The sequence below is a fragment of the Mytilus californianus genome, unplaced genomic scaffold (genome assembly GCF_021869535.1).
Source record: "Mytilus californianus isolate M0D057914Y unplaced genomic scaffold, xbMytCali1.0.p SCAF_5, whole genome shotgun sequence".
NCBI classification, from domain to species: Eukaryota; Metazoa; Mollusca; class Bivalvia; order Mytilida; family Mytilidae; genus Mytilus; species Mytilus californianus.
The window spans coordinates 55,601,551-55,673,639 of NW_026262701.1; the positions used below are offsets into that span (position 1 = coordinate 55,601,551).

General features: G+C 31.5%; 1 protein-coding gene and 2 long non-coding RNA genes across 4 annotated transcripts; 2 read left to right on the top strand and 1 right to left on the bottom strand.

Moving 5' to 3' along the window:
- Window positions 1-4,011: 4,011 nt before the first annotated feature.
- Window positions 4,012-58,670, top strand: LOC127702707 (neural cell adhesion molecule 1-like). 2 transcript variants are annotated; one of them, XM_052207000.1, is made up of 13 exons: window positions 4,012-4,304; window positions 38,200-38,487; window positions 41,582-41,863; window positions 42,771-43,064; window positions 45,269-45,580; window positions 47,640-47,918; window positions 49,485-49,778; window positions 51,740-51,883; window positions 53,771-53,842; window positions 54,644-54,736; window positions 56,229-56,285; window positions 57,125-57,219; window positions 58,043-58,670. In XM_052207000.1, exons 1-13 carry the CDS (start codon window positions 4,298-4,300, stop codon window positions 58,196-58,198), a joined length of 2,373 nt encoding a protein of 790 aa, XP_052062960.1. In that variant the 5' UTR covers window positions 4,012-4,297; the 3' UTR covers window positions 58,199-58,670. The 2 variants fall into 2 exon arrangements, with proteins under 2 accessions (XP_052062960.1, XP_052062961.1); XM_052207001.1 differs by lacking the exon at window positions 56,229-56,285.
- On the bottom strand, window positions 5,147-10,152 carry LOC127702709 (uncharacterized). The gene is made up of 3 exons (XR_007982546.1): window positions 9,757-10,152; window positions 6,918-7,005; window positions 5,147-5,923 (listed from the first exon to the last, which is right to left on the bottom strand). It is a non-coding gene; the product is annotated as an uncharacterized LOC127702709 (long non-coding RNA).
- Window positions 15,139-21,104, top strand: LOC127702708 (uncharacterized). Its single transcript, XR_007982545.1, has 3 exons — window positions 15,139-15,394; window positions 19,816-19,920; window positions 20,464-21,104. It is a non-coding gene; the product is annotated as an uncharacterized LOC127702708 (long non-coding RNA).
- Window positions 58,671-72,089: the final 13,419 nt, after the last annotated feature.

Genomic DNA, 72,089 nt, shown 5'->3' on the forward strand with positions numbered 1-72,089 from the left:
TTTAAGCATGAATTTTTAGTGTCTTAAGGCAAATCTGATCGATTGAGTCTTCAACATGTTTAGTGTGACGTCATTGTTTTTTGTGCAAATATTAATCAAGTCAAGAGGACTATAAGGATTTTTACTGAGCAAGATATGAGGTAATCCTATAGCATAAAGCCCTGGGGCTATATTTTCTTTTTTTTTGGAAAGAGGGGGATAGTTATATGATATTTTTGTTTTACTTTTTTCCCTTTGGTTATTTTATGTTTGAAGTTTTCCTATCAGTGTGCTGGCCTGAAAAGCCCCCAAAATAGAGCATAAAAATATCAGCATGAAAATGTAAGGAACAAAGTTATGAAGAAAATTGATCTAAATTATTCATATTGTACGGATAATTATGATTTTCGTATTTTTTTTGTTATGAGCCACAACAATTAAATTTGTACTTAGAAATCAGCTTCGGACGCCAAATTAACAGTGACAAAAAAAATGAAAAAAAAAATAAAATGCTAGTCTTCATTTTCATTACTTTTTTTTGTCTGACGGTGTTTGGTATATCCTACAGAAAAGTTATCTGTATCATAAAAGTAAAATTATTTTAGAGAAAAGCCATTTGATTATGGTGAAAAAGGGGACAAATAAGTAATAAGTATCACGTTTTGGATGATCAGAAGCCCCCTCTCAGAATTAAATGGTCGTCCCCTAAATGGTTTAGTAATTGCAACAACATACATGGGTGCCCATATCGAAGCTGTTAAAAACCTTATCTTAATATAAAAATAAGGAGACGTGGTATGATTGTCAATGAGACAACTATCCACCATAGTTCAAATGAAGTGTATAATTATAAGCAATTATAGGCAACAGTACGGCCTTCAACAATGAGGAAAAAACCCATACCGTATAGTCGGCTATAAAAGGCCCCGACATGAAAAATATGAAACATTTAAATTGAGAAAACTAACGGCCTAATTTATAACAAAACAATTTACGAAAAACTTATATAATAGACATGAATCAACGACAACCACTGAACTACAGGCTCCTGGCGGGGTTAAACTAGTTTGTTTGCCCCCCCCCCCCTAAACCTGGGACAGCAGTGTTACAGTACAACATGAACAAACTATAAAAACCAGTTGAAAATGGCTTAACTCGTCAGATAGATACAAACAGAAAACATCTAACGAAAACACAGACCAGACAAGGCAGCGTATCTATACAACTAACAACAAAAAAAGACACTAAGTAAAGATTTGAGAGTACTCGCAGTTACTGACAGCTAGTTCAAAGCCAATTTTAATACCAACCAATAAAAAAATCATGTATCTAAGACTAAAAAATCAATCAGTACACATCCAACATCCAATGGATTTAGTATAAAGACGTCAGTAACAGTCAGAGAAAAACATGACCTTGTGGAATGCAAAAAAATAGGTATTGACAGCTTGGCGTACCGTTAATGTACATATGTGTATAACAATAATATTTAGTATAGTTTTAACTTACTGATAACAAAATCAATATTAATACTACTCCGAGATTACTCTGACGTCCAAGGGCTGTTTTGCCAGACAAGCTGGGGCCGTGGGACATCAGAGCTCGTCCCATATCAAAAAGTTGGTATATCATTTGAAATTTTAATGATATATGATTTGTAATATGACCAATGAAAATGCTATATCATACAGTGTAAATATGTGAATGATTAAGGTGTGGATAAAGTGACGTTATTTTTTCCCGCTAAAATACTGCACGAACTGTCGTCTGCCGGCAAATCTTAAAATGTCGGAGGGAAAGCTGGATTTTTTAGGTGACGATGAAGAAATTTTGTCCTCTCACAAATATTAGAAGAGGACGTCAATAACTTAGCACTTTCAAAGTTTTGAAGGGAAATGGAGGACGATATGTCACTTTCGCAGATTGTAACTGGGGTGCCATCATTGAGTTTCATATGATGAACGCTGAAAGTATGAGCTATTAGCTTAAAAGGTTTGTTATGGAGACGAGGAAACAAAACGGAGACGAGTACCCGCCTAAATCTTTATACTACATTGTGTGTGGTTTCCTAAGACATTGCAGAGACATGAATGTCCACGCTAACGCTAACATTCAGAAACAGGTCTCAGATGTCTTGAACCCCCTGTCCGATCGTAATAATGTATAGCAGTATTAAAGATCATTAAAAGTGAAAATGTTGTAGCCGAACCGTTTCAAAGGAGTAAAAAACATTGTCTGGGTGACATCACATGTATGAATGGGTCTGGACCAGGGAGTTCCGTTACATTCTCAAATTGTCACTTTAATTTCAATTGAATTAATGTTGCCGTGTTATTAATTTTAAATTTGTTTTATTTAATGTGAAGCTTAAGGGTGGGCTTTTTATATATTTTTCTCTTGTATTAATTACAGTTTTTAAAATTTCATTTTATTCAGCTTTGACTACTTTTTCAAAGATGTTCCCTGTGAGGTTCTACACAAGAGTTTAATTTAAGTGCAGATTCTTAAAAAAAAACACAATTATTTTATTTTCAAGTAAAAGTAGGAATACCGAAGTTTAAAATTGGTGAAATCCCATGACAAAGAACATAAAAAAGATGAGTGTCAAATAACAAAAATAACAAAAAAAAAAAAAACCCTAAACAATACATACAGAAACAAGTGAAGAAACAGTTGGAAGTTTTTTGGTATATACTTGTATATAAGAGATGGAGCTTTCCTGTGCATTTTCAGTGTAGTTAATGCACTGCTTTTGGCTCCTCCTACCAATGGTTTCCGTATGTGAGATTGTTGATTAATCCTCAGACAGTGCAATAACGTTCAAATCGGGAAGTTAATGCACTCCTTTCCAAAATATCAGATTTTAAAGCACACGAAAGTTCAAAGATATTAGTAAAATTAATTTAATTTATAAGGCCCAGTGTATATTATTGGTATACATATTCAAAGAACGTCTTACCATACAATAACCTTAAATCAAAAATCGAAAATCAAAAATGACTATAATAAAGATTGATTTAAAAGTAAAATAGAAAAATATAAAACCTTCACTTGAAGCCAATCCTTACTTATTGTTTAATGATTTTTCTATCAGGAATATTTTAACATAAACTTCGCATAAGTGACCATGGTCAAGAAATACAAAAAAGCTCGTTACATTAGAATTCCTCGAGAACAAACACTGTGCAAAACCTAAAAATTCTGAATTGCAAGGTAAACCAGAATATCAGACAAAATATATTTACTAGATAGTGAACACTTCATTTATTTCCACGATGAACAAAAAATATTCTATATGTTAATCCCTGCTTCCTTTAATAGATATGTTAGAATTATTAGCTTCTTGTTTAAAAGGTCAATAGAACTGAGGTCAGAAGTGTCATTGTAACATGGCTATTAAATATTGTAAAATTGTACATCTGTCACTTTTGTTTTTTTTCCTGCTTTGTTGTTACTTTGTTGTTTGTTGTTTGTTGTTTATTGTTTTTTTTTATGTTTATTGGAAATTCGTTTTTTTTATTTTTAGATGTCATACATTAAAATTATGAAAATTCTCATTTTCACAAAAATTGATGTTTATGACTTTAAAAACGTTGTGTTAATATTCTGAAATATTTTAATCACTTTTAAAAAAAGTAAGGTGCAATACCAAATTTTACTCCAAAGAAAAATGGCGGCGGTGCGTTTCTATTGTTGTTGAGTACAGTTACATGATGACACAAATTTCTACACGCATTTGATAAAATTCAGAAGCAACTATCAATGTCAAAGTGTGGTTTTAAATATTGCAAACGAAAAAGCTCTCATCTCAGTGAAGGTTCATGATGACCTTTTAACACCTGTTTAAATGGAGTTCTTTGAAGAGCACGCTACAATTGTATACATATGCGCGATAATATCAGGTATATTTATATCACATTTCTTTTGTCAAAAGAATATTTATTATATGTTTTATAAAATGTCTTATCTGTATGAATGCTTGAACTACAGTCCTATTTTTGGTATTTTTCATTGGATTTCAGGTAAGCCAGATCCAGATCCACCAAAAGATGTCAGAATATATGTTATTGGTAGTACAGCTAAAATATCATGGACAATTCCTACCAATATTGAAGGGGCAACTTGGACTCGGATTTATATTAAAGATTCCACAGGAGCCGAAATATATGTGAAAGGATCATCTAAATATAACATTTATAAAGATATACCACTTCCAGAAACAAGCTTTGAGATCGCCAACTTGAAGTTGTGTTCAGAATATTCTGTCAAACTACAATTTTTTAGTCCGTTTTCAGAAATCACCACACGAAAGTTTTGGATGACAAGTGAGTTCCTATTTCCTTAAATATAACATAATTATTGCTGTTTTCTATGAAATAGTACGATGATACACTATTTTCTTCTTCATTTTTATTTATTTTTGGGGGGGGGGGGTGGCGTGGTTATGTTATCGAGACTGTAACAGTCTCCGGGACAAGTTTGCACTTCCGCTGAGTGCAAAAGTTGTCACCTTAATTTTTGGAGTTAAGTCAAAATGAAGTTGATAACTTGGTTGGTATTGGTTCCCTGATATTTGTCCTAAAAAAATTTGGCTCTAGCACCACTGTTGAAAAAGTTATGCCCCTTTTTTCAACAATTTCCTCAGAGGAAAAGTAGTTTTCCTCAAGGGAAATCAAATTTCCCTAAAGGAAAAAGATTTTTCCTTAAGGGAAATTGTATTTTCCTCAAGGGAAAAAGATTTCCCTTAGGGAATTTGCTGCATTAATATTTCCTTTGAGGAAATTCTATTTCCTGTGAGGAAATTTGCGGCTTCAAATTTTCCTTTGAGGAAATTTTATTTCCTCTGAGGAAATTTGAGGCTTCAAATTTTCCTCTGAGGAAATTTGCAGCTTCAAATTTTCCTTGGAGGAAATACTTTTTCCTGTGAGGAAATTTTGTCAACTGCAATTTCCTTTGAGGAAATATTTAACAAACACTTTTCCTTGAGGGAAAATTCAATACCACAAATTTCCTCTAAGGAAAACATTGTTCTCCAAATTTCCTCAAAGGAAATTTCTGTACATCAACTTTCCCTGTAGGAAATGCTTTCCCCTATTTTTACTCATTGTAAATTTCTTCACTATACAAACAGTATGAACATAATGTTTACAAGACTTAATAAATGATACAAATGATATTTAAACTTTAATAAATTTTTGACTCAAAATTATCATGACATACAAAATCAATATAGTGAGTCTGACTGTTTAGGTCAAGGTATTGTACATACTTTATATGACTTTAACTTTGATTTTTAAAATATTTCTTGTAGCAAAGTATTCTGTTTTCTTTGTAATTGTTTCAATTGTATACATTAATAGGCAACCAATTTGAATGTCATACCATTTGTGGAGTTCTTAAGAATGCGTTCATATTTGCAAATTAAATAATAAAATAAACACTTTTCTTGTAAATTTTAATTTTCCTCTGTTTCAGCTGCTGTGTACAGTTATTCAATTCACTACGTAAAAGTTCATAACATAAATTATTCCATTCACTAAACAATTTCCTTCAATTCTTAGAGAAAACATTTTTGCAATTTGTTCTTCGAAGATCTTCTTCAGTATATTTGATATGAGGGAGAGATGTAAATGAGTGGATAAAGCTGGTGTTCCTTTCAACAACAAAATACTATTTTTTTCTTCATTTCTCCCTTCTTTCGACGAATATATATAATATGTTGTTGCATTTATACAATTGTGTTTTTCTGCATCTATGATAGAACTCCATTTTGTTTATAGCCATTATCATGCGATTATGATGAAATTTCCTATTTCTTTTTTGAAGGAAAGCACACATTCCATTTCACATTAATCCAATTAGCGCACCATGTAGATAGATATCAACTTTCAGTTTCCTCTTCAGTATTGACCTATTGATCATAAAAACCAAGATGTCTGATCACCTATAAATACACAAAATAAACAAATAAAATGTTATAAATGGAGAGAGAAACAGCAATAAAAAAGCTTATTTTGTCATGTTTATGAACATTTTAAGAATATTTCCTTTCTTACTTGCATGACTTGTGAGTTCTCTTAATTCTGTGCTTTTTGTCTATGGGTTTTTTTATTAGTTGATTTTGTGCATTTTATCAATCTTTCGAGTTGAGGCAATTGCAACGGTTATTTTTACAGTTTGTTCTTTATATGTTGAGCTGTTAAACCACTGTCCAAGGTTAAGGTAGGGTTGAGTGCTCACAAACCTGATTTTTTTATTACATGTATTAGTTTTTATTGATTTTTAACTAGCTGTCAGTAGCTGTGAGTACTAACAGATCTTTGTGTCTTTTCGATTAAGAGAAAGGTATAAATTTCCTGCTTAGTCCGGACTGTTTTTTTTTTTGCAGGAAATCTACCGGTATGTCATTTGTTGTCTGTTGAAGAGTTGTCTTATTGGCAATCATGCCACATCTTCTTATTTTTATATAACCTTGCCATATTCTGATTGTGCCTGTCCCAAGTTCGGAGCCTGTAGTTTATTCTGACACTCAAATTTAGTGGTTGTAGTTGTTTCATATCTGTCATATTTATTTTTTTTTAATTTGTTTTGTTATAAACTAGGCAATTAGTTCTACAGTTGGGATTATTTCAATTTTTCGTCTGAGGGCCTTTTATAGCTGACTACTTTGACAATAGGGTATGGACTTTCTCATTATTGAAGGCCGTCACTGGCCTATAATTGCTTTCTTAGAGCCATGATCAATAGTTTTCATATTTAATATGCCACATCTTTTTATTTTTATAATAATCATGATAATCATCTTTCAAGGGCAATAACTTTTATAAAAGTGGCCTTATGAGTCTTATCCAGCATCACTGATGAGTGTTTTGTAGACGAAACGCGTGTCTGGCGTAAATACAAAATTTAATCCTGGTATCTATGATGAGTTTACTTACCATTTAGGTTTTGTTGACTTCTGCAAATTTTAAATTGCCTATCATTTCTGCTGTTTATAATTTCTCTGCATCTTCTATAGTTCTTGTCCTACACATAAAAAGAGTAAAAATTATTATTCAATGACATCTTGCATCAATAATTATTTTGCTGTTTAATGTATATATCAATACGTGTTTAATAAAAAGCTGTACCATGAGTGCTTGATAAGCTTGTTGCCCTTTTAGCTTGGGTTTATGGTTTAAATGAATTTTAATGATCAACTACATTATAGAAAAACTCTGAGCACTGCGCAACTAAGACCCCCCCCCCCCCCCCCCCACCTACAAAAAACAAAACTACAGGCTCTAAAGAGCCTGTGTCGCTCACCTGACTCTATTTGGGTTTTTGAAATCATATAAAAAAGATAAAAATCATAACAGATACTTTAATAATGATTGAGGGCATATTTGGTTTAATATTGTCCTACTCCGCTGGCGGCCGTCTTGGATGATGCATCAGCTACAGAGTAACAACACTTGGTCAACACCTCATAAGGAACATTCATGCTATGTTTGGTTTCATTCCATTCAGTGGTTCTCTAAATGAAGACATTTGTATGTATTTCCTATAGGGTCCTATCTTAAACTAAGTCCCCCGCTGCTGGCCATCTTGGATGATGGATCGGCAACAAAGTAACAACTCTTGGTCAGCACCTCATAAGGAATTCAGTGGTTCTCTAGAAGTTCAAAATGTAAAAAGTTAACAACGGCAACGGACGACGACGGACGCCAAGTGATGAGAAAAGCTCACTTGGCCTTTCGAGCCAGATGAGCTAAAAAAGGACAAGCACACAGAGTGGTATTCATTGAAACAAAACATGAAAATAATTTGGCTCCATTTTAAGGGATATTGCAAGTGTATATACATTTTGTAAGTTTAAGGCCGTGATTTTTGAACAAATACAATTCTAAAACCTTCCAAAGTGTGAAAATGGACAATTTTAAACAATTTTCCAACAACTAAAATTCCATAACTCTGCATCTTATATAAAAATAAATAGGGGATGATACTCCGGCTTGCATATCATATAAAGTTATAAAGGAAGATAACTGAGGAACGGTAAAATTTATACTACTAAAATTATAACTTGATCTGATTTTGTGGTAAAAAGTATTGCGTTAAAGTTTAATAAAATTTGGTTGAGGCAAACTTAATTTAGAGGACGGAAACTTAAAATTCATCATTTTTTCCATCTGTAAAGGACATAACTCTAGAACAGACTGAGTCAGTAAAAGTGACACCACCAAAATTCAAACTGTTTTTTGTGGTAATAACCATTGTGTGCAAGTTTCATAACATTTGGTTGAGGCAAACTAAAGTTAAATATAGAGAGCCGGAAACCAAAAATTCAGCAATTTTTCCATTTGTGAAGGGGCATAACTCTAGAACGGTAACACTGACACCACCAAAATTCACACTTGATCTGAGTATTGTGGTAATAAGCTTTTGTAAAAGTTTTATAACATTTGGTTGAGGCAAACTAAATTAGAGAACAAAAACCAATGACTTTGGGACAGACGGACAGACGGTCAAGGGTTGACCCACTATCACATGACCATGGGTCATAAAAATGTAAAGGGAGTTTATGTCAATATATAAAATCAATTCACCAAAGTTTCATAAAAATTGGTGAAAGCATTCTTGAGACTATCCAAAGTCTCAATATACAATAAAAACTTAAATCAGATTTTTTTTTTTAAATTGAAAGGGAAATTATCATGATTATGTTAATTGGCAATATTAATAAATGCATGCAACAATTTCTGAAATTTACAGTATATAGGCTTTTAACCCCACCATATTTTTGCACCTGTCCCAAGTCAGGAGCCTATATGTGGCATTTGTCAGTTTTGTATGATTTTTAATTTTAGTTTCTTTTATATATTTCGGAGTTTAGTATGACGTCCATTATCACTGAACTAGTACACATTTTTGTTAAGGAGCCAGCTGAAGCACGCCTCAGGCTGTGGGATTTTCTCGCTGCATTGAAGTCACATTGGTGACCGACTGTTATCTGCTCTTTGGGCAGGTTGTTGTCTCTCTGACACATTCCCCATTTCTATTTTCAATTCTATTTTAAATTCAATTATAAATGTTAGGCTTCTTGTTGATTTGTTTTACATTTGTCATTTCGAGGCCTTTTATTATATTTACAGCTTTCTATATGCATAGGTGCTTGAGGACAGGATCCTGTTTTGAGCCCCCCCCCCCCCCCCCCCTTATTATCATAAATCTTAAATTTTTCAATATATATCACTTATTTGTACCATATACATACTAATATACCATATTTTTACTCTTAATATGCATGTTTACTATCAACATGAATCTCGACTCCTTACGGTCCTCAAGCACTTATGTCTATATGGTGTGAATTTTGCTCATTGTTGATGGTCGTACGGTTATCTATAGCTCAGCGAAGCAACATCACAACTGTTTCCAAGTTTGTGAAGTCAGAGGACTATATTCATCTTTCCGACTTTCAGATCATTTGTTTATTTTTCATGAATATGTGCCATTCCAATATGAAATAGCTAAATCATGTATATATTAAAAAAAAACTTTAAACTAGGATACTCATTTGGGGAACTAATGATTTGTTGGTTTTTCCCTAGTCCAAATAATTATGACGTCTGGCAAGGCTATTTTTTTTTCTGGGACGCCTAAATAGCCTTGCAAGACGTCATAATTATTTGGACTAGGTTTTCCCCACCATCGACATCGTCCTGTGGACGAAACGAGTTTGGCGCATTAACAAAAAGATCATGTCTGTAGTGACAAGTTAGTGTGTGTGCTTACCAATATTTGAATTTTATGAGCCTTCTTTTTGAATATTTTTTTCATTTTTTGGTACAATACTGACGTCGAGAGCTGTTGTTGTTGTGCTGTTTATTTTTTACAAAAGCGATCAAGTAATGCAGGGGAAGGAAACTTACTTAAAAGACCAAAATGAGTCGCAACTGTAATGGTACATAAATATTTTACTATGCAGTCAGTATCCTGATATACATGTATATACTCTTAGACTCATTTCACAGAAAAATCGTACAAGTGAAAATACTCGTTTGTCATGAACATTTTAGATCACTTAAAATTTAGATTTTATAACTTAAATTACGAAAGATGATAATTTGTCAAATAAGCCCTTGTAACCAGGTGCTGCATTTTTTAGCACGTGTCAAAAAACAGTTAAAAGTGCCGGTATCTGACAGAGCTTTCAAGAGTTATTTCTCTTACTGTGAGTTCATTATATATTTATCACAAAAAGCTAATGCTAAATTCTTTTCATTTAATATGGGTCTATATGAAGCCCCACCCCTCCTCCAGCTTATCTGATTAATTTACGATCACTCTGAGTAAAGAAAGTAAGTCACAATTGCTTATATAAGGTATTTTAAATTCTGGTTGATAGTTGTCTCATCACCAATCATACTACATCTACTTATTTTTTTTTACAATAAAGCTATATTTAGATGCGGTATAGTGAGTGATGAATGTGTAAACATGCAGCATGCTTGTAAATAATTGTTAAAATACAGCACAAAAGATGCATAATATATCAAACTCGAATCAACGCCATGTCAAAAACTAAAAAAACAACAACAACAAAAAACGACCAAATGACAAATAGTCTATAAAAACAACTATAGCATACCAAAATATATAATTTGTAAAGACTTGCATGCAACTAGGCCTATACAGTAGCTCTATGTTCTTATAGATCTCATAACATTACGATTAAAAGTCAGATTATGTGTGTGTAAGTTTATTAGAAAATTCAACGAGACACGTCCTAATCAGGTAAAATCTATCCAAAATAACAATTTACAAATTCAGATCTACTGCCTGTTGTATATTGCTTACATGATTGTATATTGCCAAACGAATAATTTATGTCTGGTACAGGATGGCGGCTTCGAAGCGGAGACAAAAAGACCCAGATAAATGAAAGTGTAGAATTTTTGTTGTGGAGAATTTTTTTTTAAAGAACTAGATTCATATCTCAGAATTTGAATATAGCATCTCGTTTTCTTTAGATAAATTGTTAGCTATTACTGACTATAATAATTACCCCCTTATAAGTATTCGCAAAACATGAAGTTAATGATCAATGAATATGAAAACATTTTATAAAGTATAAATATTGGTAAACGGACAGCAAGTCATAGAACTATTATAGTTCGAATAAATTAGTTTACAATAACTGTTGAAAGGTTATGAGAGAAAAATCTGGATGAATTTATTTTTATTAGAATGATTTATTTTACAGTAAAGGCTTCATATTTTTAATCGCCGCGATATAGCCTTGTTGTGCTAATGCGGCGTAAAGCAACCAACAATCAATCAATCATATTTTTAATCAGTTATTTGTAAAAGAAAGGTGACATGTTTAACACCATGGAGCCAGTAAATTAACAAACTACTATGATGGATTTTTTTCTTTACAATCATTGATCATTATTATATTTGAGAATAACTTGTGTTTACAATTCGTTTTCATAAATAATGGTTCAAGAAAAAAACTTTTTGAAAATTAGTCTGTTAGTTTCCAAAGAAAAAAATATCTTAAAAACTGAACTGTGAGTTTTCAATCGTTAAGTTTTGTTATACTTTTTTAGTGTTAATCTCAGCAAAGACAAATTTGGTGATAAAAATCGATTTGTTGGTCTTTAAAAAAAAAACATACGTCATAATGTAATCTTCATCTGGAGATATTCATTCCCTACTGTAAAATATTGAGTTTTTGGTTGATTAATGTCGGGTGTGTCTGACGTACCGAATAATATATGATAGGTACATGTAGGTCTTGTAATTGAGACCGCCCGTGATACGGTCGGAAAATTTCGACTGCCAACGAAAAAGGATGGAGAGAAAATTGGCCTAATACCAGGCTACTTATAGTCCACTTGAAGAGTTGTTGCAAGGATTCAGCGTCCCCATTCGGACGTGTCTGAGCACAACCCAATGGACGTTCCACTATCATTACTGCTAAGGATTTATTGCCGGTCAGAAGAAGACCTGTAACGACGCTATTTCTATAGTTACTCTAGTTCGCTAACGACTTCGCTTCTTGTTCCATTGAATATAAAGGAAAGAGTTATCTAATATATATGTAAATATATATACACGTCTAAATTGAAAACAACGTTCAAACCTATGATTGCGTTGGATAAAAACCGCAATGTTTATACGTGTGCATGTAAAACAAATTTCTTGGTAGAGGGGTCTAAATACAGCACAAACAACATTTTCCAAAAGACCAAAAAGTGAAAAAGTATATTTTAACAAAACGCATTTGACTAACAGGTCGACAACTGATGTTCTTAAACCCTGCTGACTGCCATTGGCTATTGCCAAATAAATTGATCACCAGATGTAAAAAATGGATCTTACATATTAATTAAATACCAAACAGAAAACAATAAACTTACGGAAAAGATGGTATACCGCAAACATGAGGTGCAAACATTTGTACACCATATCCGGATTTCGACATTTAATGTCTCTTCAGTGATGTTAGGGATCGAAACGGTATTTGGAAGGCCATATAATATATATAGGGAAAAAAAATAAGACTGAAAATGCACCAAATATTTATATTCAATATAAATATTCACATTTTGTCTATTACAACAACAAGTTGTTCAAAAATTGTTGTAATAGACAAAATGTGAATATCCATATTGAATATAAATATTTGGTGCATTTTCAGCCTTATTTTTTTTCCCTATTTTATGCACAACATAGACAAAATTTAAAACTTTTTAATATATATATATATTTTTCTTGAACTACTATAAATAAAGTAGTTCATTTTAAAATGTATTCTTTAAAGGTTAAGAAAACAATAAGTTAAAATGGCTGGTACATACATGGCTTCATGGCTAATACCAAAAAGGTATAGCCAATTTCCCGTTTATTTTTTTTCGTTGTTTGGTTCAAATGTTCAAATTTAATAAATTGATGAATTTAATAATTTATTGATATCCTAAATCTTTGTTAATATATTTACTTCGGTAGAAAAGAAAGTGAATCTTCTCATCGGGACTTTAATTAATCTTCATATCTATTATATATTTTGGGATTGAAAAAAATATCTTTAACAAATGCGGTTTCGAGCCTATTTCTTCATTTTAATTTGGTTACACGTTCAGCAATAACTGATACAAATATGATATATTACCAATGATAAGGCCATATATTTGAAGCTGTTCAAAATTTTGTACATTATAGCTGGGACTATTATACTAAAAAATAGTTAGTATAATAGTCCCAGATTATAGGTACGTGTATCAGATTGGACATTTTTTTTTATTGTTCTATATAAATAATCTTACTATAAGTTATCTCAGGTCTAAACAAAATGTTACTATGAGTTTTCTAATGAGTTTTGTTTGATAATTTTTTGTTTAATTCAGTTAAAAGTTTGTTTTTTTTTACACGAGAAGGTCTGCTAAAAAGTTTATGATGATCTCTTTTTTATTCAGCATAACAAACGGATACTCTTTAATGTACACTAGGTGGACTTTCCTCTATTCCGATGAAGGCAGTGCACGTCTTTCATTTAAAAGATTCAATCGTTGTTTTGCAACAGACGGCGGCACATCGGGCATTGACTTACCATTTTATAATTTGTAACAATTATGATTAACCATATATTTATAAGTTATAACAAAATTATTTTTTATACATCTTTATTTAAGATGATCGAGATTTGAGAATGATATGAAAATAATAAAATATATATTACAAAAAAAAAAAGTTATCTCAGGTCTAGTTATCTAGTATAAAATATATTCACTGGAAATAAGCCCTTTAAAACACAAATCCCCGTTTACTCATTGCGAAGTTTATTTGCTAGTGTTTTTTTAATCTTTTTTTTAATGATTTTATTATATTATCTTTTTTGTGAAAATTTTGAGTGGTTGAACATGAAATGGACACCGATGCTACAAAGAAAATTTGTTTAATGTCATCTGTTGCAATATAACTAAGTATTACACGTGGACAGGATGTTCCCCAGAAAATTAAGGTATTCAAAATAAGTTATACACACCCCAAGGGTACACGCCACTGTCATATGGAAAATTACTGGGTCACCAGTAAACTGGTAATCAGCCATGCAACTAATCAGTTGACTGACCATGCCACTACAATTTAAAAAGTTTGTCGTTAGATCAAAATGAAATATTTATTTTAATTTAAAATTGAAGAACTAAAAGGATTTATCATAATTATGAAAGGAAATAATTCAACAAAATCGGATTATTTCCCAAAAGATTATATATTTTTAAAATTTTTTCCGGGGAAAATAGAAAACTGTATCAGAGACATATATATATAAAGGGTCCCATCAAGGATTTTATAGAAATCCTTGGTCTCATGAAATGGATCTCACACAGACATGCATAATTGAAATTTAAACATTGATTGATTCTATGATTTCTTGAGAAATCAGGAGCGAAATATAACAAATATTTAGTTTTGATATTAAATTAAATTTACTTTTCCTCGCTATAATTCATTTGACATAACATTGAGGGATTTAAGGGTTTGTCCGTACAACGTTAGTATTTCACATGACTTATTTTCGCGCTTCGCCTTGAAGCTCATTATTCAGACTGTTTCAGACAAGATGATGAAAATAACATGCAAGGCACTTTTTTTTCGATCATCGTGAAGTGCACTCCCCCCCCTCTTCAAGAATTGTATATTTATAAATCCTCGTCCTTTTTAAAATTACCACACTCTTTGTGATTACCGTTATGCTATTATGCTAACAGTAATTAACCCGGGACTTGATTTACATGTAATATCAGGGGCGATTCTAGCCAGGATAAAGGGGGTCTTAATACATAGGCAGATCCAGGGGGGCCTGGGCCCCCCCTTTGGTGGGAAAATTTTGGTTGATTATATAGTGAATCACTGAAGCATGACTCCCCTTTGATCAGTCAGCGCCCCCTCCCCCCCCTCCCCCCCCCCCCCTTACAAAAAGTTCTGGATCCGCCACTGAAATATATGTCTCCATTAAATCAGAGACATATTGATTAAATGCAATGATCGTTCACAAAAAGGGGAATCAAACCCCCGGATCCCATCCCCCTTCGATCCGCCACTGATTGTGAATATAAATATAATTGTTACTTAAAAGTCATAGACTAGTACTAGCTCCAAGCACCTGTTTTGGGATATATACAGCTAATTAACCGTAAATAACTGCGAGATAATGAATAACAAGTTGATAATTGTCTATTCTCTGCTAATTAATGTACCTGCAATTCACCCTGATTCATTTGTGAGACCACCGACACTAATAATATTACCTCAAAGTTAGAGGTTCTCCGTTACTGGGAACTTCATATCGGATCCGATCAATTTATTGGTTCCATTCCCCCTAGTAATAATGATCCATTTGCAGTGACGATGACAATCAAAGGTATACTCATTACTGTTGATTTTGCATGATAACATACATGTTATGTCAACTCACTTCTCCTTCCTACGGCGTCAGAGAGAGAAAAAAAAGCCTTGCAATGCGTCATAATTATTTGGACTACTTCCATATGACTTTAAAAAAAACCAAACAATAGTTTATTTCACTGATTGAGATTGGACTGACGAGACATTTCAGCATGTGAAATCTTAATTGTTAGTCCAAGTACACAGTTATCATCCATTGATTTCCATTTTTTACAAAAAGATTTCCTAGTGTGGACCATGTATTACTTTAAAATTTATTTATTTATATTTTTTATGCATAAAAAGTAAGTACAATGAAGTAGGGGGATGAAATTATTTTATTTTAGTTTGAGAATCACTCATACTTCTTTTATGATGTCACCTTAGCCTACAAATTACCAAAAAGAAACACTTTTTTATTTCCTCTAGCTTATGTGTATGCCTTTTCATATACATGTAAAAATGTGTTACTGCCTATATATTGACCTTAAATGTTATTCAGTCTTCCATGGCCTAATGGGACCTTGTTCTACTCATGTGGTATGCTATAAGCAGATAAGTAATTTTTTTCCTTTTGAAATACAAATAATTTTTTAAATATACATAAAGAATTTTTATATTAGCCGCTCCACCCCCCCCCCCCCCCCCCCCCCCCCCCCCCCCCCCCCACCCCCCTTAATTTTGAAATCTCTAATTTTAGATTTTAGGCATAGGCTCATATAAATTTGACTTTAAACGGCAAAAAATTAACACCCAAAGTTCAAACTTATAGTCTTTAATGTATATATGCTATTGCCATGAAACTAGGTAAACTGTCTTATAATTCTCTAATCTTAGTTCATGCCAAGTTTGATTAAAATTAGTATTTCTACTCTATTAATTCTCTAGTGTGGATATAGTGTATAACTTGCAAATTATTTTCATACTCCTTCCAAATTTATTGCGGATGAATAACATTTTTACCAGATATTCGGAATCCTCTGGTTTTATCCATGCAGTGCCATTAAAAAATTTTGCCCGCAAACCCCTACTTTTCTTTTCATATTTTTATTACATAGTTTAAAAAGCCATATTTGAAAATCTTATAAAATCCATGTTATTTTTCCATAGCTTTTGAAAGAAAAAGGTGCCAGTGTTAAGTGTATGAAAAATCTAGAGAGAATCACTTCCCGCCAAATTTTTAATGACTTATATCTTAAAAACAAGCACACGGACCCTTCATTTTTTCTGTTTTTTTAGTTCCTTTATTCATATTCTTTTAAAAAGCTTGTTATTTTGAAACGGAGTAGCGAACATCCTTAAGGCCAAACAAAAGTATATGTCTGTTTACGGTTACCCGACCGACCGTCCTTTTGAGCGCCGACCCTAAGTCATTTTATTTCCGTCGTAAAAGCAAAAATTAACTGAACTCGTGTCAAAAATGAAGTTTGTGTTGCCAATAATATAAATCAATTGCCTGATACATCCCAATGTTCACAATCGTGAATATGACAGCTGTTATAAGGAAATTCGTGACTCATGTGATGAAATAAACACTTTGCCGCCATTTTTTCCCCAACCAATAACCAAGGGAAATAATCCAATCATTAAAATAACGGGTAAAATTGGCCAAGGATCAACTCAGACCACGACAAGACGAAACAGCATGACTCAAAATCATGTCGCAAAAAATAAAATGAAAAAATAAAATAAAATGGAAATACCGACCTACCTAGCCTTTTTTTTAAAGTATGTAACCTTAAACAGACATATATTTTTTGGGGCCTAAGTAGTGATTTGGTATAGTTTGAAAAGGTCAAATATTAGTATGTCTGTGAAGTTGTCAAACTAAATTAAAGACCCTTTAAACATAAAATTGTCCATATTTTGAGTTATAGCTTATAGATTTTTCTATTATGTTAATATGTCCTGTCCCAAAAGTAGGACACTACACTGTTAAAATCTCTTTTGGATAGAGCCAGCGCAATTTTTTAAATTTGCCTTTTTGCTCATCGTTCCGAAGGAATAGTGCGATTTTGCCATCACTTGGCGTCCGTCGTCGTCTGTTTTTCGTCAACCATTGGCGTTCGTCGGGTGTAAACTATTTCATACATCTTCTCCTCTACTGAACCAATTCCTACCAAACTTAAGCTTAATGATCTTTAGGGTATTTACAATAAAGTTTGTGTTTTGTTACATGGTTGTCATGGCTAAATATGAACATAGGGGTAAATGCAGTTTTTGGCTTTTATCTCAAAACCCAAAGCATTAAGAGCAAATCTGACACAGAGTTAATTGTTCATTAGGTATTCAAAGTTCTATCAGCCCTGAAATTTTCTGATGAATGTAATAACCCATTGTCATGATTGTTGGGTTGCTGTCACTTAATTGGTAATTTCAAGAAATATTTTCAGTTTTTGGTTATTATCTTTAATATTATTAATGATAAAGATAAACTGTAAACAGCAAAAATGTTCAGCAAAGTAAGATCTACAGATAAGTTTCTATAACCAAAATTGTCAATGGACCTCTTAAGGAGTTATTGCACTTTAACGACAATTTTACACAATTTGTTTATCATGTTTTCTAACTTTAAAAAATCTATGAAACTACTGAACCAATTCCAACCAAACTGAGGCTGAATAATCCTTAGGGTATTTAGAATAAAGCTTGTGTTTTATTTTCTGTTTCATCAATAAACATGGCTGCCATGTCTAAAAATAGAACATAGGGGTAAAATGCAGTTTTTGGATTATATCTCAAATACTAAAGCATTTAGAGCAAATCTTATGTGAGGTAAAATTGTTCATTATGTCAAGTTCTATCAGCCATTAAATTTTCAGATGAATCTAACAATCCATTGTTGGGTTGCTGCCACTAGATTGGTAATTTTAAGGAAACTGCAGTTTTTATTTTGTGGTCAAAATATTGGTATGACGTTGACGTTGGCGGCGCCATCGTCGTCCAAAGACACATTGGTTTTCACACTCTAACTTTAGTTGAAGTTAATGGATCTCGATGAAATTTTACCTTAAGGTTCAATACCACAAAAGGAAGGTTGGGATTGATTTTGGGGGTTATGGTATCAACAGTTAAGGAATTAGGGGCCAAAAATAAGCATTTTTGTAACTTCCGGACATAACTTGTGTGTTAGTGTATGGATCTCTCTGACATTGTACCACAATATTCCATATCACAAAGGGAATGCTGGGATTGATTTTGGGGGTAATTACCTCAAAATTTTAGGAATTAGGGGCCAAAAAAAAGGGGTAAAAAACAAGCATTTTTCTAGTTTCATGACAATAACTTGTGTGTAAGTGTATGGATCGTTCTGAAATTGTACTACAAGGTTCCATATCACAGGGGGAAATCTGGAATTGATTTTGGGGGTAATTGCCCAAAATGTTTAGGAATAAGGGGCCAAAAATAAGCATTTTTCTAGTTTCCAGACAATAACTTGTGTTCAAGTGTATGGATCTCTCTGAAATTGTACTGCAAGGTACCATACCACAAAGGGAAGGCTGTGATTGATTTTGGGGGTAATTGCCTCAAAGTGTTAGAAATTAGGGGCAAAAAACAAGCATTTTGCTAGTTTTAGGACAATAACTTGTGTGTAAGTGTATGGATCTTTATGAAATTGTACTACAAGGTTCCATATCACAGGGGGAAAGCTGGGATTGAGTTTGGGGGTAATTGCCCTAAACGTTTAGGAATTTGGGGCCAAAAAGGGGCCAAAAAACAAGCATTTTTCTTGTTTCCAGACAATAACTTTGTGTTCAAGTGTATGGATCTCTCTGAAATTGTACTGCAAGGTACCGTACCACATAGGGAAGGCTGGGATTGAGTTTGGGGGTGATGAATCATAAGGGGGTTCAAAAAATTTGGGGGGATTTTTTTTACTTTTTTTCCTTTTGTTTTCTTTAAAATTTTCCATTTTAAATTGGTTATTTCTGATTTATATATAAAAGCAAATAATAATGATACGGTTTGAATAGGTAAATTAGAAATTTTTAAGTTCTTAGACCACATTCATTTTGTGAGCCTCTTGTTTTAATTGCTTCTGTAAGTAATATATTAATTTGAAATTTTGACGACAGACACATACAGATTATACTGTTAACAATATTTCAGAGTTTAATGTTGTCAAGCACACAAATCATAGAAGAATAGTTAATCACGTCATGTTGTCCATTGAAAAATTAGTATGAACACGATGAAAAAAAAGTACGGGAATGTTTGTTTGTTAAACTATTGACCCTGGTTATGTCTTTGAAACTGTTGACTGGCAAATAGTCTGTGAAATGAAATAGCACAAATATTTCATTCTTTTTTATATCATGGTATATAGAAAAACACATACTGATGTATAATAATAGTTATAGTGACTGTCATTAAATTATAGTTTTTACCTTTTTTAAGTTTAGGGCAAGAAATATAGAAGATAAAGAAAAATATAAACAATTACAACTGTACAGTAGAAATGATCGGCAAAACAAGATAAACATAGACAACAAGGCCTAAATGGTAAGACCACTTCTATATAATAAAAGTGATTGCCCTTGAATGATGACTATTATAAAAATAAGAAGATGTGGTATGGTAAATGAGTTATCTATCCACCAGAGTTCAATGAAGTGGATGCAAGCAATTAAAGACCAATGACGGCCTTCGATAATGAGAAAACCCATACCTTATAAGTCAGCCAATAAAGACCCCAACATGAAAAGATTTAAACAATCCAAATTAGTTCAAAGCCAATAACAAGTAATAAAAAAATCATGTCTGTGAGCACTCCACCTAACCATAATCTAGGACAGTGGTTCAAATAGCACAACATATGAACAAACTGTAAAAACTGTTGCAAGTGGCTCAACTCATTATCACTGCAAGGCACTAAAACGACTGATATTAAGTCGTGGACACAAAGCACTGAAATAACAGAACTCATAATCATGATTAGTAGGAATATCAAATTTAAGTTTCTCAAAATGTTCATATTAAACATGATAAAATAAGCCTATTTCATATTGCTGTTTTTTTCTCAATTTATATTTTGTGTATTTATAGGTGCAGAGACTTCTTGGTTTTCATGATCATCAACAGATCAATACAGAAGAGGAAACTTAAGGTTAATACTTTTCTACATTGTGTGCTAATTGGATTAATGTGAAATGAAATGTGTGCTTACCTGGAAAAAGAAAATAGGAAATTTCTACAAAATGGCTGTAAACAAAATGGAGTACAATCATAGATGCACAAGAACACAATTGTGTAATTGCAACAACCTACACTGAAGGATTAGGGAGAAATGTAGAAAAAATAGTATCTTTTTGTCGAAATAAACACCTGCTTTATCCATTCATGTACATAGCTCTGTCATATCAACTATATAGAGGAAGATGTTTGAAGAACAAATTGCAAAAATGTATTCTCTACCAATTGAAGGAAGATGTCTGGTGGATGGAATTATTTATGCACTGAGCTGTTTTGTAGGGGATTGAATAATTGTACGCAGCAGAAAAGTTAAATTAACATGAAAAGTGGTTATTTTATTTAATCCGCAAATATAAGCACAATATTAATAACATCACAAATAGTATGATATTCATAGCGTTTTGCTTATTATTGTATTGTCTCAAACAGCAAGCCTATTGTTTTTGTATGTCATGTTACTCATCAGTGAACATTTTATTAAAGTTTTAATTATCTTTTGTATCAATTATTCAGTCTCAGGAAAAATTATATTCATACTGTTTTTACTGTTATGAAATTTTCATAGAGGAAAATTGAATAAGAGAAATTTCCATAGAGGAAATTTGGAGAACAATGTTTTCCTTAGAGGAAATTTGTGGTCTTGAATTTTCCCTCAAGGAAAAGTGTTTGTCAAAAATTTCCTCACAGGAAAAAGTATTTCCTCAAAGGAAAATTTGAAGCCGCAAATTTCCTCACAGGAAAAAGTATTTCCTCAGAGGAAATAGAATTTCCTCAAAGGAAAATTTGAAGCCGCAAATTTCCTCACAGGAAATAGAATTTCCTCAAAGGAAATATTAATGCAGCAAATTCCCTAAGGGAAATCTTTTTCCCTTGAGGAAAATACAATTTCCCTTAAGGAAAAATCTTTTTCCTTCACGGAAATTTGATTTCCCTTGAGGAAAACTACTTTTCCTCTGAGGAAATTGTTGAAAAAAGGGGCATAACTTTTTCAACAGTGGTGCTAGAGCCAAAATTTTTTAGGACAAATATCAGGGAACCAATACCAACCAAGTTATCAACTTCATTTTGACTTAACTCCAAAAATTAAGGTGACAACTTTTGCACTCAGCGGAAGGGCAAACTTGTCCCGGAGACTGTTCTGTGTCTAACAATTCTTTGAATGAATTACTATTGTGAACTGATTGATATTTTTCAAATTGCACAGATTCATTCACCCATGGGGACATTAAAAAATGATAGAAGGTGTTTTGCTAAGTCAATGTCGCACATAGTCTTTATTATTAGAGGCAGTACTAGTTTCAATTATTTAAAATATGGTGCATACGTGCTTCCTGGTTATAGTAATTTCGTATTATAAAAATAAGCTAGTAGTTTAAAACATGCGGGAAATCTGCTCATACAGCAGTACCTTTTTACTCAGTCTCTAAGTCCGTATAAAAATACAGATTATTTATTTACGTACAGTCATGTTTTGTACTAATGACATTCAGTATATCTTAAATGAAAAAAAAATAGCTTTTTGAGAGTGGGTCATATTCCATGTAAAATGGTTTTGGATTGATAATTGAAAAAATATGTAAAAGTGCACCAATCTATAGTTTAAGTATACATAACTCTTGGTTTCGAAATGACGTGCAGTTTTCGGCATGCTAACATATATTTTGTTAATACTCTATAACTAGCAAGCACAAATATGTTTGACATGTTCGCACAAATGTTTTACTTTACACTCTTGTGCTCTTTTAATTTTCATTTCATTACCACATATGATTTATACGGTGACCGTAATATTTAACTAGAGTATAGATATATGATCACATTGACTTCTTCCGTGCAAGACTTGCTAAAGGAGTAGGTCCGGTAAGAACCGATGTTGGCCTCAAATTTCAGATTCATCTGACGAAAAACTTTGAACACTTTTTAAACACTTTTAAAAGTGTCTACTTCAATCGATTCAATTAGTTTATGTGAAAGATTTGAACTGATTTAGTCATTAAAGACGCTCAAATTCAAGCTTAAATATGAAAAATCTGTCAAATATGCCATAATATGTCACTTTTCAGATGGTTTTTGTCAAAAATGAAATTGGCCGCATCCGTGTTCACTCTCAACCTTTATATATGTTATGTATTATCATCAAATACAACTTACATTTAAATATTAAGAATGAACACAAATGCGGCCACTTCATTTTAGACGGAAACCGTCTAAAATTTAACTCAAATGCTAAAATTTTGAAGATTTCAGCAATTTAGCATGACTTAATGATGCTAGTACCCGATATATGTGCATTGTATTGTCAAAAACAGGCCATATTAAGGTAAAAGAAGTATTCTACTTTCCAATAAATAGCTTAAAGTTTACATTTTAATAATTTTGTAAAACTGCTATATTTTGGGGCCAAAAAGGGGTCTTACTGGACCTACTCCTGGGTCTTACTGGACCTACTCCTTTGGAGTCCGTTTAGTTGTGCCGGGTGTAAAAACACGCCACGTCTGATCAGTGACGGAACAACAAAACCGATTGTTTCGTAAAGAGAAAGTGACACGCTCTCTGTACGTTATAATTACGGCAACAACTCTTTGAAAGTTCCATAGGTGGGCAGTTGCAAGGTAAAATATATGCTCCTACCCAATAAGCCCTTATATGCAATGGCAGACCGCTCTTCACAGATGTCGGCCTTTCTTGCAAAATCTACCTACTGTTTCCTTATTAAATATTACTTGTCCAGTATACACATGAAAAAGTCTACACTGGACGTTTTGCAAGCAACGATCAATCAACCATGTGTATGGTTCGAAGACGTTTAAAAAAACATTATTTGCAATATTTGATAACCTGAAGGCTTTCAGGAATATTCCACATCGTAATCTCATTTCATTCAATCGCAATTTACACGAGAGGAGGACAGAGACCAGAAAAATGTCCCTTAGCTAAAACATAGGTTATATGTAGATATCATATATGTCAGATATAGGGTGTGGCACGCCTAGTCTCAGAAAAGCTTCAAACTTTGTCAGTTATCAAATTTTTATAGATTGATAACAAAACAAAATGTTCAAATTGTTGATATTGACCATGGTCGCCGTAGCAAAAGATTATTTTAATTTTTCCATCCAAAAATTGCTGCCTTTCCACTATAAAATTAATGAACTTCCGAAATCTATTCCCTTTTAAATACCGCTTTTTTGGTTTAAATGAATGATGTATATCAATATTATTTAATTTGCATACAAAGAGTGAATTTAGACTTACATGTAGCTAAAATTCTATGTTACCCATACATGACCACTGGAGAAATGTTAGGGTCCAACAGCTGTAAGAAATGCCCAATTTAGACAATTTTTGAGTAAAGCAAACCAATGGCAATGCATCCATACTGGAATAGGACATTATACTTTCCAATAAGGAGACATATCCTAGATTCAATATACGCAATAAAATTAGTGGGGGAATTGTTTTCAAGGGTTGTAACCATGGAAACAAAAATGCACATTTGTTTGAGTATGAAAGTCAAAACAAACACTGCATTGCATCTTTTGATTTTCATCTTATTTAGATTAGATAGGAGACGTATAACAAATTAACAAACAAAAGATCTGTTAAAAACTGCAATTTCATGAAATAAACTGTGGGAATTTGTCAGTTTCTTAAATTGAGGGGAAGAACTACCAACAAATATATGTAAAAACAGAAAGAAAATATGCTGACTTACATTCATGTTTAATAAAAATACACAATAGTTTCAAAGAACATGATGTTACCATTAAATAACTCTCACAAAACCGCGAATAATATGTTTATCCTTTTTGTTGGTAAATGCATAAACATGATCTTCAATACTGCTTTACATGACAACAGATTCTGTTAAAAGTTTTTTTTTTATTCTTAGAATTGGGATAATTTGATTTGTAATTTTAAAAGAATAGATGCGCTGTTCACTAATATTTCTCAAATGCAGGATCTACTCAGATCTGGACATGCAGTTGTAAATAATTTTGCTGCAATCTTATTCTTCTTATTGCTGTCTTTTGTTTAGATTTACAAATCCATTGATCAGAAATTGCATTTCAGTTTGGTTACTATGGAAACTCGATGACTTCTGCTAATAAATATCATACTTTAGAAATCATTTTTTTAAAACTAAATTTAACTTCAATTTTCCCTTATCTATTTTTGAAAAAAATGTTTTGTTTTTTAATGTGGAGTTAGATCTTGTCTCAAATGTATTACTATACTACAATTACTTTTTCTAAATCACTTTGTTGTATAGATTGTTGGATTTGATTGGTTACACAGTGTAAGATCCACAATCTGAATGCGGTAACTACGGTTATTCTTTAAAGGACGCAAGGAAAAGCCATCTTGGATTCCAATATGTCGTGTTTCCCAATCAATGCGCAAAATAAATAAAACTGCCCGGATAACTTCTCAATTAAAAACATAAACGTCAAATGTTAACCTTTAGCACTGGAAGTGCTCCTATAAAATCATTATGTTGCTATGACTATGACCTGTATGTGCCACAGGAGTCAACAACATTTCATAGAATTAAGGTTTTGGCAAGTTTTGTCGAAATAAAAAACAAAACAAGATATTATGTTTAGTATTCCATAAGAATGGAGACAACTGCATTGTAGTTTATGCTTTGCGGACATAAAAAATATAAAATTGATCCGTATTCTCGATTTTCAATCCATGATTTGACTTTGACTTTGAACTTTAACCCTTCAGATACATTTCCGGAAGGTGATTTGTCACTGAGATTACGTCATTTTGACTCCAAAAGACTTATTTGACCTTTAAAATTGATATGGCTGAAGGTCGAAATATCTCAAAATGTCATTGTCCCAATTAATACTGAATTTCACAGCAACATCTAAAATGCATGTACGAAGGGTATGTGTCCCGCTATTCGGACATCATTAGTATTATTTTTGAAATTATAATAACAGATTGTTGAGGATGTTCGCTGATCTGATTAAAAAATTACTAGCTTTTAAAAAGTCTGTTATAAATTGATGGAAACAATAAAAGTTTCATGTCCTTTTTTGAAGATATAAGCCATTGACAATTTGTCAGAAAACAGTGCTATAGATAGTTTATATTTTCAACATTGACAATTTTTTTTTTACAAAATGTATGAAAAAGTTACAATGATTTTATAAGATTTCAAACAATTCTTTTTAAACTATATATAATCAAATAATGGAAAAAGTATGAATTAGTGGAAACACTATTTATTGGCACCACACTGAAACAAAAACGTCAAAAGGGAGGTCGGTGAACATTTTTATCAATCTTTAAATAAGTAGTGTTTTTTTTTAAATAATCATAATAATGTTCAGCTATCAACAATAATGACACAAGATCACGTCTTTGAAACCGAGATAACCGATTAATAATCCGATATCACGGAGTGAGAATCCGAGATCATCGATTGGGAAACCGATATCAAGGATTGGAAGCCGAGATTACGGATTACAAATCCAAGATCACGGTTTTGGAATCCAAGATCACGGATTAATTTATTTTTAGGTTTCCCTTTGTGGCTTCCGAATACATGTACACAAATATTTTTAAGGCACAAAATTTCAAACTCTCCAAATTGAACGTATACATACAGGGTATACATGAACAATACTTGTCACCATCATAAGTTCATATAGCATGTTCAATTATATGAACAAAATAATAAAGGACACTATGTATGTATTGAAGACAATTTATTCTGAATTTCCAAATATCTGACTCCAGATTCAAAATTGGCATGAATCTAGAGTTCCGATTTTATTTGTATAAGCATGATAAGGGTGTATTGTTATGGAGTAAAATGAATATGTACACACCTTCCAAGAAACCGCATAAACTTTAAATAAAACCAGTTTGGTCATGGAAAAGGTTGTACAAACTTAGACTAGATTTGTGAAAAATATGGGCAGCATTTCCACTAGAAAATATATTTTTTATCACCTTTCTATATCTTGACAAAGACCTTTAACTTGGGACAAAAAATAGAATGTGCAAAGTGGGATAGCTCCCCTCATAAATAAAGTAACATTCTTCTTTAAAAAGAGAACAGCTGACATATATAATTTAAAAAGAATATAAGATAAGATAACTTTATTAGCACTAACACATTAACAATAAATGGTTTTGACAAAATTTTTTGAGGTAATTTGGAATAGACACTCAGTATGTCAGAAAAAATATTATAGTCATTCCTTATAATTTAATTCTAAATTACATTTTTAAGGAGTTATTCATGAAAAAACCGTGGTGACGTCATGGTCACATGACAAAATTATGTCTATGAGCTGATGGACAAAAATCGTTCAGCCAATCAGAAGACGTTTTACATCCAAAATTAAATTGTTGTTCAATAGAACATTGTTTAATTTTCTAATGAGGGTATCTCTCAAATATTTATAGGAACAACATTTTAAAAGAAAATGGAGTTCATCTTCAATGTCGCCATTGTTGCAGCAAAGACATATCCTACTCTGCTTCGGTATATTTAAATATCGCCCCTTTTCAACAGATACAGTATGAACACTTTATCCTTAACTTATATAATGTTGATCACATTTGAATTTGCATTGATCAACATATCAGGGTCTTGTATTTGTTATATATAGTATATTAAGGAAGTTATTTATTTTTTTTTAATTTTGATTGATGTCAGTCTCTTGCTTTTGAAAGGCTGTATCTGTGATTTTCTCTTGAATGTGTTTTAAATATATTTTAATATCAACAGGATTTAGATTTATAAAATGAAATCCAAGTTTTGAAATAAGATTTTACATATTTATTATCCGTGAGATGTTTTTTCAGTTTCTTTGTATATTTATAGGGCAAGAGAATTATTTGACTCTAGTATATTGAGCCAATATTTTATTGCTGAAGATTATATTCTGGTATATAAGGGCAATCTATTCAGCTCGGCTAAACCTGCAGCATTTGATGCTTTGCAATGTACTCTTAGAATTTCTTAAATAAGTTTAAACTACAAGTGTTCAAAGTGATCTGAATACCTGTGTTGTTTACCTATTCCCCATACTTCACTACCGTATAGAGCAATAGGCACAACAAGAGAGTCAAATAATTTTTCTAATAACTTGCATTGGTTATTAAGTTCAACTGATTTTTTTTTAAAAGGGCCTTTCTGCTCTTTTCTACAAGCAATGAGCTGCATAGGTTTAGATTCCCTGTGTGTTGCAGTGTCATGCCAAGATAGCAGTATGATTTCCAGGAATTCATTATTATATTTAAAAAAAGATATTATGAGTTTTGCCATTTGTGTTAGATATAATGACTTTTGATTTGTTTATGTTTACTTCTAGTTTCCAAAATTGACAACGTTTACAATCACTAAGAGCATTTAAATCTGTTTGTAATCCCTTTTCAGAATTTGATAACAATACCATATCGTCTGGAATAAAAGGGAATTTATTGTTGTGTCTCCAATTACAATGGGATCTGTACTTGCATCTTGTAGACGTTTAACCAGATTATATATGTAAAGCTTAAATAATAAAGGACTGGGTACATCTCCCTATTTAACTCCACAGCTGGAGACCTCTGAGACCACTGGGGAATTTAATTCTGCGTCTAGTATCGTCGTACATGGAATGAACTATATCAAAAAGTTCACAGGGGAGTTTAAGTTCGAAAAGGATATAAAATAATCTATTTCTCCAAACTGTATCAAAAGTCTTCCTGAGATCAACGAAGGCAGCATACAAATTTTCTTGTGTTCTATTATAGATTTTAAGCACAGGGACTCGGTTAGCAGATTAAAATTTTGTTAGAAAACAAAGAAATGTTGATGTCATCGTCAAATACGTTAATAAAGTAATACAAATAGATAGGAAATACTAAAAAAAAATAAAAAACATTGATTAACAAAATTTTAATCTGCTAACCGAGTCCCTGTGATTTTAAGGTGAAGATGTGATCTGAGGTCCGGGATTTGTCTATAAATCCAATCTGGTTTTCACTAATAATGTTAATGTTCATTGACAGATTTTGTAATTCTCATATATATGACTTTGTTAAATAATTTTTCTATGTTAGAGGTTATAGGGATATTGTAGTTTGAAGGGTCCAGCTTATTGACCTTTTTGTGTATTAAAGAAATGAAACTTTCATTCCATACTTTCGGAAATGTTCCTTCTTTGAAAATTAGGATAAATAGTTTTGTTATAAGGTCGACTAGACTGTACTTGAATACCATATTTGATCATATTTGATCATTTCATTTGAAATCAAGTCCTTTGCCGTGGATTTACCATTTTTCAGGGTTTTATATATGCCTACCTGTCCTAACTGGAAGGACAACACCATAATGTCTATTTATAGGTTCCACATTTAACAGTGATAATCCTCTGCCCGATCTTTTTTTCACACCAGACTGTCCATGTGGGTTTATTAAAGATGGAACCTAACAAAATTTGTTTCTTTTTCTTTTATTATTTTCAAAAACGACGAAAGGTGGTTAGAACATACAATTATGTGAAGTTGATGGGAGCAAGCCACATTCTGTACAAGTACCAACTATTTCTTCATAGTAATGGTCTGTTAAGTGTTCAGTGTTCTCTTAACATGGTAAATGCTCACCATTGTAATAAAATTGACAAACCATCATGGAGCATGCATGAAGATATCTAAAAACTAAATAAAATGTGTATTAGAAGTTAATAAGGATTAACAAAATATTGAAGCAGTGTATGCGGACGTCTGTCTCCATTGTCAACCCAGAAAGTTATCCGAAGGGGAGTAACTCATTCAATTTCCAACCTATTTAGGGGTACATTTAGTAGAAAATCTCCCATTAACATCAATGTAAACCTATATTTTCAATTAAATGTATACCTATTATACCTTTTTGAATTAAAAGCTTTCATATATAATCATTAAAGTACAAAATTAATGTAGCCCTAACATTTTTTACATAAAAGCAAACGCAATCTACTCATTATAAAAGTGCTGCAATATGATTTTGAATTCTTTCATTCAGAAGGACTGTTGTAAATAGTTTTTGAACCTAGAACATACATTCAGTTTGATAAGCTTGGTAACCATTTCTTTTTAAAAGTCATTAGAACTGAGAACAATTGGTTCTTGTAATATTTCCTGAAAGTGTACTTTTATATAGTTTTTGTCATAAGTATGCTTCACTTTTAGTATATTATGTCAATTATTATTTGATTGAATTAAACGTTTAGTTATATTGGCAAACAAATACATTCAGTGCTAGTACCAGTATTTTTTTTAAGAAGGGTGTTTATGTTCAGTAACAAATGTATGCTTCGTACATTTAGTCAAATCAAATCAAATCAAACTTTTATTGCCATATAAACCAACTTATACGATTGGTGACAAAAACAACATTAACATAATGACAAGAAAAAAGCATGTATAATCATATTTAACAAACTAATGAAAATAGTTCAAAATTCAATTATGAGTCCCCTATCCTAAGTGCCAATTCCTTTTTTTAAAAAGGAACCTATGCTTTCTACCTGTTTTTGTGTTGATGGGCAAAGAATATTTATCATTTTTTCATTTTCATTGAGGTTATAAAAATTTCTATACTTTTAGCCTTTGTTAATTTTTCAATAAAAACTGGTCTAATGGAAGCGTTTTTCCTGCAATACAAAAGAAAATGTTTTTCATCCTCAATTGTATTGCAGGACTGACACAACCGGTTTTCCCTAGGGATTTTTAGGTGTCTCCCTTTTTCTATTAATAAATTATGACCACTTAATCTTAATTTAGTGATATTACGTCTATTTTCAAATATATTAGAACTCAGGGGCCAGTTTATTGAAGCAGTCTTACGATTAGGACGTGTCTTAAGACCAACTTAGGACATATCTTAGTCCTAAGTAGATTTATCAAACATGTCGTAACTTAGGAAAATCCTAGGAATTGTCCTAACTTTAGGATACCAATTAAGGTGTCTTAAGATGGTCTTAGGGGAGGGGCTAGGATGAAAAAATGTTGTTCTGCATTTTTTGTTGTTGTAATCTTTGTCCTTCCTTTTTCTTTTTCACTCCATTCGGTCCTGCCTTTTTTTTATGTAAATTGTCACCCTGCCTTTTTTTTTGCAAAGTTGCTCATCCTGTCTTTTTTTTACTCCAAATTCCTGTCCTGCCTTTCTTTCAAATTTCGTTCTAGTCCCCTCCCCCCCCCCCCCCTAAAAATCAAATGGTAGTTCCCTTAATGCATATTAAATCCCTATCCCTCTTTTCAGCACCATTTGTTGCAACATTTGACAATTACAAAAAAGCAAAGTGTTACTCTTGTCCACGTCGTCCAGGAGAGTCTGTAGTTTTGCATCGGTAGAATTCGAATTTCGACTCTTATATTCACACGTATCATCGCATGTTATTTGCAGTAGTAAAATAGTTGAAGTACTCAGTATCTATATGAAAGATGCACGAGATTTGCCTTTGAACTTTTAAGTATTAAACCGTGACACTTAGAATTCAGCTCACTCAAAGCATATAATGATTTTACCGATTATATATTTTATTTTAACTATATATGATAGTTTTTCTGCACGAGTAGTCATCGCCTCGGACCTTGACCTGACTACAAGTGCAGACAAACTATACAGCAGGTTGTTTCCGGCCTGTTTTTTTGTTACCTTTGTTTTGTATCTGACTTGTACGACGTTTCAAGAAGGAAGAAGTACATTTTACATTTAGAAGAGGTAGCAAAACTAAAGATATTAGAAACTTAAATGGCCATATACCAGTTAATGTAAGTTACAGTTCAAACTCAATTTTTTTTCTCACTTCCCTTCAGCCGAGAGTTTTTTTCTCAAAAAATTCAAGAATTTAATAACTTTATAAAAAGAACTATTTCAAGTTAAAGGTGAATGTTATACACATTGAGACTTTTTGGAATGCAACTTCGCAAGTAAGAAATGTATAAAAAAAGATTTCAGAGGTAAGCAAGCTACCATTTGATTTTTATTGGTGGAAAAGGGGGAGTTAAGATAAATTCCCCCTAAAAAATTCGTACAAATTGTACGTTTGCCGCCAAATATATGAATTCAATATATATGAATTCAATAACTATATAAGTGTATCAAAAGAATGAATTTCCTATCTCATTAGTGAATGAAATGTTATGAAAAAATGGATTTTGTCTTGTTATTAGATATATATAGGCATATATTTTGGATTAAAAAAAATGTTCATGCTTATAGGTTTTTATAATGTCTCTGATAGTGTTGATCAGGATTAAACACGTGTCATTATATGATCCAATCAGAGCTTACCGTCCAAAATTGATGACATAAGTTGAATGATTTTCTTCAAGATTTGCTGCCTTTTTGAACATGTATTACACGGACACTTTTTATTTATAGGATCAATCGTGCATTGGTGAGTTGATAGGGATTTTATCTTTTGATTAGATTTGATTTCTTTTATATATATTTCCTGTTTTTTTTATTGAAATATAAACGTTGGTACCAGCATTTCTTTCAGCATTGTCCAGAATACTATTCATGTCCATATATTGAAAAAAAAAACACATTTACGGACCGACCATTTTGCTTCAAAAGGGGGTGTGTTCTTTTCTGAGTAAGAAAACTATTTAGTTTTTCAACTATATAATATATTATATATTTTTCCTCATAAATTTAGGGATCAAAAAGTTTTTTTAGGAAAAAACCTTAACCCACCTTTTGAAGTTTAATGGTCAATCCCTTAGTGTGCTAATATGAATAGTTACTGGAATTGTTTGAAAAAAAATATAGTTATTGATGCTAACGTAAATATTTTAATTAAAAAGACAGGAAATATGTCGGTGAAACAAAAATTTCAAATCTAATTGAAATTTAAAGTGCCCATGAACTCACTGATCATGCACGAGTGATTCTATTCATAAAAAGTGTCCGTGTAACAACTAAAAAGTGTCCGTGTATCATCTAAAAAGTGTCCGTGTAACACCCGTTAATGTACTGTTTTTCTATAGCTCTGCTGGGGGCAAAGTCGTACAATTACAATTCGTTTGTTTTAATTCTTATATAAAACGTAGTTATATTTTTTGTTTTATGTTTTGTTTTATGAGTTTAAATGTACAATTATAATATAAAAAGTATTTATCGCCTTTAATATAAAACTAATAATTATTTTCTAATTATTTATCTTTTTTTTTAAATTATAGTTATTGGTTAAATTTGATACAATATTTTCATTTTTTTCATTTTTAATTTGTTATTTTCTTTTACGCCAATACTTAGGACAGCGGTTAGGACATCCTAGCTAAGATAATGCTAAGATAGCTTCGATGTGCATGCTGAGACATGTCGTAATTCGGTCCTAACTTCATCCTTTGCTTTGTGTAACAAAACTACAAATGAGTTTTGCCATGAACAAGGATAAATACTAGTATTTAATATCAAATTAAAGAGTTTGACAATACTTTTCAGTGTTACATTTTTACTATATTTTATAACTTCATTTATTATATTATCTGGACCTAATGATTTACCCTTTGTTAATCTATGTATTAAATTGTTAACCTCTTTACATGTGATGGTGGCATCAGTTTCTTCTTTAAATTCTATATTATTCGCAAACTCCTTTAATTTATTTTCTATTTCCTGGCTAAAATTTTCATCACATGATTTTGGATTGCCTTGTTGCTGAATGTGTTTTTTAATTTTATCTTCATCTTGTAAAATTGGTGGAATTTCCTGGTCAACTTCTTTTTTTTTAAAATTTTTAATTATATCCCAGTAGTGTTTTGGTTTTTTATTTAATGTATCTGAAAGGTTATCAAAAATTTTCTTCTTATATTCTGCTTTCTTTATTTTAGTCATTTTTCTTAGTTTTTTTTATCATTTCAAAGTATTTGTTTTTCAAATGATTACTAGGACATTTTTTAATTTTATTTCCAATACTGTTTATTTCTTTTTTTTGGTTTCATAAATTGAATTATCTGACCAAACTTGTTTAAACTTTTTCTTTTTTCTTTTTATTCCGTTTTTTATTTATTTAACATGAAATTTCTGAGATTTTTTCAAATATTTGTGTTAACTTTTTTTCTGCTCCATCAACACCTTTTTGACATTAATCTGTTTTCTGATGAAGTGCCATTTACAATATTTTGTATGCCTTTTTCTAACTCTTTTCTATAATAAACAATTATTTATTAATATATAAAAGAAGTAAAAGCGTTTTTGATACACAAATTCAAATTTGAGTGACTGTGGCAAATTCAAATGATTTGTGATCTGACATCCGTACTGTAAAATTAGGGAAACTGTTTTTGTGTGTGTCAGTTTTCAAACTAAAATATTAATAAAGACAGAGTAATTATCCAGTTGAGATTAAACAAAAGAAACTGAACTCTTTATTAGAGAAGGTACAAATGACCAAGTTCGCATATTTGATTTCTTTTTAAATCTGTTTCTATGACCTTTAAAAGTGTAATGTAGGTGCATAATTTAGGATTTTTTGCACCTTATATACATGTTTATACTTAAAATATAGTATGAAGCTTCGAGATATTTGCAAACTTTAAAATTAAAGACAAGTTTTCACATAACAGTAGAATATGGTAGGTGCAAAAACATGTGGACAGTTGTATGTATAAGCATAAATTCCTCCAAAAAAAAGTCCGCCGGAAGATACTAGATTGATCTATTTAAAACATTCATTTGCATCTCTGGCTCCGGCAACAGTTTTTTTTTAGAAAAATTCTACAAATGGACAATAATTTTATTGAAAAGAGGATGTCGCGTACAACTTGTTTTTTGGGCGTGTTTGAGTTGATGGTTTTGTCTTGAAAACGCATAAAGCAAAAGCATTTGATACATTATTTCGCTTCAGATTCTATTATTATTTTTATATATTTAGGCTACATTGGTGGTATACCAACATTAAATATTCACAATATTAAAAAAAGACGAAATATATGGATCAAGTGAGATACCTTTCAAATTATGAATATAATGAGTCTTAACAACATAGAAGGTGTGTTTGAATAACAATTTTTTACTAAAAACACTTGACGACAGACTGTAATTGTGCATCTTTTTGTACATAACTTAAATAAAATTCCTTTTCCCTTTCAGGATAAGTAGTCGTCAACCTCTGAATTTTTTTCAGTCTGCCCTTTCATGAAGTACTTCAATAGAATTTTTTTAGAGTTTTTGGTTTGTTTGAAAATCCACAAATACAACCAATCAAACTATATTTTCAAGTTGACAAAAGGGTTTTTCTCATTGTTGAAGGCCGTACGGTGACCTATAGTTGTTACTTTTTGTGTCGTTTGGTCTCTTGTGGAGAGTTGACTCATTGGCATTCATACCACATCTTCTTATTCTTATATAAACGTACTTTAAATGATACTTTATAGATGGATTAATTTGTCTTTTAAAAGACAATTGTCATAGAGAGATCATGATGATGCAATGCGGAAGAATTTATCGATTTTCAAGTGATAAACTGACAGCGCGTAATCCCTACAATGGCTTCCATTTTCACGATTGAAAAAAATAGGGGGGCATAATAGAATGTATTAGGGAGATAATTTTGACAAAGTAGATTCCTAAGTGTCTTGATCATCATGGAAAACATTTGGAAGATAAAATGGTTTAAGAATGTTCCTCTCATTTAGTGGAATTGTATATAAGAATTGTGATGTTGATCATTCAACCAAAATGAATGACAACTGTCTGGACTTTAGGTCCCCCCTTTGTTAATTGTATTCTTGGTGATTTTCCGTTTCCTTTTTTAATTTTTCTGAAACTAATTCTTTTAGTTATATTTTGAAACAATACTAGGTTATTTCTTAGATATTTTGTTAATGAAATTCTTGATATAAATAGGTTATTCAACCAGCTTACCTTTTTGTTTTTGTTTTTTTTATCTTTTATAGAGTATAAACATCATATTACGTGTACCTATAGTCGATATAAATATACATCACTTAATGAATATCTAGAATTAAAGCATGCAAAAGAATCACAGTGTGCAGTCGGTGTTGATAAAAACAGTAAATGTATCAGCTTATCTTATTACACCCATAATCTTAATAATACCTGCACAAGCATAATTCGATTTGGGATAGTTCACAAATTTTCACATTTTAACTATACATTTCGTACAATGGAATCGTCTCATAAAAATATGCAATGAGGTATACTATTAGAATGAGTTTGATAAGCTTACTACTTTTTGCAGTAACTGAATTACAAAAAAGAGATACCAATGTCTAATGAAAAACAGACGTTGAAAAGATATTAAAGATATTAACACAGATAGAAAACCTGAAAAGACTAACAATAGTACTAGCCCACTATGTGTACAGAGATAGCTAAAATTACGAAAATAGACTTTATTTATTTCCGTGTTTTCATATTCATTATAAAAAGGAGTTTCCACGTTGGAAACAGCTGTGATGCTCACATTTACAAATACATTGTTAGTACAGTCCATACAATAAACATATTACTGTTACGTGCCACTTAAGGATGTTCACTCCTCTATTTCAAAATAACAAGGTTTTTAAAAGACTGTTATAGATTGATAGAATATGAATAAGGGAACTTAAAAATTAGAAAAAAATGATAGGTCTGTGTTCTAGTTTTTGAGATATAATCAGTAGAAAATTTGGCGGGAAATAGTTCTCTCTAGACTTTTCATACATTTAACACTGACACCTATTTCCTTTCAAAAACTATGAAAAAATAACAAGGATTTTATAAAATTTTCAAAAATGACTTTTAAAACTATATGCAATAAAATTATGAAAAGAAAAGTATGGGTCAGTGGGCAAAATGTTGATTGGCACTACATGGATAAAACTAGAGGATTCCGAATATCTGACAAAAAGTCAAAAACATGAGTAGCTTCTCTCTTTCAAAATAACAAGCTTTTTAAAAGACTGTAATACATTGATAGTATATGAATAAAGGAAATTAAAGAGCAGAAAAACTGACAGGTCCGTGTCCTTGTTTTTGAGATATAACTTCAATTGAAAATTTGGCGGGAAACGGTTCACTCTAGATTTTTCTCACATTTGACATTAGCACCGTTTTTGTCTCAAAAACTATGAAAAAATTATAGGGATTTTATAAGATTTTCATTTTTAACTATATGTAATAACATTATGAGAAGAAAAATGGGGATAGCGGGCAAAATTTTTAATGGCACTTCATGAATAAACTAGAGGATTCCGAATATCTGACAAAGAAAAGTATGGGTCAGTGGGCAAAATGTTGATTGGCACTACATGGATAAAACTAGAGGATTCCGAATATCTGACAAAAAGTCAAAAACATGAGTAGCTTCTCTCTTTCAAAATAACAAGCTTTTTAAAAGACTGTAATACATTGATAGTATATGAATAAAGGAAATTAAAGAGCAGAAAAACTGACAGGTCCGTGTCCTTGTTTTTGAGATATAACTTCAATTGAAAATTTGGCGGGAAACGGTTCACTCTAGATTTTTCTCACATTTGACATTAGCACCGTTTTTGTCTCAAAAACTATGAAAAAATTATAGGGATTTTATAAGATTTTCATTTTTAACTATATGTAATAACATTATGAGAAGAAAAATGGGGATAGCGGGCAAAATTTTTAATGGCACTTCATGAATAAACTAGAGGATTCCGAATATCTGACAAAAAGCAAGAAACAGGTATAGAGAACATCTTTAAAACTTGAAGTCAAATAGTGGGATGATCATATTCGTACTGAAATAGTGATAGAATCTATAGCAACCGTTATTTAAAATCATTTATAGATTTTTAAAATTCAGAAGCCTTATCAAAAAATAGTTCAATGTATTTCAAAATGTATGTCGTCAATAAAGACACTGCAGTTATTCGTACATAAATTACGTTATACTCATTTCTCTAATTCTTCGTCAATTTATCCCTTTCTGCACCCATTGTATAAAAATAATTTAATCAACGTGTGGTTCGTTTGATCTCAGTTCTTCATTGGTTAAAATCCGATTATGACGTCGAATTTTCTTGCTTTCCTCTGAATTTCCTATTGTGACGGCATGAAAAAAGGCGACCATGCCTGATGACGTCACATAGAATGAACACATCATTTTGCAGATCTATCGAAAAGAAGGAATAAATTTGCCTGCGTATTGTTTGAAAATCATTAGAGAAACAGATTCCACCACCAAATCTCGTGTAATATGATATTTATCCACTCTCGACAGTTAAATTTTAAATATATAAAACGCTCGGCGAGCCTCGCGTTTTAAATTTGAAAATTTAACTGTCTCGAGCGGATAAATATCGTATCACACTCGATGCAGTGGTAGAATCTATATATATACAATCACAGTACTCCAACGTTTTCTTCCTTTACCTGAGTAGGGTACACAAAAAGGCAACCTGATAAGGAAAATGAAATACTTCTATTACATGTATACCTTGACAGAATAGTCGGATGGATCAATAGGTGACTGATGATATGATGGTTAACTATGCAGCTTTTGGTAATAACGTCTAATTACAAAATACAAGATTTGAAGTTCTTGTTTGATGGTAGACACATCAGCAGTATAATTATTCAACTTTTGAATTAAATTTCAGACAAAACATTTACTGCTGACATCAATCAAAATATTGCTTTATCCTGGACGACCAGTTTAACCGATTTTTTCAATGTCCGGCCGCCCAGAAGTTCGGACGTTATATATCAAGTACAAGGCGGCTCTATCATATCTAATTTTGAAGACAGGAAATACATATTTGACAAAATGACACAGGATGTGAAAGCCATAAACATTACAGTTATCCGTGTGAATATGACTGATGCTGGGCTGTACAGCGCAGAAACAGGTGGTAATGTGGACGGGTGCTGTTTGTTAATTGTAACAAGTATGATATAAGCATTATTATATTCAATATATGTTAAATTCCTTTCATCAAAATGTGTATTTCGGTTTCAATTTTGAGACAACTAATTGCTACCATAATCAAATGAATGTAATGTTCTTAAAAAAATCAGCTATCTTAATGAAAGTATCATTAAGTTCTATATAAATGATAACCTGCAATGAAAATAACAATTTAAAGATTTCGTGCGTCCGAAGTGCTTTTCGAGTGTTACCTTCATCCAACACATTTGAAAGCCCGGTGTATACATACGCAAATATTTTGGAGCCATATGACCAAAAGAAACAAAAATTTATTGACTAATTCATCTAAGGTAAACCTTGCCTGGGGAGAAGCAATTGTGTTTTCTTAATTTGTTAACGGGGAATTTTACAATGATACACTTTTAGGTTCAAAATCATGACGGTATCATATTTTAGTTTGTTTTATACACTCCATAAGTAATAAATATCTCATATCCTGTCCGTTTGTATATTGGTTGTCTGTTTATGAACCTTTCTGAATAAGTACCAACACATGCAAAATATATGCAAATTCAATTCAGAACGTGATAAAAATATTTGAAAACTTTAGCTATTTATTTAAGAAGCAAAAGTTGCTCCGCAAAAACATAACTACAGTTTGTTATGTGCGCGGAATAGTAAATTTATATTATTATTTTATCACTTTTTCATTCTACTCTAAAAATTAAAAAAATTATCCTGTAAGTACAAGAATTGTATTGTTACTTGGAATCGTTGAATTGAAATGATTAATGATAAAAATTATAGGACAAATGAATTAGAAAAAGAACGAAAAAAATAGTATTATAACCAAGAATTTTGCATTATTATGTAGTCATCAACACTTGTTCATGAAGGTATATATTAAATTGTGTTTTAGTTCACAATTGAAGTTTTTCTTGAATAATTAAAATGGAACATTCCCATGATTCCGAGAAAAGCCCTTAATCTAATTTTTGTTGATGTAGTATTTTCTTTAAAATTCAGCATTTATTATCTTTGAACAGTATGTATGTATTTTTATAATTTTTTTTTTAATTTTGCACATATTTTATTAATTATCACATGTTACATCAACCCTAAGTTGTCCAGGGAAGCAAATGAGGGCCCCGCATTATAACAGTCTCATTTGTCGGGCAAAATGCAAAATTTAATGAGGAAAAAAAATCCGATTATAAATAAATTACCATCTGTCCATATAATTACATCACACCATATATACCCATATGAACAAAGTAATCATTCTCTCTGTATATTTTACCCACAAGAGCAACCTGCATATATTAAGCATTTTCGATTCTACATCACTTCATTCCGTTCTTTTGTAATGCTAATTTCTATATCATTCCGGTCGAAGAATCTTTTGCCTCGTGCTACTCGTTAAAAAATAATTGAAAGGAAATGTGTAACTCATTCATAAAAAGTAGGATTTATAATTTTGTTTTCCAAAAAGGAGTTATTTCGGAGATATGGTGAGTAAATATTTGCTTATAGTATGTACCTGTTGATACAACATATCTTTGTTACAAGTATATAATAGATATAGTTTAAAGAAGTCTAAATTGAAAACAACGTTCAAACCTATGATTGCGTTGGATAAAAACAGCAATTTTTATACGTGTTCATGCAAAACAAATTTCTTGGTAGAGGGGTCTAAATACAGCACAAACAACATTTTCCAAAAGACCGATAATGTGAAAAAGTATATTTTAACAAAACGGTTTTGACTAACAGGCCAGACAACGGATGTTCTTAAACCCTGCTGACTGCCATGGCGATTGCTTAATAAACGGATAACAAGATGTAACAAAATGGATCTTAATTATTAATTTAATACCAAACAGAAAACAATAAACATGCGAAAAAGTTGGTATACCGCAAACATGAGGTGCAACAAATGGTTCACCATGTCCGGATTTCGACAATTAATGTCACTTCAGTGATGTTAGGAATCGAAACGGTATTTGGAAGGCCATATAATTTACCTCAATTTAGGATAGACTCTTGAATTTTGAAGAGTCGAAATAGGATGAACGGATCATATAAACCCGGAGGCAAATATAATAAAAGCCCAAACGAAAAATATAAACAAGTCTAAATTGAAAACAAGGTTCAAACCTATGATTACGTTGGATAAAAACTGCATTTTTTATACGTGTGCATGCAAAACAAATTTCTTGGAAGAGGGGACTAAATACAGCACAAACAACATTTTCCAAAAGACCAAAACAGTGAAAAAGGTATATTTTAACAAAACGCATTTGACTAGATATAGTTTATATACATGCATAGAAAATGCATAGTACATAGGGAGTGTTGATTGCAATGTATATGATAACTTATTTAATATTGAAATGGTCATTTCACTACCCTGACCACGCAAAAATATAATGTAATCTACAAAAATTCTCACACATAGTACATGTATGTAGTTGATTTTTCTTTTTAAATCGATGTAGAAGTAATAAATCCCCTACATTTATCTTGTAGATATGGTTTTAATGCATATATGTCTTTTCTTGCACTTAGATCCAATATATATTTTGGTTTAATGAAGAAAGGAATTAGTTCACTGAGTAAAATGAACATTTTTTTTTATTTAAAGGGATGTGTCATATAAACTCATATGTATGCAAAAAGCAAAAAAAAAAAAAAAAAAAAATTAACATAAATAGGCTAGGGCCATTGCAATATCTATCCAATACGAGGAAATGCATTAACAGAAGCCATGCGTGTTTATTGAATCAGCATTTAAATTTGCCAATTCTAAAAAATAATAAAAAAGATACAATTGATTTTTGATTAGTCTTATTCATTTCGGACCTATATACTATGACACATATTTCAATATGACTTTTGATTTACTTGTGAAATACATTTGGCATAGAACAAATAATTATGAAAAGTATCAAGTGTATATATCCAGTAGAAGTTCATTACAGTGAAAGTCAATGTAATAGAATGGAAAACCTTTTTAGAAAATAGTTAGAATATTTTACAACATAAAATTACTACACAATACTTTATATATGAATAGATATTTCAGTAGAAATGTTCTTCCATAAACATTTTAGCAAAACCAATTAAACCAACAGTAACCATTCAACCTGAGCATCCATTTGTCGGTGATAACATTATCTTTACCTGTAATTCAATGGTTCAACGTTGGCCTGGAAATTTACCTTCACACCTGTCATATCAATTTATTGGGAATACAAGAGGAGAATCCAACAACAACAGATTAACAATGAACACAATTACGAAGATGGATAAAGGAACGATTATATCATGCCAGGCAACTGATGATCTTGGAAAAACATCGATCATGAGTAATACTGTTACATTAGACCCGTACTGTAAGTTTGATAAAATATGAGTTTTAATAACAGCTTCGGTGTGCTTCATTAGTAATTTGCAAGTGTCTTTAGTGAGTTACCGATATGGTTTATATTGGAGTGGCATATGTTATGGTAGTTTTAAAAATACACAACTGATAACAATAAAACCCCTGTCATGGTTTTATTGTTTAGTACAGGTATATATAATGTATTGATTTAACTGAGATCGCCTCTTGGTTTTGGTTGGATTCGTGTTGCTCAGTCTTTGGTTTTCTATGTTGTTTGTCCGTTTGTCTTTTTCCTTTTTAGCCATGGCGTTGCAATTTATTTTCGATTTTTGAGTTTGAATGTCCCTTTGGTATCCTTCGCCTCTCTTTTATAACAGTTTTTAAAAGGGTTTTTATAGCTTACTTTGCTGTATGGGTTTTGTGTATTGTTGGGGTGCTTTTCGTGACCTATACTTTACGTCATGTGGTCTCTGCTGGCGAGTTGTCTCATTAGCAATCATGACAAATCTTCTTATTTTCATATTCTAAAAAGCTTGTTATTTAGAAACAGAACAGAGAACATCTTTAAACCAGTTAAAGAGCACCAGAAATTACTGTCGGTATTGGCTACGTTTCTGTCACTCCCTCTGTCACTCACGCGGTAGTTCTCTTTTTTTTAAACGAGGCGGAAGATACTAAGGGGACATCCAAAACTAATAAGCTGAGAAAAACTGACAACGCTATGAAAAAGTTTTTTGTCTATGAATTGAATATCGTGTGTTTCTGTTTTTGCTTTAATATGTTCGTGATGTCGTCTGTTCTTATGCCTTATGGTCAACTTCTTTAAAGCATCTTTTATGATTTTTGCACTAATTGAAGTTGTTTTATTTTAATAATTTGTTACTAGAAATTTATATATTTGTTTTCTAATTTTGTAGATGGTCCTGAAAATGTTGTAGTGGAACCTGCAATCGCAAATATAAATGTTACAGAAGGAACTGCATTAGGCCCTATATATTGTATTGCAACCTGCATTCCTGGGTGTAAATATAAATGGAAACAAAGCTGGACAGGTAAATTCAAACCTGTTTCAAGCAAATACATTTCAACCCAAAACCGTAGTGTAAAGGTTTCAGCCATAAAGAGGAGTCAAACCGGAACCTACCGTTGCCGGGTAGATCATTCTACAGGTTACAAATACAAGACAAAAGATATATCAGTGAATGTACAGTGTAAGTATGAACGACCAATATGTAAGTTATAAGACGCTTTAAACATTGTTATTTGTGAAGTGTCAAAACTTGGTATGTTCATCTTTACTTTTAAATCAACCTCGTTGTTTAAACATTGATTTTGAGGGGAAAAGTTGATACAAGTTTACATTATATTTGGTAATTTACTGTAAAATATTCCATGCATCCAGAAATTCACCGTGCACGTAAGCAGTCAGGGATTTCCGAATTTGAACGTTGGTATAGCAAAGAGTTTATTTGAAATGATCTACTTATGCCTGATGTACACAATTTTTCAGCTAAACATTATATACAAGTACAATACAATTAACAAAAAGAAAATAACCTGTCTGTATTTGTATATTTAGAGTTAGCTTTGTAAATATATGTCATCTAATATACCTTTAAATGTTTCAAAAGAAGAATAAATTACATGTTAAAATGTTTGAATTAGCTACAATGATACTTCATCAAATTATTTGCCTGGTCATCAACATATATACATGCAATTAATAGATAGTTATGTAGCGTGAAACTATATCAAGAAAAATATTCACAATTTATGACTTATGACTGGTACTCAGTTAGAAAATGGTACACTTTGATCGTTACTAATAAAATGTAAATCTTTCAAATCGATCCTATAAACATTAGCATGGCGTTGATCATTATCATTGACGCTACGGATCACAACTTATTTGGAATTGTCGATTGCAACCATTTGTACAATAGATAAAAGTTAAACAAATTATTTCATAGTCAATATTTCACCAGATTTACTTCATTTTAAACAGAAATTATAAGCTAATTCGTCACACAACCTGTCAAGATAGAATATTAACATTGCTAATTAACTTGAACCGTGTATTTCTATTTGTATCCATCTGATGAGTTAAGCCTTTTTCAACTGATTTTTATAGTTTGTTCTTTTGTTGTACTGTTAAACCACTTTCCCAGGTTATGGGAGGGTTGAGCGCTCACAAACATGTTCAACCCCGCCACATTCTGTATGTTGTATCATATTTTTCATGTCGGGGCCTTTAATAGCCGACCATACGGTATGTTTTTTTTCTCATTGTTGAAGACTGCACGGTTGCCTATAATTGCTTACTACAACTTCAATTGAACTTTGGTAGATAATCGTCTCATTGGCAATCAAACCACATCTCCTTATTTTTATAAGCAAAGAATGAAGTTAGGATTTAATTGATTTGGATTTGTTGTAAATAAATTACCTTCTACAAATAGGGATCAAGTAGTTGATGGTGATATGATAATACAATTTTGATTTTATTTCATGTTACGTATATCAAAGAAAAAAAATCCATATCCTGATTTAGAAGAAATTTAATAGATGAGCATATCAATTTTGGCAAGATTGAAAGTATACTTGAATAGAACATTAGGCGAATTTTAATTTCTTACCTGTTAGAAAATTGCATCGAATAATTAAACCCGTAACCACCTCTTTCTGAAGAGATGTTCGACGTATGTGTAGTTCAAGAAAAAACCCCACAAAATTTCAAATAAGCATAGGTGACTTTTCATCGAAAAAATAGTTTTTTGGTGGATTATTTTCAAGTTGGTAATTTAAACTATTCCAACTGTATACGTACTAGTTTCCCTGCTTACAACCTTATAATATGACCGATTTAGCCAGGTTGTTGTCTTTGCATTAATTCTAAACACAAACATACTTGATAATTTAAAATGTGTGACGTGGAGACAGAAACGAGTCTTCTTTTTCCTATTTATTATTTTATTCTGTTAGATATGAATTACTGAAGGGATAATTGATCATCATTGGAAGAATCGTTCTTAGTGAATATGATGAAAACAATCGTGTGCAATAAAGGAATGCATAGTTGATTAATTGATCAACTGTAATATCATCTGGCGCCGAACAAATGTGGTAGTGCTTCTACAAAGGCTAAAACAAATAAATTTCTACGTGTGCATGTAATTTGAGCATTCGTCGATACGCTCGAGGTAAGCAGTTCCAAAATCAAAATGTTAAAAGCTTTTAACAGAATCAAACCAAAATCAGATGGTCAACTTCGCTGAGGGAGTTTCGGCTTTAGTGTAAGTAAAGTCAGATTATTTATTACGTAGAATTTACAAAGAAATCAATTATTTCAATCATGTCAGTAGCAAGGTGAAATATAATTCATTATTATTTTGAAGTATTGTATAATCTATTCCAGATTCTCCGAAAATAACTGCTATCTGGTTTAGTTCTAACAATCAGAGATATGGAGTACGTACTCCTACAACATTTAATTTCAATGAAAAAGTAAATGTGAAAACGACACTGCGTGTGGAAAGTAATCCTGATCCGCAAATAATGTTTAAATCTTCCTTGTTGAAAATTCAACAAATCAATAAAGGGAATGGGTATATTGATTTCACATCTAACCTACCTTCTCTTAAATGTGAAGATTCCGGAAACTTTTCAATACAGGCTAGTAATAGGATACCATATGCAGATACCAGAATGGTCAACTTTAAAATAAGTTGTAAGTAAAGTTATAAGAGAATCGTCATCACAAACATATAAATTTGAATGACATTATTCATAATGTAACAATTTGATTATATTACAAGTTTTGTAAAAGAAAGACATGATATTACTGACAGTGTAAATTTGCAAATTATTGCGATGTTTTTATTTTTGCAAAAAATGCGACAGGGTTGTTATTGCTATAGTTTAAACTCGCATTTTGGATTTTTTTTTGTATTAATGAAGCGGAATTTTCTCAAAATCGCAAAAATTGCTTTTTGGACTAAATGAAAAAATCGCAACAATAAAGAATTTACTGTATATTACACATTATCATTTACAAGTAACATAAGAGTAAACGGAATAAAAAAAAAGACAAATGGAACATACAAGCCATAATAATTCATAATGAGAATTCGGAAGATAAAAGTGTACGGAGACAACTGAGTTGCAAACGTGAACGTTGCAAAGCTATGGGACAATACATTTATATATTTTTATATACAAAGGATGATAAGAATTGTCAACGTTATTGGACAATATAGTAAACCACACCAACACATCCAAATAAGTATACGCGCAATTTAAGACAACTAAGAACGAACAAATCATGATCCATGGTGATGTTGAGCCTGTTTAATTCTGCACAAAAATCTCACTTGGCCTATCTAGACCATGCGTTTTAAAGTAAAATCCCAGACCAATAACTACCCCTAGTGAAGGAACTAAAACTGTGATTACTTACGTTTTCTGTGTCTAAATGTTCTTTTTTAGTGAAATAAATTGAGCTGATTGAACCTTTTATGTCTTAACATAAAAACAGTCAGGAGCCTCTGGCCTTTGTTAGTCTTGTATCATTTTTAATTTTAGTTTCTAGTGTATAATTTGGAGTTTAGTATGACGTCCATTATCACTGAACTAGTTTACATATTTGTTTAGGGGCCAGCTAAAGGACGCCTCCGGGTGCGGGAGTTTCTCGCTGCATTGAAGACCCATTGGTGGCCTTCGACTGTTGTCTGCTCTATGGTCGGGTTGTTGTCTCTTTGACACATTCCCCATTTCCATTCTCAATTGTAGTTAAGATTATATAAATTTCAAACGTTTTGCTTGCTGTACATTTTAAAGTGCTTACAATAGGTATTTTGTATGTAGTCAATACAGATTATTTAGCCCCTTTACAAGGATAATTTATCATGAAAAGCTAATTCATACTGTTTAGATCTAGACTATAAAAATGAAAAATGAACAGTGGCGCAACCCTTCGCCCACACATATTTGTGCATAAATATTCATATATTTCCATATTCTTTATTTCTCAACAACAATTTCAATGGGCGAGGGGTGGCGCGATATACAAAATCATGTAAAAAAGATGGAAAAGTTTTAAATTTTTAGGAAAATGGCCGACGAGAAAAACTGTTCCTATCTTTGGCTAATAACTTTATACATTGGATGCAGATATACATTTTTTTTTATCATACGTTCAAATATCATACATTTAGGAATACATTCACATTACATGCATTAGATTAACTTAAATAATTGAAATTAACAAAAATCCTTTACAGGGCCATATATTTGGGTTACTTGCTCTTCTCTTTTATATAACTTAATCTACCTCCCTTATACATATATATTTATCCTGATAAAGTAAACACAGACTACCGTTAAAGATATAAATGTCTTATCCCTTTATTACAATGTCAAAGAAAAAAAATTATATTTGTTAAAAGCGTTTCAGTGATGAAACGTTTGGTTGCGAATCTCTTGTTCCAACAGCATAAAAAGAGTACATTGTCTTTACTCTAATTAAAAGCACTAGCAAAACCGGCGACAAATCAGATTAAAATCGCTTATATCACAGTTATCAATATATTTTAATATGGTGTAATACATTAAAATCATACTTAAGAAATATACTTGGCATAAAAAGTAGATAGATGGAACGAAAAGACACGATATATAGTCTTACTGATTTCAGGACTTTGAAAAATGAAGTTGCTAATGTAATTTATTATTTTGAGAGAAAATGTATCGCTAAGTCATTGTATTTACAACTAAAAAACTTGTTTCAGGTAAACCTAGGAACGCCACACCAGAATCAAGAACAATAGGTGCAAAAATTAATACAGTAAAACATATAGTATTGCATGTTACATCATTCCCGGCACCAACTGTAACGTGGGTACGTCGGAGTAGCTTCACTTGGAAGATTCAGAAAGATAGATACGATTACAGACATAAAATTCATTCCAAAATATGTATCAGATCTGAAGTAGACTTTGGTGTGTATGGTTTCAACATATGTAACCGATTAGGATGTATTGTGGAAAATATTACTCTGAAACCGCAAGGTAATTGTATATTTATGTATCAGTTCAGTTACTTTTTGATAAGATACACACATGTAACGGAAATCAGACCATAGTTAACTCGCATCCAAATACAGAGAATTCAGAATCTTACTTACGATTGCTATTCATTACATATCATGCAGCAGTGGTTTACGGATATTCCAATCCCCAAAATCTGTTTAAAAGATAAAAATTAAGGTAACAATCAACAGTTGAGGGACTCTCATGAACTGTTGATTACTTGATGTCTAGTGGCAAGTGATATGTCGATCCGTCGATGAAAACGAAAAGTATTACTACTATTATAGTACAACAAAACGTTAATAATAATTATCTTGGTCATACATGTACCTCCTCATCAATTAAACTCTACATTTTTAGATCATTTAAAGGTTTATTGTATAAGTTTTTAAAAGTTATCAAACTATATCATAGAACAAAATGGTACCAATGCCTTCATTCACTTTAGAAAAAAAAACATATTTAGAAAGAGATAGGTTTCTGTGTCAACATTCGATAATGTTAGGTAAAAGCTACAAAGCTTATTGTAGTGATGACATATCTAAGAACAAATTTGCCCAAGGATGTCTGAAAATACATATAATCATTTCTTATAATTTTGCATTCTAGTGCATTGCATCACATTCATACAGTTTACCTGAACTATTTTCAGTTCATTTGAAGGTTGTGAAATTAACTTTCCTTATTGCGAAATACTTGTCAGTGGTTACAAAAAATTTTAATATCCATTAAAATGAAATCCACAAAATCATCCCGGTTTTTGGTGGAGTTCGTGTTGTTTAGTCTGCATCTTGCTAAGTAGTGTTTAGTGTACTGTTATTTTTCGCTTTTTGTCATGGGATTGTTAATTTGATTTCGAGTTTGAATATATCTTTGGTATATTTTGCCTCTTCTTTAAGTGATTACACTATATCATATTCTTCCTTTTATATGTAACAATTTATTTTTTTTCTGCTTGCAAAGCTTTAAACACATCAGATCCATAACACGGGTAGAAGTATAAGTTTAAAGACATGTCACTTTGTTATTATTTACACACGTAGAGGCTCAACATAATATGCAGTCAAAATGTCGCGAACACTTCCCTAAAAACTATAAATTTAGAAAAATGAACGTAACCAAAAGCATAGTGAAATCATGTGCTCCGGAAAAGTAAAAAGGACTTACTCCATTAAAGACGCCCGTCGTGTTTTTCGTGATTTCATAAACGATAAATGATATATTAATCAGTCGTAAATACTTCAGACATAATCATCATAAAAGCCATAATTACATATGTTGGTGGTAAAACATGGTGATTAATATACATTATTCATATAAATATATCATAAGTCCTGATTATGGAACTTGCTTTTATGATTAGAATTGACACAATGCACGTAGATCTATTCTATTCAAGTTGCAGTCTTATTTCAATGTATAGTAATATGTCAAAAGTGTTGGTTTTGTGAATTTGTATATTATAAACATGATAAATAAACACAGTTGTTTTATGTTTACCAAAGACAAATCCAGAGGTAAAACTCGAATAATATTTAATTTCAGATAAGCCAGAAGCACCGCAAAATTTCTCTGTCGAAACAACAACATTTCGATCAGTGAATATATCCTGGATTGCTGGATTCAATGGCGGACACGAGCAAACCTTTTCAGTCCAGTATAAAGCTACAGATAATGTCAAATGGGACACGAAGACTGTACATACTAATGACATAAAAACGGGGAGTACGGTATACTACACATTGGATCAGCTTAGACCAGACACGTCATATCAAGTAATTGTTGTGTCAAAGAACATACAAGGACAAAGGAATGCGTCACTTGAATTTAAAACAAAAGGTAATCTCACCAACAAGATTAATAATTTTTATTTTCCTTAGGTTTCATGTTTCTTTGTGCGGTGTTTTACATTTTCTTTTATGATTTGTCTAGTATCATTTTGATATTCGATACTCGGTACTACCAAGCAATACTCGAATATTCGAGTACTCGATGACATCCATACTGTAAACTTCTGAAATAAAAAGTTTCAAAATCAAACAGTTTATTTAAAAAAAACACATGCTCCGTACATAAGATGAACAGTCAGTGACTAGTCAAATAACATCAAGTCATTCAAAACACGTTTTATTTAGTACACACGATACGCTTTAAAATACTCTCAATGAGATTTATTTTATTCTGTTTTTAAATTCAATAAGAAAACGGCAATATTTGAACACATTTAATTTTGTGGTTTTTGTCAATTACGATAAAAAATAATGATAAAACTCAGATAATTTTAGCTAGAAGCTTTTCCCTCTATAACAAACTTTACTGATACCTTTTTTAATAGATATAAAGTCTTGAAAACATCGTCCATTCATTAGTTAAAGTTGGCTTCTTATGAGCTTTCAGAAACTGAGAGTACTCTAAAATCGTTACTTTATTTCTATTGTATTTTTTCATAGCTATTATGTATTCTTATGGCTGAGCTGATGGGTCAAGCCCTCTTTACAGTTATTTTACTTGATCTACTTTTGCACAAATGTCCCAGATTCGGGGAGTGCGCACACAAACATTCAACCTGCAACATTCTGTATGTGTCTGTCCCACATCAGGAGCCTGTAATTCAGTCTATGTTGTTGGTTGCACCTGCTGTCTGACATATTTGTTTGTCGTTTGTACACATAAATGCGGCCTTTGGTCTATCTATTCAGTGTTTTGCAAGTTATAATGGTTTGACAATTAAAATCTTACTATCCAGTATGGGTTCTGTTCATCCTTGAAGTCCATTAAGTGACTATAAGTTTTCATTCTCGTTGTTTTTGTTGTTGTGTCAATGTTGGATAGTGTCTCGTTGGTTGGACATGCGCTTTACCTTATTTTTATATAATATAATTTACTAGTCTCAGCTAATACTGTTATCATGAGGTATAACATTGGAATAAAGTTTTGCTAGTAACAGTCTGTTTTGAAATATATGAAATTTAAAAAAAGAACGAACATATCAATTTCTGCTTCGGCATAACATTTATTTCATATTACTGTTCAAGTCCTGCTATTTGGCCATTACACAAATAAATATGCTGCAAACTCAGAATTAGATGCCACCACCTCAGATGACTTAATGAATATTCGGATAATGTTACTATTTGTGTAGGCCAATGTGTCAAGTAAATGATTTCATTTTTTGGAAATGTAAACTAAATCCGTTAGATGTCTACATATTGATACTTACTTGTGGCAGAACTTTTATTAGTTTATTTATACGTTGTAATATGCTTTAAAAAGCTTTCATTAACTGCTAGTTCTCTTAGATCAGTTCATTACTTCCACTGTTAATGTAGAAATCACAAACATGATTAACAACGTGCCCGTCTAAGTCAGGAGCCTATAATTCTGTGGTTGTTGTTAGATGTTGTTTGTCCAATTGGTTTTTATCTGTTGTTTTGTTGTTTGAATTGTTTTAACATTTTGTCATGTCTGGGACTTTTTTTGCTGACTATACAGTGTGGGTTTAGCTCATCGTTGAAGATCTATGGTGACTTATAGTTGCTCGAATCTATTTCATTTGGGCTTCGGTGGATAAATGTTTCGTTGGCAATAATACATTTTTGTACATATTTCCTTGTTTGTATATCGTAACGTTATGGGTTGAATGTTATGAATTGCAGCAAAACATTTTACAGCAGATACTCGTTTAATCGTGTTATCACAATGCTTATCAACAAGACATACATTCAGTTAAATATTTTATTATGACATTGATAGAATTTAAGAATAATCATGATTTATTCCCTTTTCCGTCTATATTTCAGTGGAACCTACTGTTAAATCTCCATTAAAAACAGCCTCCATGACTCCGGTATTAATTGGTTTTGGGTGTGGTATAGCAGTTATACTTATAATAGTAACTTCTCTATATGTGTTTTGCAGCAGAAGGAATAGAGGCAGCACAAGTGGTACGTCACTAAAATATAATATATTTAATTTATAAGTTATAGGAAATGTGATGCCAATCTTACCGTTACCAAAAAACCAGAAACAATTTCGAGGCAGCTACATATCTTCAAAAGTATAAAATGTCTGACAGTTTACAATATGTCAAGCTTTACACAGGGAAAAGACGTAATTCTATTGAGATTATAACCACCCGTAGGATATGTTTAAAGGACAATTACAAACCTGCTAGAAAAAAAACAACACACACACACTGACTTGTATGAGGAATATGCAATGTGGTAAAGTTTAATTAGTTTTTTAAGTATCATCCTCTTGTTTGAAAATTGATCAGTAAAAATAGAAAATATGCAATTGCAAAAAAAAAATCAGATAAGAAAAATGCTTGCTTCTATTTTGAGCTAACTTATATTCAAATGGCTGTTTACAACATCGTTCATGTTGTTGACCTATGGGTGGTCCGTGTCAAAGCAATGTTGATTACAATAAACACCTTGTATTTGTAAAACTTAACATTTGAGCATGAATTAGTCTGTGCAGGATAAAAGATTATATAAGTGTTGAGTAACATAAAATATATTTAAACTCTCCTAGAAACAAAATAAATGCTCGCGAAGCCTCGCTTTCCATCTTGTTTTAAGTTGGTAACAATTAGGGAACGACCATTTAATTTTCTGGGGGAGCCATGATGATTTTTTTGGGCGGAATATTCATTATATCTCTTTACTAAGTGGGGGTATATAGTGCGAGCGTCCGTCCAGACCAAATTGTCTAAACCAAGGAACGAATTGCAACGAAATTTTCATATAATCTTTATTACGTATTGTACTGTGCATCTTCTACTTCTCATTTTGATCGGAATGATTTCTTGGATTTTCCCTACACAAACATAGTTTTTGTCCTTTCATATTATAGAGAGTGAACATCCCTATCTTCAACTCCTCTTAGACTAGTAAAAGGATTGTAATCAAACTTTCACGGATTTTTCATGTAATTATATCATTGTGCACCTTCTATTTTACTTTTTGACCACAATGATTTCTAATGTTTTCCGTACACAAACATGAACTTTGCCCTCTCATAGTATTGTGGTTAACATCCCCCATCCACAACTCCTGCTAAACCAGTGAATTGATTACAATCAAACTTCCGCGGATTTGTTATAACATAATGGTATTATGTACCTCTTATTTTCTATATTTATCAGAATGATAGGGTTTCCGTTACCAATTCTATTGTTGTATTTTGGGGTAACCCATTTTATATTCCCACTCTTCCTAAACCGCTTAATGCAACTTATTCAAACATTCTCACAACCATAACCATATTATGCTATTGTTCATTTCCTCAATAAAATTAGGTATTTTTATGCGCGCTTAACTCACAGTACCTCTAGTTTTCATCTGTTGCTTTGTTTAGCATAATAAGTACAGGCGGCTACTTTATTTTCACCTTTGTGCACAATTAATTTCTCTTTTTTTGGGAAAAATATTAATGTGCTATCTGTATTGGGCATACATTTGTTTTCATTGATTACCAGGCCAGGTTAAATATTTTCAAAATCCTGTAACTGTACATTGCGAAAACAGCAAATGTACTTAATACACTAAAACCAAAATCTTCATTTCAACGGATGATATCTATTTCAACGCGGACAACTTAACACAGGTCTAAACAGAATAGCTTATATTATCTAAGATCAACTTCAAATTACCAGATGAAATTGCAAAGTTAACCTGATGGAACTCTTGTCTAACCTGTCAACCAACAATAATATCCTCCAGTTCCGTTCATTTACCACGTCTATGTGTTCTGGTCTCTTGTATGTTTATAATTTGATTATAGTAAAAAAAAATTATGAACATAAATTTCTTAAAATATTATTTTAGAATCAACAGAAAGCAATGTGTTGTATGCAGCAGTTGATAAGATACAACAGAAAATCAAACGGCGAAACCCGGGTAACTATCGAAGTGAAATAATGTAACTTCTATATTTTGAAATTTTTAAACAGCACTAGTATATTTCAGTTGTGCATACAATCCTTCTTATATACTTTATTGATATCGGTTGACTGTAGTTGTGCTGTAGGATCGTAGTGATTTATCTACATGGTTTTAGACGTGAACCTAAAATAATATAAGCATACATACCAAACCCAAATAGACAAATTGAGATACATTGATTGAAATCAAATCAAAATCCAGGTTAATGTTGAATACTTAGTCTAGTGATAGAACAATTAAAAATGTGTCCAACTACAGTAACTATTAAATACTTAAATTTGTTTTTTTAAACTAAATACATAAAATAACATGTAAAGATTTAGCAAATAAAGATTATGCTAACGATTTTGTTTTATTATTAGAACAACGAGAAAAAAAAAATATCAGATCATTTGGTCTTAATTAGATCTTCAGCTACATGTATCCGAGCATTTGTTGTTATATTTTTCATAAGGTACAGACGAATCTTTTTTTTTATCAATATGAAATTGTATTGCTAAAAATTTGAACTGGCAACGCTAATTTGAAATTCTACAGATTTGTTTTTAGTACATAATGAATATAAAGCAGATTAGAGTAAATGATGAAAAACCACAGCAACTAAATATGTATTACATTTTGGCGTGTAAAAGTTATTTCTAGAGATAGCCTTTTGTCTTCATCTATGAAATAGTAGATTCTACCTTTATACATTGCATAACTTTATGTTATTTAAAATGAGGAACATTGTATTTTTTATTATTTTTCCTCGTGTAGAAAACGAAAACCAGGATTCTAATGAACCTGCGAATGCCGAATATGCTTCTGTTGTTAAACCCAAATCCAAATCTAAAAAGGTACATTACAAAGGTAAGTCACTTTCATAAATATTTGTTTGGTTGCGTTGTTATTTATTTAGTTTTGAAACTGTTTTAATTCGAGCGTCACTGGTGAGTCATATGTAGAAGAAACGCGCGTCAGGCGTACACAATTTGGTATGTTTGACGAAGTTTTTTCCATAACTTTTCCTATATTCAGTCCTGTGGAAAGCGTATAATGTATTGTATACAATGGCTTTCTCTGATTGTCTTAATAATTTGTGTCTTATCTTAACATTATGGTAATATGGGCAAAGACTTAAGTTTTTAGGTCTTAGTTTATTAAATACCAGCATGAGAACATTGAATAGTTATTGTGAGTACAAAGGAGTTCCGGTAGGACCAGGCTGATGTAGTATTTTAAAGTCTTTTAAAGTATAATATCTTAAGTGTATATGATACAAATTTTTCGGAGATGTTTCAACTAATCATTTTATCAATTACATTTTGGATATAAAGTACATTGATCAATGACAAAACGAGGAATACTTGATATAATGAATATTTAATTAAATTTGTTTTCCAAAAAATATCAGTCAAAGATATTTCGTTTAATCAGGCTGAACAGGAAACAACTATCAATATCTTAAGTTTTAACATTGAATTGAAAAAAAGGAAAAAGCTCCAACCTTATCATTGATTCCTTGTCCGAAACACAACCCAAAACTAAATGAAAGGAAATCTAAGGTGTATCAATGAGCCAGCAACCTAACGACAAAGTATCATCAAGATTTCTAGAGGGCAACAAACATTTATCATCAGTAGATTGCTGTCTACACAATATGACAAGTCCTAAATCGTCTCAAGTCTACTAAAACTGTGAATGAATTTAGCAGAAACAATCAAATATCTGCCATCAACAGATAAGTTTCGAAATAGCAAAAAAATAAAGATATAACATAACACAACTACTGAATCAGATGAGATTCCTCACTTGTGACAGGAATATAAATATGTGCCGGAATAATCTAATTTTATATCAAACCCCCTTTTAAATCTTTGTCAATTGGAAAACAATCAAATATAAATAAAAACTATATGGTTTGGATTCAGAATTGGGTACATTCGTCTTTAATTGTACCTCGTTTATTGTGATAAATTTGTAGTGAATCCCTTTTACCAATTTTGAATGGCTCCTTTCATTCCTTTTTTACTTTATCCTTGTTTTATATTAAGATAACCTTGTGCAAATTAGATAATTATATTTACATTTTTTTAAATAATATAAATGTACATAGAAATGCATACAATATAAAAATAAGGCGATTTGGTATGATGCTATAATGAAACAAATATCTTTAAGCTGTAAGACCAAACGGACATAGATACCAATAAGTTAATAATGTATATACATGTACATCACAAATTTTATTGTAAATGTTTTCATCTCGACTTTCTTTCTCTTTTTTTATTTTTTCATTTATTTTCTTGGGGCATGGAGGGGTAGGAATTTTCCTTCGATGTACTATTTTATTGTATTTCAGAAGATGAAATTGAAAAAGAAAACGATGAATATGCAGTTGTAGACAAATCAAATAAAAGTAAGCTATCTACATTTTGTTCAGGTTGAATTTAAATCAAATAAAAAACCAAGCTATAATAGCCAATGTTTCTTCCCCCTAATTTTGATCATGAATAATTTGTCGAACTAGTATGCTAATCATTATGATAAGTAATGGAACAGTTAGCTACGTAAGCTCAGAAATTGAAATATAAAGATAACTTATTGTGTAGTATTGGTGTGTAGATTTGTGAATGGTCACAATCGATAGTGTGGTCAATTGTCATCTTCTTACTTTTTTTAAATGCCAATAGAATAGAGAATGAAAACAGGGAATGTGTTAAAGAGACAAAACCCGACCAAAGAGCAGAAAACAGCCCAAGACTACCAATGGATCTTCAACGCAGCGAGAAAATCCCGCATCCGGAGGCGAGTTTCAGCTGGCCTCTAAACAATAATGCGTAATCGTTCAGCGAAATGGACGCTACACTAAACTCCGAAACATACAAATGAGCTGCAACGCCATGGCAAAAAAAAAGACCAAAAGACAGACAACAGTATAAAAACACAACATAGAAAAATAAAGTCTGAGCAACACGAACCTCATCAAAAACCGGAGGTGATCCAGACGGATAAGCAGGTCCTGCTCCATATTTGGTACCCGTCGTGACTGCGACAAAGTGTGTCTACTGAAAATATGTGCTTCTATCAGTTTTAAGAATGCTGGATCAACATTTGTATTCGTCAAAATTGAATCAAACCATCAACAACTTAAGATAACCTTTCTCAGTTAGGTTGCTTTCTCATTGTCATGCTACACATATTTTCTTTTAACCATGCACATATAATAAACATTTAATTTTTGTAATTATTTTTTAGAGATATATTACACAGAGAATGACAATGTATATCCAAATCAAGGCGATGCAGATTTGCTTATACATCAACCATTGAAAACAAAACCATCTGGACGGGTGTGTTAAACTTAATATATGTTTTTCTATGCAGTTTGTTTTTCTTGTGCACAAAAAAAACCCGTATATTACGTGTAGAAAATGATACTTGTAATATGGTTTATAACAACCATGTATGCTTCAATCCCTTCTAGTCATGTTGCAAAAATATTTTTTGGATTTTAATATGTTTTACAAGATTCATTCAATATACAACAGAAACTTTTAAAGCTTAAAATTTTAAGATTAAACTTTCAACAATTAAGTGTAGTTAAGTGTATAATAGATTTTCAGAAAACAATCCTTTAAAAATCAAGGGCAGATAATTATATTGAATTTGATAGGACAAATTGTGTTTTCTCTTTGAAGAAAAATAAGGCCCGTGACTCATTATTTTTATTAAATATTTCGGAAGTATTTAACCAATTCTATCGTTTAAAGTTTCCTCAGTAAAGAAAAAAGTAACTTTCTCATATACAACCCATATTAAATAACTGTGATTTCATTTATTTCAATGTATTTCAACTAAAAAAGAAGATCTGTGACCCCAAGTTTTTATATAGAATTTTGAAAGTACATTGAACCAGAAGTATTTTACTGAAGTTTGAGGAAAATCTATCGTCGAAAATTTAGACACCCTAGTTACCTTAATGACGTTTTGCATAGTATAGTATTTTCTTTTCCTATTAAAATCAGATATCATTTAAACTAAAAAAAGAAGGAAGTGTTATTTTAAGTACGCACTCATGAATTTGAAAATGAAGTAGAACATTTAACAATTTCTAAGTATCAAGGACCTAAACTATACATTAATCATATAGGAAATTTCAACTTTATTTTTAAGAGCAAAAATAAAGATGGTTTGACATACATAGAAGTATCCTTCACAAGGAAGCCAAAAGGTCGACGTCGTATCATTGGAGCTGAAAACAGGACTGACTATGTTGATATAGATTTCACAAGAAAAGCTGATCCATTACCAGAAAGTTCAGATGAATAACGTCTTTAAAACTGATTTTTTTAACTCAAGTTTTGTTTTGTTTTAAACATGTTTAAATATAGAAATATGTTTTAACAGTTTGAAGTGTATGACTTGTACATTCACAAAAAAATGTTAGACGATCTGGATGGGGTTAGCAGAAAAAAGAATAATGGGAAACTAACATATATAAAGTTGTGGAACGACTTGACAGCAAAAATAAAAGAATAGAGATGAATGTCCTAAAAACTAAAGAATAAATAAATGAATACATCCCCATCCAGACCCTTACGCTAAGTATTTCAAAAAGTAAGATCAATCTTACTCTAAATACCAGAAGTTCTTCTTTCAGATGAGAATATTGCTTGTCAATCAGAGAGAGAGAGAGAGAGAGAGAGTTTTATTTTGCATGATAGAGCTTTTTGATGTTTATCCTTTCATTTACATTTTTTATTGTAATTGTGGTTATCAATTATTTAAATGTGTTTACTTACTTTATTGTATATATAGCTTTCCGGCGCGGATTAATAATGGTTTATTACATTGTATCTTGCATAGATGTAGGACTTCGGCGAAAGGTAAAATCAAATGTCCAAATTCGATTCATGTCAAAATTCGAAATAAGTTAATGAACTAAAAATAATCTGAAACCCAATCAATAAAATTTGCTATCAGATCAATTAACAAACTATTCTAAAACAAAGACTGTTTATTATTTAAATTTAGTAAGAAAATGTGTTTCATTTCCGTTACAAGTCGATTACCCGGAACGAATCTAGACATACGTTATTTTTTACCAACCATCAAAAATAATTGCATATTATTTTAAAAATATTCTTAAAATCGTAAAAACAGAAGAGTTCTATAACAAAATACTGTTTATTAATTTACATCTATCAAAAGTTTTAACGAATATTTTCCATGATACATTTACATTCTAATCAGTTATTATCTAATTATAATTCCAATCTATGGTCATTTTTTGTATTCTGGTCTTTCATTTTTGCTTATGTGCTTTGTGTATATGCCTTTTTGTTTTTCTTTGTTGACATATTTGTTTGTTTTTATAGTGATTAAGATTATAACACAATTTTGACTGCTGTACCGTTATTTTTGACATTTTTACCTAGTATGTTTGTTTGTTTTTTTCACACATTGTTGTCAATATATAATGGAATTTTATGCGACTGTCATACAAGTGAGAGGTTTAGCTAGCTTTTTAAACCAGGTTTAATCCATCATTATCTACATGAGGAAATGCCTGTTTCAAGTCAGGAATATGACAGTTGTTTTCCATTAGTTTGATGTGTTTGAGCTTTTGATTTTGCCATTTGATAAGGGACTTCCCGTTTTGAATTTTGCTTGGAGTTCGGTATTTTACTTATTTTACTTCTTATATTACACCACTTTAATTCAAAAATGAAACGCCACTTGTTTTTCAATGTCCTTCATTGTAATTTAACATTTGTTTGCAGCAATTCAAATTAACATATAATTGTACATTACACTGATATTGTCATACACAACTGGCTGTTCAATCGTTTTGAATTTTCCTTGGAGTTCGGTATTTTTGTTATTTTACTTTTTACATACATCCGTGTAATTTGGTCTGTGGTGGATAATGTTCTTATTGACAATCACACTACATCTCTTTATCGTTATATACTCGTGCATGATCAAAACCCTCTAATGGTAATTATCTTAGTGAGCATGGCCAGTACTTTGATTGATTGATTGATTGATTGTTAATTACGTAACGTATGTCCAGTTGCAAATATTTCATGCATATTCATTTTAGATAGAGGCAGACATTTTGCCTTGTAACAAACCACCTACTGGCCCCTCAAACAGTCGTTACAAGGATTCTTAACATGCAAAGAGCATGAAACTCTCTACACGATGTATCGGTTTTAACGTCCCCATTTTGACCGGACGTCATATGCGAGTACTTTGAGCATAAACCATCTCTTTTCATTGGTCTCTGATAGCGTACAGCCTTAACTTACACACGTTGATCTTTGATAATTGTAAATTTCAAAGAAAATACTTTGAAACGTAGCATTATCGACATACATGTACATTTAATTTTCATTTTTTGCAGCGATTAATTCTTTTTCATAACGCGTTGATCGATTGTTTTCAGCTCTTCAGATCCTGGGAGAAACGCGTATAACCATGCTTAATGAGAATTTAAAAGCTTTGTAAACAAAGTCATTACTATACTGTATAAGTTTTGGGAAAATTACTTCAACCGATCTTGATAGGAATAACTTTTGGTATAACGTGTTTTCATTGATCATATTTGTAAATACAGTCTTCTTTTATTTCATTGTTCAGTGTATTTAAGGTCAAATATTTGTTAAACGATCCGTATTGTTACTATATATATAGCTAGTTGTAATACAGTTCATGTTGTCACGCGAAAGAAGGAAGTAGATTTTATTGAAAGAAAATGTCGATTTCCGGAAATAAGATGAAGATGAGAGATTAGTCAGTATGAAAGTACTAAGTATAATAAGTTGTCAACTTTCCGTTTGTTAAGTAGTTTTTTTCATCTTTGTTTCCTTTTCAACTTTAAATGCCACTATCATACAATCGCGGAATACAATATGATATAAAACGATTTCAATTTATAAAAGCTTGCTTTCATCAACATGGTACGCTATTGCACAAACGATATATATTTTAGAAAAAATTTAATACTCAATCTAGTAGATGAAATCAACACAAACATGTGTGAAAAATATATAATTTTTCAATCAAAATACATGAAGATGTTTCAGTTTTTGGTTATTTTGAAAGCATTTTAAGTTAGCAAATAAAAATAAAGAAGTTGCATGCTTGATCTGTTTGTACAGGTACTGCATTAATATGATATGATTAAGTTTTGATAACTTACTATTAAACAGCATTCAGAATTAATTCTGGAGATTCAACCGCTAGACACAACTGCACATTTATGTTACTGAGAATCATATCTTTTTGATATTGTGTATTAAAGAGCACATGGATATTGACTTGTTTGTTTGTTTGCTTTGTTTTTTTTTTATATTTGAGCAAAAAACTGGATTTGGTTTGACTCTGGTAGCACTAAAGAGATATTTATTTTTGACGTGCTCATCTGGTATAGTAACATTGCTACTGTTAATGTTATAACTTCCACTTGGTCAATACCTCTGCTGGTGAACAGTCAGTCCCCGATGATATCGCAAGCCAGTATTCAGTAATTTGGTACTGGCATGAAAATACGGATAACTACTTACAGGTGTTTATTAAGATAAATTAAACACACTATCCGTAATAAATAAACAACCTAAATAATGGAGAGAAACAAAACTTACAACTTTAAGTTAGTAGAAGTGAGACTCATAATATCATGGCAAAAAAGACAAACATTCTACTAAGACTACATTCAAACAAAACATTTGAGTTGGTATCAGGTGCTTTGGAAGGGTAATCAAACCTGATCCGCATGTAACACCCGTCGTATTGCTCATGGTGAATACAAATTCGGTGTTACGTCTAATTCGGCCATTATCTAACAACTGGGGAAAATTAAACAATTAGTTATCAGACACTGTATAAAAATAAGGAGATGTGGTATGATTGCCAATGAGAAACTATTCACCGAAGTTCAAATGAGGTGAATGTTAGCAAATTGTGTCAATTGTATAAAAAAGATTTTTTTATATTGTTAAAGACTGTATGTTGACCTCAAGATATCGTTTGGTTTGATTTGTGGTGCACGGCTGCTGTTTCATTTTTTTATACTTCACATCTGGTTTTATTAAAGCCATGAACAAAACGGACACTAATGTTTAAACACATATTGTTGAACTAGGCATGTAATCAGATTCTCTAAACACAGGAGCTTGGGAACATGATACGGATATTGAATGTATTTGTCATTTTTTTTTGCTTAAAATCACCACATATATATATCACTATAGCGCATGTCTCACCCAGTTTAAAGTGAATTCCCCTACTCTGATACAACCGCTAACGGCCTCAAAATCGACGATATCTCATAAAAAAAACTTGACCTAACTGAATTCCCAATCAAATTTTATGAACTGTTTTCGCAGTTCGATCGTTTATTGTCATCAAAATAGGTTCAGAAACATTACCAAAAGGAACAAATTGTGATTGCTTAAGAAACACTGTTCAAGAAAAAAAAAAGCAAATCAACAAAAAGAAGTTAGATATTGATATCACTGAGGAAAATATTGTTTTATAGATATTTACAAATGCTTGCACAATTAATAAACATAAAAGAAAAAGAAATCCAAGGACCATTTGATTGTAAAAGTGGCAGATATTGCACAGATATATTAATATTTTTGTTTTCCAAAATGTTAGAAATATCTATTTTTGCCCCGTCCCAAAGCATAAACACTGGAAACTTTAAATTTGCAAAACATTCATTTGCAAATCCGCCGCCGCCTCTCCTTAGAGCTACAGTGTCATGTATATAACCAAAATGTGTGGAATTACATGGGATTCAATAAATTCTTTGCTTTTTTGCTTTTATTATTATATATATTTGGCAATTTGATTTAGAAAACATGGGATTGACCATTATCCCTTAACCAAAACCCCATGGGATATTTTGGGGTCCCATTTGATATGTGTTGTCCCATGGGACAAAAAAAATCCCATGGGACTATAATTATCCCATGGGATGATTGATTACCTTTAAAGACATCAATGAAATTTAGTACAGTCTTTGTTTGTGTTTTAGTTATCAATCTTCTTGTATTGTTTCTGTGGCTGATGATAAAAAGTTGAATATCTATTTTTTTCTTGGATATGTTAATGCAATATATTGTTCTATAACTGTTCAAAACTAAACATTTAAACAACAAAGCAGATAATGTAAGTATCAGTATATGTTTATTTATGAATTCTTGAATACTTTTTTGAAACACAATTACACAAACATTTAAAATCAATAAAAACATCTATAAATATGATGAACGGTCTTAAATTCTATTATTAGGCTTAACATAGCTATTTAAATAAATCTATTTTTTTCAGGATATCCGTCCCCCCAAAAAAATTATAGTTTCTTGTAGACATATACTAAAGATTTATAAAGGTCTTTTATTAACAATAAATAATCAATATGTACAAAACATAACAAATTTTAATACTGTAATTGTGAATACTTTTTCAAAATGAAGCAAAATCCTTATTGTTGTCTACGTCACAGTTCACATATCAATATATGTTTATTCATCAAAGTCATTAGTACATTATTTTATCAAAAATACCATAAATAAATATTTGTTACTTCATATTGATTTTTCGAAAATTTATTCAAGGTTACCAATCAAACAGAAGTAATTGCTAATCTTTAAATAAACCCATTTTGTGGATTCTTGCACTTTTGTGTTTGTATAATACCATAATTCGATTTAAAGGGCTTGACCGTTAAATCGCTTCATCAGAGGAGGGCAAGACTTGCGACAGTTCATGCACAGGTCAATGTTACGCGCATGTCTTAATTCGATTACACGTCATATCAATTTTAACAGCTATTATAGCACTCCTCACAATATTCTGAATGCACGGTCTGCTAGGAAGTAACTGAATATATCTAAGGTCAGATTGTTGAGTTTATTGTACGCATAATTAATGTAAATACTTATCTTATTAATTTTTCAATTTCAACTGATTGTTGATTAATTAATTAAAATCGGTCACATTCAATTTGACAAGTTATACATTAGTGGAGATTTTACTAAAGCAAGGATTTATATATAGTATACACATCCTTGACTAAAGTTATTATAATACGAGCGAATTTATTTTAATTTATGTTGGATTGTATAATAAAAAAAAAAAAGAAAAAAATAATGTTTGATTCACATAGTTTTTAATTCCAGTTACATTAATGTTGTTGTATCTTTATCGAGGTATTAAATAATGAAAACTGGATTCCAGGTATTTCTATTCAATTTACATTTTGTAATGCAGATTATAATGGTACTGTTCAATTATCAGGCATGTTAACTATTATTTAATAATGGGGTTGACTTGTGAGACACCATCAAATGTAATTATACCCCACGCAACAAGTTGCGGAGGGTATAATTTTTTTGACCCGTCCGTCTGTCCGTCCGTCTGTCTGTCCGTCCGTCCGTCTGTCCGTCCGTCAGTCCGCCAGTCCTGTTTCTTGTCATCGCAACTCCTCTCCAACCACACAACAGTATTTCACGAAACCTTTTTAGATAATAAGGACATACTATGTTGTTGTGCATATCGACAGGAAATTACGATTCAATTCTTTCTCTATGAGTTACGCCCCTTTGAACTTATTAACTTTAATGTACTACTGCAACAGTTTGTCATCGCAACTCCTCTCAAACCACACAACAGAATTTCATGAAACCTTTTCAGATAATAAGGACATACTACGTAGATGTGCATATCGACAGGAAATTACGATTCAATTTTTTTTTCTAGGAGTTACGCCCCTTTGAACTTATTTGCCCAATATACTACTGCAACCTTTTGTCATCGCAACTCCTCTCAAACCACACAACAGAATTTCATGAAACCTTTTCAGATAATAAGGACATACTACGTAGATGTGCATATCGACAGGAAATTACGATTCAATTTTTTTCCAGGAGTTACGCCCCTTTGAACTTATATGCCCAATAAACTACTGCAACCTTTTGTCATCGCAACTCCTCTCAAACCACACAACAGAATTTCATGAAACTGTGTAGATAATAAGGACATACTATGTAGATGTGCATATTGACAGGAAATTATGATTCAATTTTTTTTTCTGATAACATTTTTTTTTCTTACACTTATTTTATTTGTCCAATGACAATGTGGGGACGTGGGGTATGTGAGCGCGCTCACTAAGGTTCTTTCATTAATTATGATACCATTTTTTGTTCTTTAGCGTGTTTAGGACAGCAGTAAACCGTAAATTATATTTCAAAGTTGAGCCTCCGTTTAAAGAAATTAGTTGATAAAATTTTTGAAATGGCAGCTACAGTGATGTCTTTATAACCGATTGTTTTTCTGTCAGCCAAATTGCATTGCATATATACAGAGACATATAATACAATATGTCTCTGATATATATTTATATTTATTTCAAATAATATTCATTCATATTTCGTAGTAATGTCTTTATAATCGATTGTTTTTTCGGCTATATCAAAATGCATTGGACACAATTTAATATTTATTTGAAGTACAAAATGTATATTATTTAATCATATTTGTTCATAATGACATTTATTGGAAGGTTTATGATGCCTGAGTAGAAAAGGCGTTGAAATAGGTGGTATAATTGGGGTAAAGAAAACTGCTTTAGCCACCTGTAATGTCAAAATGGCTACGCATCTGAAACAGAAACTGAAAATCTGTTATTCAACAATACATATGCAGGATTATTTCATTCATCAGCAGGACCATATATATATGTTTGTCAGTCAGAAAAGTGGCAGTATGCCTTATCTAAATACATCAATAAAACAGGTACATCTTTTATTCTTTAATTCTTAATGTAGCTAATTCAGTACATGACATTTTTAGCTTTAACAATGATTTGAGTAGTAACAATTCGAGCATAATAAGTAAAAACGATTCTAAATGGCGAATACTATATTGATCCGGATTGCTTTTACTATCAAAGACCATAACACGAATAAGAATAAGATTGGTTTATTTATTGGTTTCTTATCTATATATCTCATCCTGATTAAGATAAACAGAAAACATTTCAACATTGATTTATTTTATAATCACACTGAGAAGGTATAGTCCCGCAAGTAATTTTATATTCAAAGCATTTTAAGTATGTGAACATATCACGAAGGAATTTTTACAATTATTCTAATGATATCATTCTCACCACAAGTATACCTAAACTTAATTTATTTTCATCTGCCATCTTTATAAAAGAGAGAACCGTTTCACTAATTTCAGAATTTCAGAAACTAGTTCTAAACTATTTGTGCGAAGTATATATATATAATAAAAATAAATGGTATCTCGCAGCTATATAAAAATTTATCACCGGTAAATATCAATGATATCAGTAAGTAAACTGATGCATTTTTATATTAGATATTTATTTAACAACCAATTTGAATTAGGCAAGAGAGCTCATCCAGTATATGAGCAAATAAGACTTAGAGCTAGGAGGGTTAAGGTCATAAGTTGGAAACTAGCTGTTTTGGTTAAAGAAAGCAATTTCACAGTCTTGTAATTGGGGACCAGTTGATTTAGATCTATGGCTATTATTCATGTACCATGATCACAACAAATCATTCATTCCCTGTCTGTATTATGTATAAATAATGTGATCAAAACTATAGCTCTTGTACTAGGATAAACCGTCATTACTCACACATCTTTTTTGCGCACGTTTTAATCGTGCCCAGAAAAATAAAATGCTACATGTAATGGACAAGATAATCAAATGTTGATTTTCAAGATTGCTATAACTATCAAATATTTACATAAGCTGCAAATTTTATTGCCATTTGTTTGTGGTTCAAGTAACGAATCTTAATTGTTTTTTGGGGTTTGTTTAGACTAGTTTTATTGAATTTTTCATATGAGTGGAACTAGAAGTTATCAATCCACTTGCGCATTATCAACTTTAAAGTTCAAATGGTATTAGTTTTACAGATAACAATGTTTCCATTAGTCTCAAATTTTAGAAAATTTATCAGCAAGGCAAGATAGTTTTACTACTATACTTGGAAAAAGGCATCGTTGGTTTATGTCTGTCATATTTGTTTTTCGTAAACTGTTTTGTTATAAATTAGACCGTCAGTTTTCTCAATTGAATTGTTTTATTTTTCATGTCTGGGCCTCTAATAGCAGACTATACGGTATGGGGTTTTCTCATTATTGAAGACCGTAAGGTTGCATATAATTGCTTACATTTACTTCATTTGAACTTTAGTGGATAGTTGTCTCACTGGCAATCATACCACATCTCCTTAAATTTATATTAGAGAATTTTAGTTTGGTTGTTTTGTTAAAAAAAGAAAAGAAATTATAATCTTTTAATTAACATTAATAACGAATAGAGAAGAAATAGTATATACTATTCTGCAAGTTACGTTTACAAAATTTATTACCAGATGTGCAATCTTTGATAAAATTATCGCCTGAAAATTGTTGATATAAATTTACAACCTAAGTGAGTTAATTGTCTGGGTTAATGGTTTTCTTAAATCTTATTTATATCATTACAGAGGTCAACAAAAGTTCAAATAAGTTAAGTGATAAATTGATTGTATTGCTTTTGTGGTTTAGATTTAATAGTAGCGTATATCTCAGACTATAAAACTGCTAATTAGTACGATTTTGTTATCTGAAAGAGAAACAACGAAATTGGGTTAAATACTGTGAAAAGTTATACATGGAATTTTATGTATATACGTATATTAGAGAATATTTGTTTTTGTAAGCAGTCATAAATGATTTGGGATGATAATTGTTGTCGAACGCCATACGCATGATATGCAATTAAAAAACAAAAACAAAACAAAACAAAACAAAAAAAACAAAAACAAAATTAAACAAACAAAATAAAATGTTACACGATACAAGTTTTAATGCTGTATTGACGAGCGCCTTAAAAACGGCAAATATTCCATCGGCTTTTTTTTTAGAGTCAAATTTCGGGGGGTCTTAACTGCACCTCAGTTTAAAAAGTTTTTGTCTAGGCAACATGATTCATTTACTAGTTTTGATTGGCTTTGAACTAGCTTTCAGTAATTGCGAGTACTCTTAGGTGGGTACTTGGTGTCTTTAGTCTATTTGTTAGTTGTTTATTGTGCTTTGTGTCGATCTGATGAGTCAAACCTACCTCAACTTTGTTTTATGTTGTGTTGTTAACCACTGTCCACGGTTACGGGAGGGCTTAGTTCTCACAAACTTGTTGTTTGTCGCAGTCTATTATACTTGTTTTACGTTTAAATTGATTTATACTTAAATATGGCCTTGTCTTCTTGTTTGAATTGTTGCCAGGGCCTTTTATTGCTATTATACTGTATGGACCATGTTCAATGTTGAAGGTTGTACGGTGGCCTATAGCTGTTTACGCCCACGCCATTACGCTTTAGGCGAATAGTTGCCTCATTGACATTCATGTCAGATCTTCTAGTTTTTATATTTTCTGAGGGTAAAAGTCTAATTCAGTCATTGGTAATATAAAAAGGATTAACCATATATCAGATTACCAACATAACAGTTGGCAAGTCAAATATCTTCATCTGTTATCATATCAATTTTAATTACTTTTCTATATTGTAAATTATCAATCTGGAGCTGATTATTGATTGATTGTCAATTTGTGATCTTTCATGTTTTTTAAAGCGTGCTTGGATAGTGGGGTTTTCAATCACCAAAATGACTTCGTTCGTGCTCGGAAGTTTATAGTTGCTTATGGCTGTGTTCTCTTATATATTTTCGTATCACAATTTGTTAGCAAGGTCAAAGTGTTATGAGATACTTTAAGTAAAGAGATAAACTAATCGTATGCTCCTTCTCGAAGAACCCAGCAATGTTAAGTAATCTACTAAAATGGACATGACATCGGACAAAGCGTTCTATACGATATGACTTAACTTAAAAGCGATATTGATTTTCTCCAAGATTTGTTACCTTAGTCAAATTTGCTTGGTTCCTAAGTTACCAAGATTGCAATACAAGAACAAGATTCCAAATAAGTGATTGAACCAAACTACAGTGAGAAGGAATAGTTTATTTGTCAGATATTGAAAGTTATCTAATTTTATACAAGTTACAACTTCAGTTATGCTATTATCAGTTTTCACCTATTTATTAACTAGTTATGCTATTATCAATTTGCATTCATTTATTGTCAATCAAACGGCGAAGTAGGTCATTGGCTTCGGGAATCTGTTAGCTAGTAGTTACTGTGGTCAGATTCTTGTTATTACAGAATATAACAATCAGAGTTATATCGACTTTCAGTGTATGGTACTGGTTGGCGGTAACAAGTTCCAAAAACATTCTTTATGAAATTAATGTTTTTGAACTTGTTTAGTGGCGGACTTTATAGGCTGCACCAGTACCGGTGATTTTGATTTATCACTTTATTATTATTTAATTTAGAACATTTATCCATGTAATCTTCATTTTCACCTCAAACTTAGTTTCTCATGTTGATTTTGGACATCTGTTGACAGGGTTCAATTCAGCACCCCATTATTTCAAAATTTCATTTCGTTTTAATTTTTATTTGAATTTTGAATTTTATTTATCTATTTTATTTGCATCTAATTAACGGTTGCCCAAATACCCTTTGTTTGTGGGTTGGTAACCGACAGAAGCCATGATCTTACTTCGCCAATAAGTATTCTCTCTTATAATTCGATTTAAAAGGCTTGACCGTTAAATCGCGTTATCAGAGGAAGGCAAGACTTGCGACAGTTCATGCACAGGTCAATGTAACGCGCATGTCTTAATTCGATTACACGTCATATCAATTTTAACAGCTATAGCACTCCTCACAATATTCTGAATGCACGGTCTGCTAGGAAGTAACTGAATATATCTAAGGTCAGGTTGTTGAGTTTATTGTACGCACAATTAATTTAAACCCACCCATCCCTCCTCTTTTAGTTTTTCGATACCGCTGTTTTTATGTCTTATTTTACAGATTTACAGTCTCTTACTCCAACATAGAATTCCTGTCACGGCTTCTGGATTTACAACTCTTCGCCAGTCTATAAACACAATTGACCACAGTACAACGTCCATCTGACGAGTGATAACGGATTAACAGTCATAGTGTACCGATAAATAATGTTATGACAGTCTTTTAGCAAAGTTCATCACTAGGTCGGACTTTATAGGCTGCACCAGCACCGATGAACTTGATTTATCACTTTATTATTATTTAATTTAGAACATTAATCCATGTAATCTTTATTCCCACCTCAAACGTAGTTTCTCATGTTGATTTTGGACATCTGTTGACAGGGTTAAATTCAGCACCCCATTATTTCAAAATTTTATTTCATTCCAGTTTTTATTTGAATTTTGAATTTTATTTATCTATTTTATTTGCATCTAATTTACGGTTGCCCAAAGACCCTTTGTTTATGGGTTGGTAACCGACAGAAGCCATGATCTTACTTCTCCAATAAAATATATTTTGACTTTAATAACGTCTTCTCTCTTATAATGTCCTAAATCTTAAATTAATTTATTAGAAATTGTATGAAAATATGTAAAGATTACTTTTCCTTAGTTAATAAATGCTACCGTTTATTTCATAAATGTCTGTTGTCTTTCCTGTCATCCTGTATTGTGTGATCGTAATGTATAGTCTATTTTGGGGCCATTCAGCACAGAACATTGTCATGATTATGGTTTCAATATCTATTGGTATTTAATAGAACTTCAATTCATTGACTGATGAAGATTGACCGTTAAATATAACAATCAATTTATGTATTCTTCTTTACAACATTTGGGTATTTTCCCAGTTATATATATATATATATAGATCAATGTTAAAACTTTAGGCAATTACAATAACATTTTATTTTTCACAAAAATTTGCAATATATATCTACAAAACACCAACAATAGAAACAGCAATACTTAAAGCTTCTGTAAGAGTTCAACTTCTGTTTTACTCCAATGAGTTCACAAAACACAAATGTGTCGGATATTAATTTTAATACATGTATAAACATGATTGACAGGATGTCATGCAAAAATCCCACTATTATAACTTTAACAAAAACTCCATACTCAGCTAGTATTATTAAAATTCCTAGTACCGGACACCATGCCCGGCGAACACTAGCATGTGTCAATGTCTAATCAATCATGTAAACAGGCTCAAAATCTTAGTTTGGCATTGAATTTAAAAGTTCACCACATAATGAACATGTGCACACAATTCAACTTCATGGTAAGCTATGTACCTTAACCTAAAACTTAAACCTAAGAATGAACTATAATTTCACATTATGACATTTCTATGTTCAGTGATCCATAAAATCAGGGTAAAACTGTAATGTGGTGTATCATGTATAAAAAATACATCATATGTACATTTTAAAGTACTAAATTTTAAGTATATACATGTAAAACCACAAGTTACTAACTGAAGTTCATGGTGAACTGTAACCAAAAACTTTAAACAGAAACAATTCAGAGAAAGGACTGGACTGATGGATGCACAAACACTATCAAAACAGGGCATAAAACTTACCGATTAAGATGTATTTCATTTATTCTTCAGAAGCAGGAAAAATGAAGTGTTTCTTTTTTTTCTCTGCCCTCCATGATATGAACTTCAAATTCATTCATGCAAAATATGAAAATCTGCACAAGTAGGACCTTGTACCTCAGCGTATTCACATTTTGACATTTGAACTGCATTGTTCTTTTCATCTTGCTGGCAACCTAAACATAAGAAAAATGATAAACACGTAATTTCTATAGATGAACTTTGTTTATTTATTAAGGCATGGATCCTACGTCTTTTGTTTGGGGCAAGTTTTTTTTTTGTTGGTACAAACAATTTTTTCAAACTTTAAACAAAAACATCGCAAAAGTGGACGTCATACTAACCTACGAAATATTTAAACAAACCAAATTTAATACTTAAGATCTTGTCATAAATATATAGCATGGATACCTCTAATTTTTGAAGACCATATGTCCAGTGCATGCTTGTATTCGTTTGTACATGCACATTAATATTAAAGATTGATTCCGAGGACTTTAAAATCAAACAGGTAGTGCAATTATCCCCTGAATTCACTATACAATGCCATAAGGCTACTCCAAATTGTATGTTTATCTTTAACATGTTTAATTAGCATGATTAATGTAACAGTTTCACAGCTCCATGTGTACACTTTGAGAATCTTTCTTA

What these genes read in the sequence shown, in the direction of transcription:
- LOC127702707 (XM_052207000.1), top strand. An exon ending in TATTACTCTGAAACCGCAAG is followed by an intron (nt 47,919 to 49,484) that starts GTAATTGTATAT and finishes ATTTAATTTCAG; the next exon opens with ATAAGCCAGAAGCACCGCAA. An exon ending in TGTAGACAAATCAAATAAAA is followed by an intron (nt 56,286 to 57,124) that starts GTAAGCTATCTA and finishes ATTATTTTTTAG; the next exon opens with AGATATATTACACAGAGAAT.